The sequence below is a fragment of the Oncorhynchus keta genome, unplaced genomic scaffold (assembly GCF_023373465.1).
Source record: "Oncorhynchus keta strain PuntledgeMale-10-30-2019 unplaced genomic scaffold, Oket_V2 Un_contig_3989_pilon_pilon, whole genome shotgun sequence".
Lineage (NCBI taxonomy): Eukaryota > Metazoa > Chordata > Actinopteri > Salmoniformes > Salmonidae > Oncorhynchus > Oncorhynchus keta.
Window position 1 is genome coordinate 124,340 of NW_026287544.1, and position 72,089 is coordinate 196,428.

General features: G+C 38.7%; 1 protein-coding gene across 1 annotated transcript; it reads left to right on the top strand.

Moving 5' to 3' along the window:
* The first annotated feature begins 9,555 nt into the window (after window positions 1-9,555).
* LOC127924395 (alpha-actinin-2-like) lies at window positions 9,556-60,099 on the top strand. Its single transcript, XM_052509130.1, has 5 exons — window positions 9,556-10,064; window positions 27,911-28,025; window positions 29,111-29,230; window positions 37,392-37,478; window positions 59,990-60,099. The coding sequence occupies exons 1-5, from the start codon at window positions 9,789-9,791 to the stop codon at window positions 60,079-60,081; spliced, it is 690 nt and encodes a 229-aa protein (XP_052365090.1). The 5' UTR covers window positions 9,556-9,788; the 3' UTR covers window positions 60,082-60,099.
* Window positions 60,100-72,089: the final 11,990 nt, after the last annotated feature.

Sequence of the window (72,089 nt, forward strand, 5' to 3'; positions counted from 1 at the left end):
TAAAACTGTCTTTCAGCTGAATTACAAGACACCAACGACTCATAAAACTGTCTTTCATCTGAATTACAAGACACACATACCAACGACTCATAAAACTGTCTTTCAGATGAATTACAAGACACCAACGACTCATAAAACTGTCTTTCAGGTGAATTACAAGACACACATACCAACGACTCATAAAACTGTCTTTAAGCTGAATTACAAGACACCAACGACTCATAAAACTGTCTTTCAGCTGAATTACAAGACACACATACCAACGACTCATAAAACTGTCTTTAAGCTGAATTACAAGACACCAACGACTCATAAAACTGTCTTTCAGGTGAATTACAAGACACACATACCAACGACTCATAAAACTGTCTTTAAGCTGAATTACAAGACACCAACGACTCATAAAACTGTCTTTCAGCTGAATTACAAGACACACCAACGACTCATAAAACTGTCTTTCAGCTGAATTACAAGACACCAACGACTCATAAAACTGTCTTTCAGCTGAATTACAAGACACACATACCAACGACTCATAAAACTGCCTTTCAGCTGAATTACAAGACACACACACCAACGACTCATAAAACTGTCTTTCAGCTGAATTACAAGACACACACACCAACGACTCATAAAACTGCCTTTCAGCTGAATTACAAGACACACACACCAACGACTCATAAAACTGTCTTTCAGCTGAATTACAAGACACACATACCAACGACTCATAAAACTGTCTTTCAGCTGAATTACAAGACACACATACCAACGACTCATAAAACTGTCTTTCAGCTGAATTACAAGACACCAACGACTCATAAAACTGTCTTTCAGCTGAATTACAAGACACACATACCAACGACTCATAAAACTGTCTTTAAGCTGAATTACAAGACACCAACGACTCATAAAACTGTCTTTCAGCTGAATTACAAGACACACATACCAACGACTCATAAAACTGTCTTTAAGCTGAATTACAAGACACCAACGACTCATAAAACTGTCTTTCAGCTGAATTACAAGACACACATACCAACGACTCATAAAACTGTCTTTAAGCTGAATTACAAGACACCAACGACTCATAAAACTGTCTTTCAGCTGAATTACAAGACACCAACGACTCATAAAACTGTCTTTCAGCTGAATTACAAGACACCAACGACTCATAAAACTGTCTTTAAGCTGAATTACAAGACACACATACCAACGACTCATAAAACTGCCTTTCAGCTGAATTACAAGACACACACACCAACGACTCATAAAACTGTCTTTCAGCTGAATTACAAGACACACACACCAACGACTCATAAAACTGCCTTTCAGCTGAATTACAAGACACACACACCAACGACTCATAAAACTGTCTTTCAGCTGAATTACAAGACACACACACCAACGACTCATAAAACTGCCTTTCAGCTGAATTACAAGACACACACACCAACGACTCATAAAACTGTCTTTCAGCTGAATTACAAGACACACATACCAACGACTCATAAAACTGTCTTGCACTTCTGTACTAAGTAACAATATCGTAATACTTGTATTATTTTGTTATGTTTTGTTTTATTTTGTAATAATTGTTTATGTTTTATATTATTTTGTAATAATTGTTTGTGTTTTGTATTATTCTGTAATAATTTGCTGGTTACTCTGCTATGCATCGTGGCTGTAAACAGCCATGTTATTGTGATATCTGTGCGTCGGTACAATCGAGGTGTAATTTTATTGAAGCCACGGAAGGAATGCAACAGCCATATTACAGAGGAAGTTGGCTCCAAAAAAAAGTGTTACAACTTCCTGTTTTGTTTTTAGTATTTGTGCTGTTTATTGTATAAACAGTATTAGATGGTATTGCACATCTACAATAAGCACTTACATGTTGTTGATGTCCTATGCATATCGTAAATCATGTTGTTAAAACACACTATTCTTGTTACAACCGGGCAGTATCATATGTCATACAGTGTTATCAAACCAAGAACAATAAAGCACAGTGTTATCAAACCAAGAACAATAAAGCACAGTGTTATCAAACCAAGAACAATAAAGCACAGTGTTATAGTTACGGATGAGTTTGAAGCTGGTCTCTCCTCTGCGAGGAGTTTTCCGTAGCAGCTTTTACGTTACCACATCTGCCTCTACAATATCTCTTTCTCATAGAGGCCTAGTAGTAGTGGATCCATCCACTAGGAGTTGTTTTATCATCATGGGGAACTGCTGTCCTCTGTAGTGGATCCATCCACTAGGAGTTGTTTTATCATCATGGGGAACTGCTGTCCTCTGTAGTGGATCTGTAGTGGATCCATCCACTAGGAGTTGTTTTATCATCATGGGGAACTGCTGTCCTCTGTAGTGGATCCATCCACTAGGAGTTGTTTTATCATCATGGGGAACTGCTGTCCTCTGTAGTGGATCTGTAGAACTGGAGTTGTTTTATCATCATGGGGAACTGCTGCCCTCTGTAGTGGATCTGTAGTGGATCCATCCACTAGGAGTTGTTTATCATCATGGGGAACTGCTGTCCTCTGTAGTGGATCTGTAGTGGATCCATCCACTAGGAGTTGTTTATCATCATGGGGAACTGCTGTCCTCTGTAGTGGATCTGTAGTGGATCCATCCACTAGGAGTTGTTTAGCATCATGGGGAACTGCTGCCCTCTGTAGTGGATCTGTAGTGGATCCATACACTAGGAGTTGTTTATCATCATGGGGAACTGCTGTCCTCTGTAGTGGATCTGTAGTGGATCCATCCACTAGGAGTTGTTTTATCATCATGGGGAACTGCTGCCCTCTGTAGTGGATCCATCCACTAGGAGTTGTTTATCATCATGGGGAACTGCTGCCCTCTGTAGTGGATCTGTAGTGGATCCATCCACTAGGAGTTGTTTTATCATCATGGGGAACTGCTGCCCTCTGTAGTGGATCCATCCACTAGGAGTTGTTTTATCATCATGGGGAACTGCTGTCCTCTGTAGTGGATCCATCCACAAGGAGTTGTTTATCATCATGGGGAACTGCTGCCCTCTGTAGTGGATCCATACACTAGGAGTTGTTTATCATCATGGGGAACTGCTGCCCTCTGTAGTGGATCCATCCACTAGGAGTTGTTTATCATCATGGGGAACTGCTGTCCTCTGTAGTGGATCCATCCACTAGGAGTTGTTTTATCATCATGGGGAACTGCTGCCCTCTGTAGTGGATCTGTAGAACTGGAGTTGTTTTATCATCATGGGGAACTGCTGTCCTCTGTAGTGGATCCATCCACTAGGAGTTGTTATTCATCATGGGGAACTGCTGCCCTCTGTAGTGGATCCATCCACTAGGAGTTGTTTTATCATCATGGGGAACTGCTGTCCTCTGTAGTGGATCCATCCACTAGGAGTTGTTTTATCATCATGGGGAACTGCTGCCCTCTGTAGTGGATCCATCCACTAGGAGTTGTTTATCATCATGGGGAACTGCTGCCCTCTGTAGTGGATCCATCCACTAGGAGTTGTTTATCATCATGGGGAACTGCTGTCCTCTGTAGTGGATCTGTAGAACTGGAGTTGTTTTATCATCATGGGAAACTGCTGTCCTCTGTAGTGGATCTGTAGTGGATCCATCCGCTAGGAGTTGTTATTCATCATGGGGAACTGCTGTCCTCTGTAGTAGATCTGTAGAACTGGAGTTGTTTTATCATCATGGGAAACTGCTGTCCTCTGTAGTGGATCTGTAGAACTGGAGTTGTTTTATCATCATGGGAAACTGCTGTCCTCTGTAGTGGATCTGTAGTGGATCCATCCGCTAGGAGTTGTTATTCATCATGGGGAACTGCTGTCCTCTGTAGTGGATCTGTAGTGGATCCATCCGCTAGGAGTTGTTTATCATCATGGGGAACTGCTGTCCTCTGTAGTGGATCTGTAGAACTGGAGTTGTTTTATCATCATGGGAAACTGCTGTCCTCTGTAGTGGATCTGTAGTGGATCCATCCGCTAGGAGTTGTTATTCATCATGGGGAACTGCTGTCCTCTGTAGTGGATCTGTAGTGGATCCATCCGCTAGGAGTTGTTTATCATCATGGGGAACTGCTGTCCTCTGTAGTAGATCCATCCACTAGGAGTTGTTTTATCATCATGGGGAACTGCTGCCCTCTGTAGTGGATCCATCCACTAGGAGTTGTTTTATCATCATGGGGAACTGTTGTCCTCTGTAGTGGATCCATCCACTAGGAGTTGTTTTATCATCATGGGGAACTGCTGTCCTCTGTAGTGGATCCATCCACTAGGAGTTGTTTTATCATCATGGGGAACTGCTGCCCTCTGTAGTGGATCCATCCACTAGGAGTTGTTTATCATCATGGGGAACTGCTGTCCTCTTTAGTGGATCTGTAGAACTGGAGTTGTTATTCATCATGGGGAACTGCTGTCCTCTGTAGTGGATCTGTAGAACTGGAGTTGTTATTCATCATGGGGAACTGCTGCCCTCTAGTGGATCTGTAGAACTGGAGTTGTTATTCATCATGGGGAACTGCTGCCCTCTGTAGTGGATCTGTAGAACTGGAGTTGTTATTCATCATGGGGAACTGCTGCCCTCTGTAGTGGATCTGTAGAACTGGAGTTGTTATTCATCATGGGGAACTGCTGCCCTCTGTAGTGGATCTGTAGAACTGGAGTTGTTATTCATCATGGGGAACTGCTGCCCTCTAGTGGATCTGTAGAACTGGAGTTGTTATTCATCATGGGGAACCGCTATTCTATTCTATCTTTTCCTTGGACTCTAAGAGGGGCGTTGTTTAACAGGCCAGCAGAGCGCAGGTGTATAATACACAAGAAACAGAGGCTGTAAGTTAGAAGCTTATGCGTAACACATCATTCATTAAATAAATACAAGGCTAATAGTGCATTTAATTTATTTCCTGAAAGAGGTAGTCTAGGACAACTATATATATACGCTTCCTAATATCGAGCGGCACCCACGTTTGCCCTCAGAACAGCCTCAAATCGTGGGGGCATAGACTCTACAAGGTGTTGGAAGCGTTCCACAGGGATGCTGGTCCATGTTGACCCTACAAGGTGTTGGAAGCGTTCCACAGGGATGCTGGCCCATGTTGACTCTACAAGGTGTAGAAAGCATTCCACAGGGATGCTGGTCCATGTTGACCCTACAAGGTGTGGAAAGTGTTACACAGGGATGCTGGCCCATGTTGACTCTACAAGGTGTTGGAAGCGTTCCACAGGGATGCTGGCCCATGTTGACTCTACAAGGTGTTGGAAGCGTTCCACAGGGATGCTGGTCCATGTTGACTCTACAAGGTGTGGAAAGTGTTACACAGGGATGCTGGTCCATGTTGACTCTACAAGGTGTCTAAAGCGTTCCACAGGGATGCTGGCCCATGTTGACTCTACAAGGTGTAGAAAGTGTTCCACAGGGATGCTGGCCCGTGTTGACTCTACAAGGTGTTGAAAGCGTTCCACAGGGATGCTGGTCCATGTTGACTCTACAAGGTGTCGAAAGCGTTCCACAGGGATGCTGGCCCATGTTGACTCTACAAGGTGTTGAAAGCGTTCCACAGGGATGCTGGGCCCATGTTGACTCTACAAGGTGTTGAAAGCGTTCCACAGGGATGCTGGTCCATGTTGACTCTACAAGGTGTTGGAAGCGTTCCACAGGGATGCTGGTCCATGTTGACTCTACAAGGTGTAGAAAGCCTTCCACAGGGATGCTGGTCCATGTTGACTCTACAAGGTGTCGAAAGCGTTCCACAGGGATGCTGGTCCATGTTGACTCTACAAGGTGTCTAAAGCGTTCCACAGGGATGCTGGTCCATGTTGACTCTACAGGGTGTTGAAAGCCTTCCACAGGAATGCTGGTCCATGTTGACTCTACAAGGTGTTGAAAGCCTTCCACAGGGATGCTGGTCCATGTTGACTCTACAAGGTGTTGAAAGCGTTCCACAGGGATGCTGGTCCATGTTGACTCTACAAGGTTTCTAAAGCGTTCCACAGGGATGCTGGTCCATGTTGACTCTACAAGGTGTCTAAAGCGTTCCACAGGGATGCTGGGCCCATGTTGACTCTACAAGGTGTGGAAAGCGTTCCACAGAGATGCTGGGCCCATGTTGACTCTACAAGGTGTGGAAAGCGTTCCACAGAGATGCTGGGCCCATGTTGACTCTACAAGGTGTGGAAAGCGTTCCACAGAGATGCTGGTCCATGTTGACTCTACAAGGTGTCTAAAGCGTTCCACAGGGATGCTGGTCCATGTTGACTCTACAAGGTGTCTAAAGCGTTCCACAGGGATGCTGGGCCCATGTTGACTCTACAAGGTGTGGAAAGCGTTCCACAGAGATGCTGGGCCCATGTTGACTCTACAAGGTGTGGAAAGCGTTCCACAGAGATGCTGGGCCCATGTTGACTCTACAAGGTGTGGAAAGCGTTCCACAGAGATGCTGGGCCCATGTTGACTCTACAAGGTGGGGAAAGCATTCCACAGAGATGCTGGGCCCATGTTGACGCGTTCCACAGAGATGCTGGGCCCATGTTGACTCCAGGGATTCCCACAGTCGTGTCAAGATGGCTGGATGGTCGACTTTGAATGCAGCTGAATCTACTGTAATCAAACGTCAAGCTGTAGCACAACGTAACGGGCAACAATACTTCCTGAAGGCATAAAGGTTTAAAGGTCATCGGTCCCACGTCCATCGGTTCTTGTTGCCCTGGTGTGATATGCTGCCATCTAGTGGCCCACTTTGAATGTAGCAACTAATCATTCTAGAACACGGGTGTCAAACTCTGGCCCGTGGGGCCCGTTTATTTACATTTTATTTATTTAATAAATGAATGCCATTGATGTGTTTTTTCATTTGAAATTAGATTTTGCATGTCTCCACTATTAAATTATATATTGTATGGTAATAAGCGATGCTTGTTCCATATTCAATGTTAAAGCAAAACTTGTTTGGGTCCATATTAAAAAGGTTAATTTGTTCAATGTTGGCCCGTGACTTTGTTCAGGTTTTACATTTTGGCCCACTGGGTATTTGAGTTTGACTCCCCTGGTCTAGAATGTGTTTGAGGCTAATTCATTGATTCTACATACCAAATCTGGAGTCCATATGACTTATGGTTCATGAGAATGTTGTTATTTTAAATTGTTATTTTATCTCTATTTAACTAGGCAAGTCAGTTAAGAATAAATTATTATGTACAATGACGGCCTACCCAGGCCAAACCCGAAGTGCGCTACTCTGTGGGACTCCCAATAACCTGGAATCAAACCAGGGTCTGTAGTGACTCCACTAGCACTGACATACAGTGCCTTAGACCGCTGCACCACATCCGGAGCAGACTTTATATATATTTTTTTAGCATTAGCACGCCCAATTTTTCAGTTTTTGATTTGTTAAAAAAGTTTGAAATATCCAATAAATGTCGTTCCACTTCATGATTGTGTCCCACTTGTTGTTGATTCTTCACAAAAAAATACAGTTTTATATCTTTATGTTTGAAGCCTGAAATGTGGCAAAAGGTCGCAAAGTTCAAGGGGGCCGAATACTTTCGCAAGGCACTGTAAGTGAGACTGTTTCTAACAGCGTCACCTTTAGGCCAATCGGTGCCATTATTTTTGACCAAGTTACTAATGGGCCACTCAAGGCCATTCAGAGACTCGTCCCGAAGCCACTCCTGCGTTATCTTGGCTTTGTGTTTAGGGTCATTGTCCTGTTGGAAGATGAACCTTCACCCCCAGTCTGAGGTCCTGAGTGCTCTGGAGCAGGTTTTCATCAAGGATCTCTCTGTAATTTGCTCTGTTTCATCTTTCCCTCGATCCTGACTAGTCTCCCAGTCCCTGCCGCTGAAAAACATCCCCACAGCATGATGCTGCCACCACCATGCTTCACTGTAGGGATGGTGCCAGGTTTCCTCCAGACGTGACGCTTGGCATTCAAGCCAAAGAGTTCAATCTTGGTTTCATCAGACAAGAGAATATTGTTTCTCATGGTCTGAGAGTCTTTAGGTGCCTTTTTGCAAACTCCAAGTGGGCTGTCATGTGCCTTTTACTGAGGAGTGGCTTCCGCCTGGCCCGTCTACCATAAATGCCTGATTGGTGGAGTGCTGCAGAGATGGTTGTCCTTCTGGAAGGTTCTCCCATCTCCACAGAGGAACTCTAGAGCTCTGTCAGAGGGACCATCGGGACCTTGGTCACCTCCCTGACCAAGGCCCTTCTTTCCCAATTGCTCAGTTTGGCCGGGTGACCAGCTCTAGGGAGAGTTTTGGTGGTTCCAAACTTCTTCCATTTAAGAATGATGGAGGCCACTGTGTTCTTGGGGACCTTCAGTGCTGCAGAATAATGGTGGCCACTGTGTTCTTGGGGACCTTCAACACTGCAGAATGATGGAGGCCACTGTGTTCTTGGGGACCTTCAGTGCTGCAGAATAATGGTGGCCACTGTGTTCTTGGGGACCTTCAATGCTGCAGAATGATGGAGGCCACTGTGTTCTTGGGGACCTTCAATGCTGCAGACATGTTTTGGTACCTTCTGTGCCTCTACACAATCCTGTCTCAGATCTCAACAGACAATTCCTTCGACCTCATGGCTTAGTTTTTGCTCTGACATTCACTGTAAACTGTGGGACCGTATATAGACAGGTGTGTACCTTCCAAATCATGTCCAATCAATTGAGTTTACCACAGGTGGACTCCAATCGAGTTGTAGAAGCATCTCAAGGATGATCAATGGAAACAGGATGCACCTGAGTTCAATTTCGAGTCTCATATCAAAGGGTCTGAATACTTATGTAAATAAGTTATTTCTGTTTAACAAATTTGCCAAAAAATTATGTTTTCGCTTTGTCATTATAGGGTATTGTGTGTAGATTTCTGAGGATATCATTTTAGAATAAGGCTGTAACGTACCAAAATGTGGGAAGAGTCAGCGGGGTCTGAATACTTTCCCGAAGGCTCTGGATTTAACTCTATGATCTCAGGAAGACAGTCAACACCAGTAATAGACTCTCATTCTGAATGATCACACAACGGAGGTCAATTTCTTATTGGTCACTGTGACACACGACACCCAACTATAACTAGTAGGTACATTCTCTGCCTGGACAACTGCTGCAGGGCAGTCCAAGGACAACAAGGGACAGACAGACATTCGGAGAGAGAGGGAGAGAGAGAGAGAGAGAGAGAGAGAGAGAGAGAGAGAGAGAGAGAGAGAGAGAGAGAGAGAGAGAGAGAGAGAGAGAGAGAGAGAGAGAGGGGGAGGGAGAAAGAGAGAGAGAGAGAGAGGGAGAGAGGAAAGAGAGAGAGACAGAGAAAGAGAGAGAGAGAGGGGAGGGAGAAAGAGAGAGAGAGAGAGAGAGAGAGAGAGAAAGAGAGAGAGAGAAAGAGAGAGAGAGAGAGAGAGACAGAGAAAGAGAGGGAGAGAGTGAAAGAGAGAGAGACAGAGAAAGAGAGGGAGAGAGAGGGGGAGGGAGAAAGAGAGAGAGAGAGAGAGAGAGAGAGAGAGAGAGGGAGAGAGAGGGGGAGGGAGAAAGAGAGAGAGAGAGAGAGAGGAGAGAGAGAGAGAGAGAGAGAGAGAGAGAGAGAGAGAGAGAGGGGGAGGGAGAGAGAGAGAGAGGACACTGACTGACTGATCAGCTGTCTGACTCCAAATCCCCCAACACATCTTCTGATCAAGCTGCAGCAGTGACTTCAGGAGAAGAAACTCACACAAAAGTTTTTTTTTTGTCGTTGTCTTGTCTCCTGTTCACCACCTGTTGTCCTGTAGTCAGGTGTGTTGTTCTAGAGCTTCATGATGCAGACGATGCAGACCCAGATGATGCAGAACCAGACGATGCAGAACCAGACGATGCAGAGCAAGACGATGCAGAACCAGACGATGCAGAGCCAGACGATGCAGACATCAGTAGACTATAATAATGGATACACGATGCAGACATCGGTAGACTATAATAATGGATACACGATGCAGATGCAGGAACAGCAGAATAATGACTACACCATCCAGGATGACGAGTGGGACAGAGACCTGCTCCTGGACCCCGCCTGGGAGAAACAGCAGAGAAAGGTCAGATCCTTCACTGTTTGTCTTGTCTGTTCATTCATATGTCCACATTGTGTGAAGGTTTTACTGTCGTCAAGTGAGGCAGAGGAAGAGGAAGTCACTGAATGTCAAAACACTGCAGTAGTAGAAGGGCTGATCAACTCTCCTATTTACCATGTTATGAATATTTAATATTATTATTATTAATTCATATTTAAGATATTGCACATAAAAAAATACAAAAATAAAACGTTTTAATTCTAGGCCTACAAAGTCAGAGGGCAGAGGGCAGAGGTCAGAGGAAGTATTTCCTGACAGTCAAATGAGTCAAGACAAGAACACATCCTAATGGGAAGTTGATGTTTTTTAATATATACATGACAGCACTATTAAAAGGCACATAAAATACGGATCACTGTACGTAGAAGAACAAACACCAAGTACAATGTGAGAGACACTATGTGGGCAACGCACCAGGCAGACACGACAGCCAAGACAACAATACCTCCCAGGCAGTCAGGCAGCATAGCAACGACCTGTGCTGCCATTCCTTCGATTCGCGTGTTTTATGAGAACTGTCGACAGATGTCTGGTATAACACAGAATGTCCTCGAGGCCCGAAGCGGGAACAGAATGGATGCCACAGGCTAATTATAACTAAGGACTAAAAGGGGGTTACACAGAGTTGGCTCAGACGATGTCCTTGGTCCTCGGTTGGCACGGGAGAACAGTGTCTGTATGGATCAATACGAACCTGATAGATTATTGTTCATTTACATCTACAGACTTTTTTTTTTTTTTTTTACAATATAAACCTTAGTTTGTGTATTTACATAATCAAATGTACTTTGTCCACTTCGTCTGCTCTAGAATTCATACCCAGACCAGGTAGCTAATAATCTGTCACTGACCTGTCAAGATACCAGAGGCAACCTACTGTACCCCTCAATATAGAACCATGTATCAATGAGTCTCTCTACAGACGGGTTGCCCTCCCATCATGCATTAATGAGTCTCTCTACAGACGGGTTGCCCTCCACCATGCATTAATGAGTCTCTCTACAGACGGGTTGCCCTCCCACCATGCATTAATGAGTCTCTCTACAGACGGGTTGCCCTCCACCATGCATTAATGAGTCTCTCTACAGACGGGTTGCCCTCCCACCATGCATTAATGAGTCTCTCTACAGACGGGTTGCCCTCCCACCATGCATTAATGAGTCTCTCTACAGACGGGTTGCCCTCCACCAGGCATTAATGAGTCTCTCTACAGACGGGTTGCCCTCCCACCATGCATTAATGAGTCTCTCTACAGACGGGTTGCCCTCCCACCATGCATTAATGAGTCTCTCTACAGACGGGTTGCCCTCCACCATGCATTAATGAGTCTCTCTACAGACGGGTTGCCCTCCACCATGCATTAATGAGTCTCTCTACAGACGGGTTGCCCTCCCACCATGCATTAATGAGTCTCTCTACAGACGGGTTGCCCTCCCACCATGCATTAATGAGTCTCTCTACAGACGGGTTGCCCTCCCACCATGCATTAATGAGTCTCTCTACAGACGGGTTGCCCTCCACCATGCATTAATGAGTCTCTCTACAGACGGGTTGCCCTCCACCATGCATTAATGAGTCTCTCTACAGACGGGTTGCCCTCCACCATGCATTAATGAGTCTCTCTACCGACGGGTTGCCCTCCACCATGCATTAATGAGTCTCTCTACAGACGGGTTGCCCTCCACCAGGCATTAATGAGTCTCTCTACAGACGGGTTGCCCTCCACCATGCATTAATGAGTCTCTCTACAGACTGGTTGCCCTCCACCAGGCATTAATGAGTCTCTCTACAGACGGGTTGCCCTCCACCATGCATTAATGAGTCTCTACAGACGGGTTGCCCTCCACCCTGCATTAATGAGTCTCTCTACAGACGGGTTGCCCTCCACCATGCATTAATGAGTCTCTCTACAGACGGGTTGCCCTCCACCATGCATTAATGAGTCTCTCTACAGACGGGTTGCCCTCCACCATGTATTAATGAGTCTCTCTACAGACGGGTTGCCCTCCACCAGGCATTAATGAGTCTCTCTACAGACGGGTTGCCCTCCCACCATGCATTAATGAGTCTCTCTACAGACGGGTTGCCCTCCACCATGCATTAATGAGTCTCTCTACAGACGGGTTGCCCTCCACCATGCATTAATGAGTCTCTCTACAGACGGGTTGCCCTCCACCAGGCATTAATGAGTCTCTCTACAGACGGGTTGCCCTCCCACCATGCATTAATGAGTCTCTCTACAGACGGGTTGCCCTCCACCAGGCATTAATGAGTCTCTCTACAGACGGGTTGCCCTCCACCAGGCATTAATGAGTCTCTCTACAGACGGGTTGCCCTCCCACCATGCATTAATGAGTCTCTCTACAGACGGGTTGCCCTCCACCAGGCATTAATGAGTCTCTCTACAGACGGGTTGCCCTCCACCCTGCATTAATGAGTCTCTCTACAGACGGGTTGCCCTCCCACCATGCATTAATGAGTCTCTCTACAGACGGGTTGCCCTCCACCATGCATTAATGAGTCTCTCTACAGACGGGTTGCCCTCCACCCTGCATTAATGAGTCTCTCTACAGACGGGTTGCCCTCCACCATGCATTAATGAGTCTCTCTACAGACGGGTTGCCCTCCACCATGCATTAATGAGTCTCTACAGACTGGTTGCCCTCCACCAGGCATTAATGAGTCTTCTACAGACGGGTTGCCCTCCACCATGCATTAATGAGTCTCTCTACAGACGGGTTGCCCTCCCACCATGCATTAATGAGTCTCTCTACAGACGGGTTGCCCTCCACCATGCATTAATGAGTCTCTCTACAGACGGGTTGCCCTCCACCATGCATTAATGAGTCTCTCTACAGACTGGTTGCCCTCCCACCATGCATTAATGAGTCTCTCTACAGACGGGTTGCCCTCCACCAGGCATTAATGAGTCTCTCTACAGACGGGTTGCCCTCCACCATGCATTAATGAGTCTCTCTACAGACGGGTTGCCCTCCCACCAGGCATTAATGAGTCTCTCTACAGACGGGTTGCCCTCCACCATGCATTAATGAGTCTCTCTACAGACGGGTTGCCCTCCCACCAGGCATTAATGAGTCTCTCTACAGACGGGTTGCCCTCCACCAGGCATTAATGAGTCTCTCTACAGACGGGTTGCCCTCCACCATGCATTAATGAGTCTCTCTACAGACGGGTTGCCCTCCCACCATGCATTAATGAGTCTCTCTACAGACGGGTTGCCCTCCCACCATGCATTAATGAGTCTCTCTACAGACGGGTTGCCCTCCCACCATGCATTAATGAGTCTCTCTACAGACGGGTTGCCCTCCCACCATGCATTAATGAGTCTCTCTACAGACGGGTTGCCCTCCACCAGGCATTAATGAGTCTCTCTACAGACGGGTTGCCCTCCCATCATGTATTAATGAGTCTCTCTACAGACGGGTTGCCCTCCACCAGGCATTAATGAGTCTCTCTACAGACGGGTTGCCCTCCCACCATGCATTAATGAGTCTCTCTACAGACGGGTTGCCCTCCCACCATGCATTAATGAGTCTCTCTACAGACGGGTTGCCCTCCACCAGGCATTAATGAGTCTCTCTACAGACGGGTTGCCCTCCCACCATGCATTAATGAGTCTCTCTACAGACGGGTTGCCCTCCCACCATGCATTAATGAGTCTCTCTACAGACGGGTTGCCCTCCACCATGCATTAATGAGTCTCTCTACAGACGGGTTGCCCTCCACCATGCATTAATGAGTCTCTCTACAGACGGGTTGCCCTCCCACCATGCATTAATGAGTCTCTCTACAGACGGGTTGCCCTCCACCATGCATTAATGAGTCTCTCTACAGACGGGTTGCCCTCCACCTGCATTAATGAGTCTCTCTACAGACGGGTTGCCCTCCACCATGCATTAATGAGTCTCTCTACAGACGGGTTGCCCTCCACCATGCATTAATGAGTCTCTCTACAGACGGGTTGCCCTCCACCATGCATTAATGAGTCTCTCTACAGACGGGTTGCCCTCCACCAGGCATTAATGAGTCTCTCTACAGACGGGTTGCCCTCCCACCATGCATTAATGAGTCTCTCTACAGACGGGTTGCCCTCCACCATGCATTAATGAGTCTCTCTACAGACGGGTTGCCCTCCACCATGCATTAATGAGTCTCTCTACAGACGGGTTGCCCTCCACCATGCATTAATGAGTCTCTCTACAGACGGGTTGCCCTCCCACCATGCATTAATGAGTCTCTCTACAGACGGGTTGCCCTCCACCATGCATTAATGAGTCTCTCTACAGACGGGTTGCCCTCCCACCATGCATTAATGAGTCTCTCTACAGACGGGTTGCCCTCCACCATGCATTAATGAGTCTCTCTACAGACGGGTTGCCCTCCCACCAGGCATTAATGAGTCTCTCTACAGACGGGTTGCCCTCCCACCATGCATTAATGAGTCTCTCTACAGACGGGTTGCCCTCCACCAGGCATTAATGAGTCTCTCTACAGACGGGTTGCCCTCCACCAGGCATTAATGAGTCTCTCTACAGACGGGTTGCCCTCCACCATGCATTAATGAGTCTCTCTACAGACGGGTTGCCCTCCACCAGGCATTAATGAGTCTCTCTACAGACGGGTTGCCCTCCCACCATGCATTAATGAGTCTCTCTACAGACGGGTTGCCCTCCACCAGGCATTAATGAGTCTCTCTACAGACGGGTTGCCCTCCACCATGCATTAATGAGTCTCTCTACAGACGGGTTGCCCTCCCACCATGCATTAATGAGTCTCTCTACAGACGGGTTGCCCTCCACCAGGCATTAATGAGTCTCTCTACAGACGGGTTGCCCTCCACCATGCATCAATGAGTCTCTCTACAGACGGGTTGCCCTCCCACCATGCATTAATGAGTCTCTCTACAGACGGGTTGCCCTCCACCATGCATTAATGAGTCTCTCTACAGACGGGTTGCCCTCCACCCTGCATTAATGAGTCTCTCTACAGACGGGTTGCCCTCCACCATGCATTAATGAGTCTCTCTACAGACGGGTTGCCCTCCACCATGCATTAATGAGTCTCTCTACAGACTGGTTGCCCTCCACCAGGCATTAATGAGTCTCTCTACAGACGGGTTGCCCTCCACCAGGCATTAATGAGTCTCTCTACAGACGGGTTGCCCTCCCACCATGCATTAATGAGTCTCTCTACAGACGGGTTGCCCTCCACCATGCATTAATGAGTCTCTCTACAGACTGGTTGCCCTCCACCATGCATTAATGAGTCTCTCTACAGACTGGTTGCCCTCCCACCATGCATTAATGAGTCTCTCTACAGACGGGTTGCCCTCCACCAGGCATTAATGAGTCTCTCTACAGACGGGTTGCCCTCCACCATGCATTAATGAGTCTCTCTACAGACGGGTTGCCCTCCACCAGGCATTAATGAGTCTCTCTACAGACGGGTTGCCCTCCCACCATGCATTAATGAGTCTCTCTACAGACGGGTTGCCCTCCACCATGCATTAATGAGTCTCTACAGACGGGTTGCCCTCCCACCATGCATTAATGAGTCTCTCTACAGACGGGTTGCCCTCCACCAGGCATTAATGAGTCTCTCTACAGACGGGTTGCCCTCCCACCATGCATTAATGAGTCTCTCTACAGACGGGTTGCCCTCCCACCAGGCATTAATGAGTCTCTCTACAGACGGGTTGCCCTCCCACCATGCATTAATGAGTCTCTCTACAGACGGGTTGCCCTCCCACCAGGCATTAATGAGTCTCTCTACAGACGGGTTGCCCTCCACCAGGCATTAATGAGTCTCTCTACAGACGGGTTGCCCTCCCACCCTGCATTAATGAGTCTCTCTACAGACGGGTTGCCCTCCCACCATGCATTAATGAGTCTCTCTACAGACGGGTTGCCCTCCCACCATGCATTAATGAGTCTCTCTACAGACGGGTTGCCCTCCCACCATGCATTAATGAGTCTCTCTACAGACGGGTTGCTCTCCACCATGCATTAATGAGTCTCTCTACAGACGGGTTGCCCTCCCACCATGCATTAATGAGTCTCTCTACAGACGGGTTGCCCTCCACCATGCATTAATGAGTCTCTCTACAGACGGGTTGCCCTCCCACCATGCATTAATGAGTCTCTCTACAGACGGGTTGCCCTCCACCATGCATTGATGAGTCTCTCTACAGACGGGTTGCCCTCCCACCATGCATTAATGAGTCTCTCTACAGACGGGTTGCCCTCCACCAGGCATTAATGAGTCTCTCTACAGACGGGTTGCCCTCCACCATGCATTAATGAGTCTCTCTACAGACGGGTTGCCCTCCCACCATGCATTAATGAGTCTCTCTACAGACGGGTTGCCCTCCACCATGCATTAATGAGTCTCTCTACAGACGGGTTGCCCTCCACCATGCATTAATGAGTCTCTCTACCGACTGGTTGCCCTCCACCATGCATTAATGAGTCTCTCTACAGACGGGTTGCCCTCCACCAGGCATTAATGAGTCTCTCTACAGACGGGTTGCCCTCCACCATGCATTAATGAGTCTCTCTACAGACGGGTTGCCCTCCCACCATGCATTAATGAGTCTCTCTACAGACGGGTTGCCCTCCACCCTGCATTAATGAGTCTCTCTACAGACGGGTTGCCCTCCACCCTGCAATAATGAGTCTCTCTACAGACGGGTTGCCCTCCCACCATGTATCAATGTTCCTGGTGCTGTAGCCCTGAGGCTGGAACTACTGAGACATAAGTGCATTAATAGACTCATTAAACATGAATGTCAGGGCTTCCTTCCCTGCCTATGGTCCTGCCCAGACAGAGACAACAAATATAGCAGTGACCACAGAGAGCATGTTGAACCCTGGAGGGGTCGTAACTATGGGGAGCAGCTATGTTGAACCCTGGAGGGGTCGTAACTACGGGGAGCAGCTATGTTAAACCCTGGAGGGGTCGTAACTATGGGGAGCAGCTATGATAAACCCTGGAGGGGTCGTAACTATGGGGAGCAGCTATGTTAAACCCTGGAGGGGTCGTAACTATGGGGAGCAGCTATGTTAAACCCTGGAAGGGTCGTAACTACGGGGAGCAGCTATGTTAAACCCTGGAGGGGTCGTAACTATGGGGAGCAGCTATGATAAATCCTGGAGGGGTCTTAACTATGGGGAGCAGCTATGTTAAACCCTGGAGGGGTCGTAACTATGGGGAGCAGCTATGTTAAACCCTGGAAGGGTCGTAACTATGGGGAGCAGCTATGTTAAACCCTGGAAGGGTCGTAACTATGGGGAGCAGCTATGTTAAACCCTGGAGGGGTCGTAACTATGGTGAGCAGCTATGATAAACCCTGGAGGGGTCGTAACTATGGGGAGCAGCTATGTTAAACCCTGGAGGGGTCGTAACTATGGGGAGCAGCTATGTTAAACCCTGGAGGGGTCGTAACTATGGGGAGCAGCTATGTTAAACCCTGGAGGGGTCGTAACTATGGTGAGCAGCTATGATAAACCCTGGAGGGGTCGTAACTATGGGGAGCAGCTATGCTAAACCCTGGAGGGGTCGTAACTATGGGGAGCAGCTATGTTAAACCCTGGAGGGGTCGTAACTATGGGGAGCAGCTATGTTAAACCCTGGAGGGGTCGTAACTATGGGGAGCAGCTATGTTAAACCCTGGAGGGTCGTCCAACTATGGGGAGCAGCTATGATAAACCCTGGAGGGGTCGTAACTATGGGGAAAGCACGTACCCATTACCAGGTCATTGTATTTCAGGATCTGGGTTCTGACAATAGAGACTTATAGTTCTGGTAGACTATTTTTGTCCCAACAGTATCTGTTCAAATCAGTGTCCCAAATGGCACCCTATTCTCTACAGTCCACTACTGTAGACCAGGGTTTGTCAAAAGTAGTGCACTATTATAAGGGAATAGGGTGCCATTTGTTCCTGCTAGCACAACTGTGTTAAGGATTACTGTACCTTTTCTGCATAATAAATGAGCTGTATAACAAACACAATATTGGATTGAATATGGTGCTGTCCAGCTGTCCAATATGGTGCTGTCCAGCTGTCCAATATGGTGTTGTCCAGCTGTCCAATATGGTGTTGTCCAGCTGTCCAATATGGTGTTGTCCAGCTGTCCAATATGGTGTTGTCCAATATGGTGTTGTCCAGCTGTCCAATATGGTGTTGTCCAGCTGTCCAATATGGTGTTGTCCAGCTGTCCAATATGGTGTTGTCCAATATGGTGTTGTCCAGCTGTCCAATATGGTGTTGTCCAGCTGTCCAATATGGTGTTGTCCAGCTGTCCAATATGGTGCTGTCCAGCTGTCCAATATGGTGTTGTCCAGCTGTCCAATATGGTGCTGTCCAATATGGTGTTGTCCAGCTGTCCAATATGGTGCTGTCCAATATGGTGTTGTCCAGCTGTCCAATATGGTGTTGTCCAGTTGTCCAATATGGTGCTGTCCAATATGGTGTTGTCCAGCTGTCCAATATGGTGTTGTCCAATATGGTGTTGTCCAATATGGTGTTGTCCAGCTGTCCAATATGGTGTTGTCCAATATGGTGCTGTCCAATATGGTGCTGTCCAATATGGTGCTGTCCAGCTGTCCAATATGGTGTTGTCCAGCTGTCCAATATGGTGTTGTCCAGCTGTCCAATATGGTGTTGTCCAATATGGTGTTGTCCAGCTGTCCAATATGGTGTTGTCCAGTTGTCCAATATGGTGTTGTCCAATATGGTGCTGTCCAGCTGTCCAATATGGTGTTGTCCAGCTGTCCAATATGGTGTTGTCCAGCTGTCCAATATGGTGTTGTCCAATATGGTGTTGTCCAGCTGTCCAATATGGTGTTGTCCAGCTGTCCAATATGGTGTTGTCCAATATGGTGTTGTCCAATATGGTGTTGTCCAATATGGTGCTGTCCAATATGGTGCTGTCCAATATGGTGCTGTCCAGCTGTCCAATATGGTGTTGTCCAGCTGTCCAATATGGTGTTGTCCAGCTGTCCAATATGGTGTTGTCCAATATGGTGTTGTCCAATATGGTGCTGTCCAATATGGTGCTGTCCAATATGGTGCTGTCCAGCTGTCCAATATGGTGTTGTCCAGCTGTCCAATATGGTGTTGTCCAGCTGTCCAATATGGTGTTGTCCAATATGGTGTTGTCCAGCTGTCCAATATGGTGTTGTCCAGCTGTCCAATATGGTGTTGTCCAGCTGTCCAATATGGTGTTGTCCAATATGGTGTTGTCCAGCTGTCCAATATGGTGTTGTCCAGCTGTCCAATATGGTGTTGTCCAGCTGTCCAATATGGTGCTGTCCAATATGGTGTTGTCCAGCTGTCCAATATGGTGTTGTCCAGCTGTCCAATATGGTGCTGTCCAGCTGTCCAATATGGTGTTGTCCAGCTGTCCAATATGGTGTTGTCCAATATGGTGTTGTCCAGCTGTCCAATATGGTGTTGTCCAGCTGTCCAATATGGTGTTGTCCAATATGGTGTTGTCCAGCTGTCCAATATGGTGTTGTCCAGCTGTCCAATATGGTGTTGTCCAGTGAGTCCAGGCTCTGTCTCAGTGGTCTAAGGCTGTGCCACTAGAGAACCTGGTTTGAGTCCAGGCTCTGTCTCAGTGGTCTAAGGCCGTGCCACTAGAGAACTTGGTTTGAGTCCAGGCTCTGTCTCAGTGGTCTAAGGCTGTGCCACTAGAGAACCTGGTTTGAGTCCAGGCTCTGTCTCAGTGGTCTAAGGCTGTGCCACTAGAGAACCTGGTTTGAGTCCAGGCTCTGTCTCAGTGGTCCAAGGCTGTGCCACTAGAGAACCTGGTTTGAGTCCAGGCTCTGTCTCAGTGGTCTAAGGCCGTGCCACTAGAGAACCTGGTTTGAGTCCAGGCTCTGTCTCAGTGGTCCAAGGCTGTGCCACTAGAGAACCTGGTTTGAGTCCAGGCTCTGTCTCAGTGGTCTAAGGCTGTGCCACTAGAGAACCTGGTTTGAGTCCAGGCTCTGTCTCAGTGGTCTAAGGCTGTGCCACTAGAGAACCTGGTTTGAGTCCAGGCTCTGTCTCAGTGGTCTAAGGCTGTGCCACTAGAGAACCTGGTTTGAGTCCAGGCTCTGTCTCAGTGGTCCAAGGCTGTGCCACTAGAGAACCTGGTTTGAGTCCAGGCTCTGTCTCAGTGGTCTAAGGCTGTGCCACTAGAGAACCTGGTTTGAGTCCAGGCTCTGTCTCAGTGGTCCAAGGCTGTGCCACTAGAGAACCTGGTTTGACTCCAGGCTCTGTCTCAGTGGTCTAAGGCTGTGCCACTAGAGAACCTGGTTTGAGTCCAGGCTCTGTCTCAGTGGTCCAAGGCTGTGCCACTAGAGAACCTGGTTTGAGTCCAGGCTCTGTCTCAGTGGTCTAAGGCCGTGCCACTAGAGAACCTGGTTTGAGTCCAGGCTCTGTAGCAGCCAGCCGCGACCAGGAGACCCATGGGGCGGCGCACAATTGACCTCAGCGCCGTCCGGGTTACGGGAGGTTTGACCGGCAGGGATGTTCTGACACGGTCACCAGGTGTACAGTGTACAGTGTTTCCTCCCACACAGTTGGTGGCTGGCTTCCCGGGTTAAGTGGGCCTTGTGTCAAGAAGCAGTGCGACTTGGTTGGGTTGTGTTTCTGAGGACGCACGGCTCTCGACCTTCGCCTCTCCCGAGTCCGTACGGAAGTTGCAGCGATGAGACAAGACTGTAGCTACCAAATGGAGAGAAAAAAGGGGTCAAAAAATAAATAATAATAAACAAGGTTTTGAAGTGTCTGTCCTCCTAGGAGAGAAAGCTCTGGAAATATTGAAATATTGATGCTTTTTTTGGACACATACAGTCAGGTCCATAAATATTTGGACATTGACCAAGTTATTATAATTATAGCTGTCTACCACAGCATATTGGAGTGGACATTGACCAAGTTATTATAATTATAGCTGTCTACCACAGCATATTGGAGTGGCCATTGAATCATGAATATGAGCAGGAAGTGCTTTTAGCTTTAACTTGAGGGTATTTACATCCAATTCAGGTGAAAGTTTGAAGGAATTACATCACATTTAATATGTGCCCCCCCCCCTTTTAAAGGGACCTAAAGTAATTGGACAATTGCCTGCTCAGGTGTTCCATGGCCAGGTGTGTTATTCCCTCATTTGTTAATTTACAGGTAAAAGGTCAAGTGTGACATTTGCATTTGGGAATCTGTTGCTGTTTGACCCTCAATATGAAGTCCAGAGAGCCGTCACTGCCAGTGAAGCAAGACTTTACTGGGCTGAAAAAAATCAGAAAAAACAAACCCCTCAGAGAGACAGCCGAAACACGAGGTCCAAATCAACTATTTGGTACATTCTTTAATAAACAGAAAGAACACCCCGGTGAGCTCAGGAACACCAAGAGGCCCAGAAGAAAAACAGAAAACAACTGTGGTGGATGACAGAATCATTCTTTCCATGGAGAAGAAAAAAACCACCTTTTTCACAACAGTCGTCCAGATCAAGAACAGCCTCCAGGAGGGAGGCGTATCTGTGTCAAAGTCAACAACCAAGAGAAGACTTCACCAGAGTAAAGACAGACGGTTTACCACAAGACTGCAAACCTCAAAAACAGGAAGACCACATTAGAGTTTTGCCATAACAACATGTAAAAAAATAATTTCAAAAGCCTGTACAGTTCTGGAACAACATCCTGTACAGTTCTGGAACAACATCCTGTACAGTTCTGGAACAACATCCTGTACAGTTCTGGAACAACATCCTGTACAGTTCTGGAACAACATCCTGTACAGTTCTGGAACAACATCCTGTACAGTTCTGGAACAACATCCTGTACAGTTCTCGAACAACATCCTGTACAGTTCTAAAACAACATCCTGTACAGTTCTGGAACAACATCCTGTACAGTTCTGGAACAACATCCTGTACAGTTCTAAAAACAACATCCTGTACAGTTCTGGAACAACATCCTGTACAGTTCTGGAACAACATCCTGTACAGTTCTGGAACAACATCCGGATGAGAGATGAGACAAAGATCAACTTGTACCAGAACGATGGGAAGAGAAGAGAATGGAGAAGCATAACACCTCCTCTGTGAAGCATGGAGGAGTAAATACAGAGGGTTTACCAGAACGATGGGAAGAGAAGAGAATGGAGAAGCATAACACCTCCTCGGTGAAGCATGGAGGAGTAAATACAGAGGGTTTACCAGAACGATGGGAAGAGAAGAGAATGGAGAAGCATAACACCTCCTCTGTGAAGCATGGAGGAGTAAATACAGAGGGTTTACCAGAACGATGGGAAGAGAAGAGAATGGAGAAGCATAACACCTCCTCTGTGAAGCATGGAGGAGTAAATACAGAGGGTTTACCAGAACGATGGGAAGAGAAGAGAATGGAGAAGCATAACACCTCCTCGGTGAAGCATGGAGGAGTAAATACAGAGGGTTTACCAGAACGATGGGAAGAGAAGAGAATGGAGAAGCATAACACCTCCTCGGTGAAGCATGGAGGAGTAAATACAGAGGGTTTACCAGAACGATGGGAAGAGAAGAGAATGGAGAAGCATAACACCTCCTCTGTGAAGCATGGAGGAGGTGGTGTTATGGCATGGGCGGCTGCCGAGGGAACTGGTTCCCTTGTATTTAGTGATGATGTGACTGCTGATAAAAAAACAGCACTATGAATTCTGAAGTGTTAATGTTATTATCTGCTTAGATTCAGCCAAATGCTTCAAAACTCATTGGACGGCGCTTCACAGTGCGGATGGACAATGACCCCGAAGCAATACTGTGAAAGCAAACCAATCCTTGGTATAAGGCACCACAGTATCTCTACTTGCACATTCATCTTCTGCACATTCTACCATTCCAGTGTTTTAATTGCTATATTGTAATTACTTTCGCCACCATGAGCCTATTTATTGCCTTACCTCTCTTATCCTACCTCATTTGCACATGCTGTATATATAATTTTCTACTGTATTATTGACTGTATGTTTGTTTACTCCGTGTGTAACTCTGTGTTCTATGTGTCGCACTGCTTTGCTTCATCTTGACCAGGTCGCAGTTGCAAATGAGAACTTGTTCTCAACTGGCCTACCTGGTTAAATAAAGGTGTTCTCAACTAGCCTACCAGGTTAAATAAAGGTGTTCTCAACTAGCCTACCTGGTTAAATAAAGGTGTTCTCAACTAGCCTACCTGGTTAAATAAAGGTGTTCTCAACTAGCCTACCAGGTTAAATAAAGGTGTTCTCAACTGGCCTACCTGGTTAAATAAAGGTGTTCTCAACTAGCCTACCTGGTTAAATAAAGGTGTTCTCAACTAGCCTACCTGGTTAAATAAAGGTGTTCTCAACTAGCCTACCTGGTTAAATAAAGGTGTTCTCAACTAGCCTACCTGGTTAAATAAAGGTGTTCTCAACTGGCCTACCAGGTTACTGATGGATTTTGATGGGGATTGTCACGGATCAATCCGGAACTTTCATTACGCACACCTGTCCCCTACAACCGCTGATTAGTACTTGTATACGTGGGCCCTTTGGTTTCCCTTGTCTGTCCATTACTGTTCCAATGTTGTTGGTGCGTGTGAGTGCCTGTGCTGTGTGTTTTTGGGCTTTCGTGTCCTTGTGGAGATGATTACGGGTCTCGTCCCGTAGTGTTAATCATCGTGTTTATTTATCCTCGCTCTTTTGATTTGGGATTTCTACCCTGTGTTTTGTTTTACGTGTCTGTTTGGTCTTCGCCCCCCCGTGTCTTTATAACAAAATAACGTATTACGCATTCCTGCGCCTGTCTCCCGAATCTCTTCATACCAACGTGACAGGGATTGTCTTTTCTTTTTTAAATTAGATTCATATGGGACGGCCTAGTGGTGGGGCCTGTAACCGAAAGGTTGCTGGATCGAATCCCCCGAGCTGACAAGGTAAAATTCTGTCATTCTGCCACTGAACAAGGCAGTTTACCACTGTTCCCCTGAACAAGGCAGTTTACCCACTGTTTCCCTGAACAAGGCAGTTTACAGAACAGACCTTGTGAATAAAACTGTGCCGCGGACACAGGCAGAGAGGGAGACATGCCAGAGGGAGAACAGACCTTGTCACTCCTGGCCCAGTCTGACAGAGGGTTATGGGAACGGACTGTATTGGGTTTCAGGAGGGTCCAAAAGCAGCCTCACTGCTCTCTCTACCCTCTCTATAACTACAGGTTATAACAGGAAAACACTGCTCTCTCTACCCTCTCTATAACTACAGGTTATAACAGGAAAACACTGCTCTCTCTACCCTCTCTATAACTACAGGTTATAACAGGAAAACACTGCTCTCTCTACCCTCTCTATAACTACAGGTTATAACAGGAAAACACTGCTCTCTCTACCCTCTCTATAACTACAGGTTATAACAGGAAAACACTGCTCTCTCTACCCTCTCTATAACTACAGGTTATAACTACAGGTTATAACAGGAAAACACTGCTCTCTACCCTCTCTATAACTACAGGTTATAACTACAGGTTATAACAGGAAAACACTGCTCTCTACCCTCTCTATAACTACAGGTTATAACAGGAAAACACTGCTCTCTCTACCCTCTCTATAACTACAGGTTATAACAGGAAAACACTGCTCTCTCTACCCTCTCTATAACTACAGGTTATAACAGGAAAACACTGCTCTCTACCCTCTCTATAACTACAGGTTATAACAGGAAAACACTGCTCTCTACCCTCTCTATAACTACAGGTTATAACAGGAAAACACTGCTCTCTACCCTCTCTATAACTACAGGTTATAACTACAGGTTATAACAGGAAAACACTGCTCTCTCTACCCTCTCTATGACTACAGGTTATAACAGGAAAACACTGCTCTCTCTACCCTCTCTATAACTACAGGTTATAACAGGAAAACACTGCTCTCTACCCTCTCTATAACTACAGGTTATAACAGGAAAACACTGCTCTCTACCCTCTCTATAACTACAGGTTATAACAGGAAAACACTGCTCTCTACCCTCTCTATAACTACAGGTTATAACAGGAAAACACTGCTCTCTCTACCCTCTCTATAACTACAGGTTATAACAGGAAAACACTGCTCTCTACCCTCTCTATAACTACAGGTTATAACAGGAAAACACTGCTCTCTACCCTCTCTATAACTACAGGTTATAACAGGAAAACACTGCTCTCTCTACCCTCTCTATAACTACAGGTTATAACAGGAAAACACTGCTCTCTCTACCCTCTCTATAACTACAGGTTATAACAGGAAAACACTGCTCTCTCTACCCTCTCTATAACTACAGGTTATAACAGGAAAACACTGCTCTCTACCCTCTCTATAACTACAGGTTATAACAGGAAAACACTGCTCTCTCTACCCTCTCTATAACTACAGGTTATAACAGGAAAACACTGCTCTCTACCCTCTCTATAACTACAGGTTATAACAGGAAAACACTGCTCTCTCTACCCTCTCTATAACTACAGGTTATAACAGGAAAACACTGCTCTCTCTACCCTCCCTATAACTACAGGTTATAACAGGAAAACACTGCTCTCTACCCTCTCTATAACTACAGGTTATAACAGGAAAACACTGCTCTCTACCCTCTCTATAACTACAGGTTATAACTACAGGTTATAACAGGAAAACACTGCTCTCTACCCCTATAACTCTATAACTACAGGTCATAACTACAGGTTATAACAGGAAAACACTGCTCTCTACCCTCTCTATAACTACAGGTTATAACAGGAAAACACTGCTCTCTACCCTCTCTATAACTACAGGTTATAACTACAGGTTATAACAGGAAAACACTGCTCTCTACCCTCTCTATAACTACAGGTTATAACAGGAAAACACTGCTCTCTACCCTCTCTATAACTACAGGTTATAACTACAGGTTATAACAGGAAAACACTGCTCTCTACCCTCTCTATAACTACAGGTTATAACTACAGGTTATAACAGGAAAACACTGCTCTCTACCCTCTCTATAACTACATGTTATAACAGGAAAACACTGCTCTCTCTACCTTCTCTATAACTACAGGTTATAACAGGAAAACACTGCTCTCTACCCTCTCTATAACTACAGGTTATAACAGGAAAACACTGCTCTCTCTACCCTCTCTATAACTACAGGTTATAACAGGAAAACACTGCTCTCTCTACCCTCCCTATAACTACAGGTTATAACAGGAAAACACTGCTCTCTACCCTCTCTATAACTACAGGTTATAACAGGAAAACACTGCTCTCTACCCTCTCTATAACTACAGGTTATAACTACAGGTTATAACAGGAAAACACTGCTCTCTACCCTCTCTATAACTACAGGTTATAACTACAGGTTATAACAGGAAAACACTGCTCTCTACCCTCTCTATAACTACAGGTTATAACAGGAAAACACTGCTCTCTCTACCCTCTCTATAACTACAGGTTATAACAGGAAAACACTGCTCTCTACCCTCTCTATAACTACAGGTTATAACAGGAAAACACTGCTCTCTACCCTCTCTATAACTACAGGTTATAACAGGAAAACACTGCTCTCTACTCTCTCTATAACTACAGGTTATAACAGGAAAACACTGCTCTCTCTACCCTCTCTATAACTACAGGTTATAACAGGAAAACACTGCTCTCTCTACCCTCTCTATAACTACAGGTTATAACAGGAAAACACTGCTCTCTACCCTCTCTATAACTACAGGTTATAACAGGAAAACACTGCTCTCTACCCTCTCTATAACTACATGTTATAACAGGAAAACACTGCTCTCTACTCTCTCTATAACTACAGGTTATAACAGGAAAACACTGCTCTCTCTACCCTCTCTATAACTACAGGTTATAACAGGAAAACACTGCTCTCTCTACCCTCTCTATAACTACAGGTTATAACAGGAAAACACTGCTCTCTACCCTCTCTATAACTACAGGTTATAACAGGAAAACACTGCTCTCTCTACCCTCTCTATAACTACAGGTTATAACAGGAAAACACTGCTCTCTCTACCCTCTCTATAACTACAGGTTATAACAGGAAAACACTGCTCTCTACCCTCTCTATAACTACAGATTATAACTACAGGTTATAACAGGAAAACACTGCTCTCTCTACCCTCTCTATAACTACAGGTTATAACAGGAAAACACTGCTCTCTACCCTCTCTATGACTACAGGTTATAACTACAGGTTATAACTACAGGTTATAACAGGAAAACACAGCTTTATACAGAGGATGGATAAAGATAACCCCCAAGCACTTTTCTTCCCAGAGCTCAAAGCCATCCCTCCGTGCCATGTATGTTGTCTGGTAAATGATACCCCTCTGACCACCGATTCATGGGTCTGAACGAGCGGCCAGCTGTCTGTGTGTCACCGATGTGAAACGGCTAGCTCGTTAGCGGTGGTGGGCGCTAATAGCGTTTCAATCAGGTGACGTCACTCGCTCCGAGACCTAGAAGCACTTGTTCCCTTTTGCTCTGCAAGGGCCGCGGGCTTTTTTTGTGGCGCGATGGGCGACGATGCTTCGTGGGTGTCAGTTGTTGATGTGTGCAGAGGGTCCCCGGTTCGAGCCCGGGTCGAGGCGAGGTCGACGGACGAAAGTTAAACCTGGTTACATGTTCAACCGAGGCCCTTCCCAGTGTACTGTACAGTGTTGACAGAGATCGCTTTGTTTACAAAGAAAACGCCAAGACACGTGAAAGAGTCAGACACAAGGACTAACCTGTGTTGATTGGACTCGATGTTGAGCCGTACGTCTGTTGTGCTCAGACTTTCACAGCCTGGTGCAACTCTCACCTGAGGAAGGCTGGGACTGGGATTGAGAACATCGAGGAGGACTTCAGGAACGGACTGAAACTCATGCTGCTGCTTGAAGTCATTTCTGGTGAGTGTGTGTGTGTGTGTGTGTGTGTGTGTGTGTGTGTGTGTGTGTGTGTGTGTGTGTGTGTGTGTGTGTGTGTGTGTGTGTGTGTGTGTGTGTGTGTCTGTCTGCCTGCCTGCCTGCCTGCTTGCTTGCTGTCGGTACCCACTGATAGTTATTCTGAAAGATGTGTCCGATACTCCTCTTCCTCAGGTGAAAGACTTCACATGTCTCCTCTTCCTCAGGTGAATGACTTCACATGTCTCCTCTTCCTCAGGTGAATGACTTCACATGTCTCCTCTTCCTCAGGTGAATGACTTCACATGTCTCCTCTTCCTCAGGTGAAAGACTTCACATGTCTCCTCTTCCTCAGGTGAATGACTTCACATGTCTCCTCTTCCTCAGGTGAATGACTTCACATGTCTCCTCTTCCTCAGGTGAAAGACTTCACATGTCTCCTCTTCCTCAGGTGAAAGACTTCACATGTCTCCTCTTCCTCAGGTGAATGACTTCACATGTCTCCTCTTCCTCAGGTGAATGACTTCACATGTCTCCTCTTCCTCAGGTGAATGACTTCACATGTCTCCTCTTCCTCAGGTGAATGACTTCACATGTCTCCTCTTCCTCAGGTGAATGACTTCACATGTCTCCTCTTCCTCAGGTGAATGACTTCACATGTCTCCTCTTCCTCAGGTGAAAGACTTCACATGTCTCCTCTTCCTCAGGTGAATGACTTCACATGTCTCCTCTTCCTCAGGTGAATGACTTCACATGTCTCCTCTTCCTCAGGTGAATGACTTCACATGTCTCCTCTTCCTCAGGTGAAAGACTTCACATGTCTCCTCTTCCTCAGGTGAATGACTTCACATGTCTCCTCTTCCTCAGGTGAAAGACTTCACATGTCTCCTCTTCCTCAGGTGAAAGACTTCACATGTCTCCTCTTCCTCAGGTGAATGACTTCACATGTCTCCTCTTCCTCAGGTGAAAGACTTCACATGTCTCCTCTTCCTCAGGTGAATGACTTCACATGTCTCCTCTTCCTCAGGTGAATGACTTCACATGTCTCCTCTTCCTCAGGTGAATGACTTCACATGTCTCCTCTTCCTCAGGTGAAAGACTTCCCAAACCAGACAGAGGGAAAATGCGCTTCCACAAGATAGCCAACGTCAACAAAGCTCTGGAGTACATCACCAGCAAAGGAGTCAAGCTGGTCTCCATTGGAGCTGAAGGTACTTTATAGATCTATTTCACCACAGCTGAAGGTACATTATAGATCTATTTCACCACAGCTGAAGGTATGTTATAGATCTATTTCACCACAGCTGAAGGTACATTATAGATCTATTTCACCACAGCTGAAGGTATATTATAGATCTATTTCACCACAGCTGAAGGTGTATTATAGATCTATTTCACCACAGCTGAAGGTATATTATAGATCTATTTCACCACAGCTGAAGGTATGTTATAGATCTATTTCACCACAGCTGAAGGGTTATTATAGATCTATTTCACCACAGCTGAAGGGTTATTATAGATCTATTTCACCACAGCTGAAGGTTTATTATAGATATATTTCACCACAGCTGAAGGTATATTATAGATCTATTTCACCACAGCTGAAGGTACATTATAGATCTATTTCACCACAGCTGAAGGGTTATTATAGATCTATTTCACCACAGATGAAGGTACATTATAGATCTATTTCACCACAGCTGAAGGTATATTATAGATCTATTTCACCACAGCTGAAGGTACATTATAGATCTATTTCACCACAGCTGAAGGTACATTATAGATCTATTTCACCACAGCTGAAGGTACATTATAGATCTATTTCACCACAGCTGAAGGTATGTTATAGATCTATTTCACCACAGCTGAAGGTATATTATAGATCTATTTCACCACAGCTGAAGGTATGTTATAGATCTATTTCACCACAGCTGAAGGTATATTATAGATCTATTTCACCACAGCTGAAGGTATATTATAGATCTATTTCACCACAGCTGAAGGTATATTATAGATCTATTTCACCACAGCTGAAGGTACATTATAGATCTATTTCACCACAGCTGAAGGTATATTATAGATCTATTTCACCACAGCTGAAGGTACATTATAGATCTATTTCACCACAGCTGAAGGTATATTATAGATCTATTTCACCACAGCTGAAGGTACATTATAGATCTATTTCACCACAGCTGAAGGTATATTATAGATCTATTTCACCACAGCTGAAGGTACATTATAGATCTATTTCACCACAGCTGAAGGTATATTATAGATCTATTTCACCACAGCTGAAGGTATGTTATAGATCTATTTCACCACAGCTGAAGGTATGTTATAGATCTATTTCACCACAGCTGAAGGTACATTATAGATCTATTTCACCACAGCTGAAGGTATGTTATAGATCTATTTCACCACAGCTGAAGGTGTATCTATTTCACCACAGCTGAAGGTATATTATAGATCTATTTCACCACAGCTGAAGGTATGTTATAGATCTATTTCACCACAGCTGAAGGTATATTATAGATCTATTTCACCACAGCTGAAGGTATGTTATAGATCTATTTCACCACAGCTGAAGGTATATTATAGATCTATTTCACCACAGCTGAAGGTACATTATAGATCTATTTCACCACAGCTGAAGGTATATTATAGATCTATTTCACCACAGCTGAAGGTATATTATAGATCTATTTCACCACAGCTGAAGGTATATTATAGATCTATTTCACCACAGCTGAAGGTATGTTATAGATCTATTTCACCACAGCTGAAGGTACATTATAGATCTATTTCACCACAGCTGAAGGTATGTTATAGATCTATTTCACCACAGCTGAAGGTGTATCTATTTCACCACAGCTGAAGGTATATTATAGATCTATTTCACCACAGCTGAAGGTACATTATAGATCTATTTCACCACAGCTGAAGGTATGTTATAGATCTATTTCACCACAGCTGAAGGTGTATCTATTTCACCACAGCTGAAGGTATATTATAGATCTATTTCACCACAGCTGAAGGTACATTATAGATCTATTTCACCACAGCTGAAGGTGTATCTATTTCACCACAGCTGAAGGTATATTATAGATCTATTTCACCACAGCTGAAGGAATATTATAGATCTATTTCACCACAGCTGAAGGTATGTTATAGCTCTATTTCACCACAGCTGAAGGTATATTATAGATCTATTTCACCACAGCTGAAGGTATATTATAGATCTATTTCACCACAGCTGAAGGTATATTATAGATCTATTTCACCACAGCTGAAGGTATATTATAGATCTATTTCACCACAGCTGAAGGTATGTTATAGATCTATTTCACCACAGCTGAAGGTACATTATAGATCTATTTCACCACAGCTGAAGGTGTATCTATTTCACCACAGCTGAAGGTATATTATAGATCTATTTCACCACAGCTGAAGGTACATTATAGATCTATTTCACCACAGCTGAAGGTACATTATAGATCTATTTCACCACAGCTGAAGGTATGTTATAGATCTATTTCACCACAGCTGAAGGTACATTATAGATCTATTTCACCACAGCTGAAGGTGTATCTATTTCACCACAGCTGAAGGTATATTATAGATCTATTTCACCACAGCTGAAGGTATATTATAGATCTATTTCACCACAGCTGAAGGTACATTATAGATCTATTTCACCACAGCTGAAGGTATATTATAGATCTATTTCACCACAGCTGAAGGTATATGATAGATCTATTTCACCACAGCTGAAGGTATATGATAGATCTATTTCACCACAGCTGAAGGTATATTATAGATCTATTTCACCACAGCTGAAGGTATGTTATAGCTCTATTTCACCACAGCTGAAGGTATATTATAGATCTATTTCACCACAGCTGAAGGTACATTATAGATCTATTTCACCACAGCTGAAGGTATATTATAGATCTATTTCACCACAGCTGAAGGTATATTATAGATCTATTTCACCACAGCTGAAGGTATGTTATAGATCTATTTCACCACAGCTGAAGGTATATTATAGATCTATTTCACCACAGCTGAAGGTATATTATAGATCTATTTCACCACAGCTGAAGGTATGTTATAGATCTATTTCACCACAGCTGAAGGTACATTATAGATCTATTTCACCACAGCTGAAGGTACATTATAGATCTATTTCACCACAGCTGAAGGTATATTATAGATCTATTTCACCACAGCTGAAGGTATGTTATAGATCTATTTCACCACAGCTGAAGGTACATTATAGATCTATTTCACCACAGCTGAAGGTGTATCTATTTCACCACAGCTGAAGGTATATTATAGATCTATTTCACCACAGCTGAAGGTATATTATAGATCTATTTCACCACAGCTGAAGGTACATTATAGATCTATTTCACCACAGCTGAAGGTATATTATAGATCTATTTCACCACAGCTGAAGGTATATTATAGATCTATTTCACCACAGCTGAAGGTATATTATATATCTATTTCACCACAGCTGAAGGTATGTTATAGATCTATTTCACCACAGCTGAAGGTATATTATAGATCTATTTCACCACAGCTGAAGGTACATTATAGATCTATTTCACCACAGCTGAAGGTATATTATAGATCTATTTCACCACAGCTGAAGGTATGTTATAGCTCTATTTCACCACAGCTGAAGGTATATTATAGATCTATTTCACCACAGCTGAAGGTATATTATAGATCTATTTCACCACAGCTGAAGGTATGTTATAGCTCTATTTCACCACAGCTGAAGGTATATTATAGATCTATTTCACCACAGCTGAAGGTACATTATAGATCTATTTCACCACAGCTGAAGGTATATTATAGATCTATTTCACCACAGCTGAAGGTATATTATAGATCTATTTCACCACAGCTGAAGGTATGTTATAGATCTATTTCACCACAGCTGAAGGTATATTATAGATCTATTTCACCACAGCTGAAGGTATATTATAGATCTATTTCACCACAGCTGAAGGTATGTTATAGATCTATTTCACCACAGCTGAAGGTACATTATAGATCTATTTCACCACAGCTGAAGGTATATTATAGATCTATTTCACCACAGCTGAAGGTATATTATAGATCTATTTCACCACAGCTGAAGTTTTATTATAGATCTATTTCACCACAGCTGAAGGTACATTATAGCTCTATTTCACCACAGCTGAAGGTATATTATAGATCTATTTCACCACAGCTGAAGGTATATTATAGCTCTATTTCACCACAGCTGAAGGTACATTATAGATCTATTTCACCACAGCTGAAGGTATGTTATAGATCTATTTCACCACAGCTGAAGGTATATTATAGATCTATTTCACCACAGCTGAAGGTATGTTATAGCTCTATTTCACCACAGCTGAAGGTATATTATAGATCTATTTCACCACAGCTGAAGGTATGTTATAGATCTATTTCACCACAGCTGAAGGTACATTATAGATCTATTTCACCACAGCTGAAGGTACATTATAGCTCTATTTCACCACAGCTGAAGGTATGTTATAGATCTATTTCACCACAGCTGAAGGTACATTATAGATCTATTTCACCACAGCTGAAGGTACATTATAGATCTATTTCACCACAGCTGAAGGTACATTATAGCTCTATTTCACCACAGCTGAAGGTATGTTATAGATCTATTTCACCACAGCTGAAGGTATGTTATAGATCTATTTCACCACAGCTGAAGGTACATTATAGATCTATTTCACCACAGCTGAAGGTACATTATAGCTCTATTTCACCACAGCTGAAGGTACATTATAGATCTATTTCACCACAGCTGAAGGTACATTATAGCTCTATTTCACCACAGCTAAAGGTATATTATAGATCTATTTCACCACAGCTGAAGGTGTATCTATTTCACCACAGCTGAAGGTACGTTATAGCTCTATTTCACCACAGCTGAAGGTACATTATAGATCTATTTCACCACAGTTGAAGGTACATTATAGATCTATTTCACCACAGCTGAAGGTACATTATAGATCTATTTCACCACAGCTGAAGGTATATTATAGATCTATTTCACCACAGCTGAAGGTATGTTATAGCTCTATTTCACCACAGCTGAAGGTACATTATAGCTCTATTTCACCACAGTTGAAGGTACATTATAGATCTATTTCACCACAGCTGAAGGTACATTATAGATCTATTTCACCACAGCTGAAGGTATGTTATAGATCTATTTCACCACAGCTGAAGGTACATTATAGCTCTATTTCACCACAGCTGAAGGTACATTATAGATCTATTTCACCACAGCTGAAGGTGTATTATAGATCTATTTCACCACAGCTATCTATTTCACCACAGCTGAAGGTTTATTATAGATCTATTTCACCACAGCTGAAGGTACATTATAGATCTATTTCACCACAGCTGAAGGTTTATTATAGATCTATTTCACCACAGCTGAAGGTATGTTATAGATCTATTTCACCACAGCTGAAGGTACATTATAGCTCTATTTCACCACAGCTGAAGGTATATTATAGATCTATTTCACCACAGCTGAAGGTATATTATAGATCTATTTCACCACAGCTGAAGGTATATTATAGATCTATTTCACCACAGCTGAAGGTATGTTATAGATCTATTTCACCACAGCTGAAGGTACATTATAGATCTATTTCACCACAGCTGAAGGTATATTATAGATCTATTTCACCACAGCTGAAGGGTTATTATAGATCTATTTCACCACAGCTGAAGGTATGTTATAGATCTATTTCACCACAGCTGAAGGTATATTATAGATCTATTTCACCACAGCTGAAGGTACATTATAGATCTATTTCACCACAGCTGAAGGTATATTATAGATCTATTTCACCACAGCTGAAGGTATATTATAGATCTATTTCACCACAGCTGAAGGTACATTATAGATCTATTTCACCACAGCTGAAGGTATATTATAGATCTATTTCACCACAGCTGAAGGTACATTATAGATCTATTTCACCACAGCTGAAGGTACATTATAGATCTATTTCACCACAGCTGAAGGTACATTATAGATCTATTTCACCACAGCTGAAGGTATATTATAGATCTATTTCACCACAGCTGAAGGTGTATCTATTTCACCACAGCTGAAGGTATATTATAGATCTATTTCACCACAGCTGAAGGTGTATCTATTTCACCACAGCTGAAGGGTTATTATAGATCTATTTCACCACAGCTGAAGGTACATTATAGATCTATTTCACCACAGCTGAAGGTATATTATAGATCTATTTCACCACAGCTGAAGGTATATTATAGATCTATTTCACCACAGCTGAAGGTACATTATAGATCTATTTCACCACAGCTGAAGGTACATTATAGATCTATTTCACCACAGCTGAAGGTATATTATAGATCTATTTCACCACAGCTGAAGGTATATTATAGATCTATTTCACCACAGCTGAAGGTATATTATAGATCTATTTCACCACAGCTGAAGGTATATTATAGATCTATTTCACCACCGCTGAAGGTATGTTATAGATCTATTTCACCACAGCTGAAGGTATATTATAGATCTATTTCACCACCGCTGAAGGTATGTTATAGATCTATTTCACCACAATTCCATTTTGTGCCAGGATATAAAACGTCTGTTTTGGTAGAACATATCAAAATACTGAAACTTACAAAATACCTGCTGTTAACTTTAAAATTATTTACTTACAAAATACCTGCTGTTAACTTTAAAATTATTTACTTACAAAATACCTGCTGTTAACTTTAAAATGATTTACCCAAAGAGAGTGTAAAGAAGATTTTCAGTGCTTGTTACTTTTTAGTCTGCAAAAACATGACAGTGAATACTATAGTATTTATACCACAGTATACTATAGTATTTATACCACAGTATACTATAGTATTTATACCACAGTATACTATAGTATTTATACCACAGTATACTATATTATTTATAACACAGTATACTATAGTATTTAGAACACAGTATACTATAGTATTTATACCACAGTATACTATAGTATTTACACCACAGTATACTATAGTATTTATACCACAGTATACTATATTATTTATAACACAGTATACTATAATATTTATACCACGGTATACTATAGTATTTATACCACAGTATACTATAGTATTTACACCACAGTATACTATGGTATTTCCACCACAGTATACTATAGTATTTACACCACAGTATACTATAGTTTTTATACCACAGTATACTATAATATTTATACCACAGTATACTATAATATTTATACCACGGTATACTATAATATTTATACCGCGGTATACTATAGTATTTATACCACAGTATACTATAGTATTTAGAACACAGTATACTATAGTATTTATACCACAGTATACTATAGTATTTATACCACAGTATACTATAGTATTTATACCACAGTATACTATAGTTTTTATACCACCGTATACTATAGTATTTACACCACAGTATACTATAGTATTTTCCACAGTATACTATAGTATTTACACCACAGTATACTATAGTATTTATACCACAGTATACTATAGTATTTATACCACAGTATACTATAGTATTTATACCACAGTATACTATAGTTTTTATACCACCGTATACTACAGTATTTACACCACAGTATACTATAGTATTTTCCACAGTATACTATAGTATTTACACCACAGTATGCTGTAGTATTTATACCACAGTATACTATATTATTTATACCACAGTATACTATAGTATTTATACCACAGTATACTATAGTATTTACACCACAGTATACTATAGTATTTACACCACAGTATACTGTAGTATTTATACCACAGTATACTATATTATTTATACCACAGTATACTATAGTATTTATACCACAGTATACTATAGTATTTACACCACAGTATACTATAGTATTTATACCACAGTATACTATAGTATTTATACCACAGTATACTATAGTATTTATACCACAGTATACTATAGTATTTATACCACAGTATACTATAGTATTTATACCACAGTATACTATAGTATTTATACCACAGTATACTATAGTATTTATACCACAGTATACTATAGTATTAATACCACAGTATACTATAGTATTTATACCACAGTATACTATAGTATTTATACCACCGTAAACTGTATCATTTGTTTAATGTGTGCTCTGTGTGTCATTTAACATTGCATGTAGTTTGTATTCCAGTATATTATATCGACCATCCAATAAGACAAACTTAATGGAGGAATAGAGAACACAGGGACCTGGTTGAGAAAGACCGGGACGTCTCCATGACGACTGCATTACTGACCTGTTTCTCCTGCAGAGATTGTGGACGGCAACATTAAGATGACTCTGGGAATGATCTGGACCATCATTCTGCGCTTCGCCATCCAGGACATCTCAGTGGAAGGTTAGTTAATATAGTCATGTAGTTATAGTGTATAGTATGTTATCTCCAAGGTTAGTTAATATAGTCATGTAGTTATAGTGTATAGTATGTTATCTCCAAGGTTAGATAATATAGTCATGTAGTTATAGTGTATAGTATGTTATCTCCATGGTTAGTTAATATAGTCATGTAGTTATAGTGTATAGTATGTTATCTCAGTGGAAGGTTAGTTAATATAGTCATGTAGTTATAGTGTATAGTATGTTATCTCCAAGGTTAGATAATATAGTCATGTAGTTATAGTGTATAGTATGTTATCTCCAAGGTTAGTTAATATAGTCATGTAGTTATAGTGTATAGTATGTTATCTCCAAGGTTAGTTAATATAGTCATGTAGTTATAGTGTATAGTATGTTATCTCCATGGAAGGTTAGTTAATATAGTCATGTAGTTATAGTGTATAGTATGTTATCTCCATGGAAGGTTAGTTAATATAGTCATGTAGTTATAGTGTATAGTATGTTATCTCCATGGTTAGATAATATAGTCATGTAGTTATAGTGTATAGTATGTTATCTCCATGGAAGGTTAGTTAATATAGTCATGTAGTTATAGTGTATAGTATGTTATCTCCAAGGTTAGTTAATATAGTCATGTAGTTATAGTGTATAGTATGTTATCTCAGTGGAAGGTTAGTTAATATAGTCATGTAGTTATAGTGTATAGTATGTTATCTCCAAGGTTAGTTAATATAGTCATGTAGTTATAGTATGTTATCTCCAAGGTTAGTTAATATAGTCATGTAGTTATAGTGTATAGTATGTTATCTCCAAGGTTAGATAATATAGTCATGTAGTTATAGTGTATAGTATGTTATCTCCATGGTTAGTTAATATAGTCATGTAGTTATAGTGTATAGTATGTTATCTCAGTGGAAGGTTAGTTAATATAGTCATGTAGTTATAGTGTATAGTATGTTATCTCCAAGGTTAGATAATATAGTCATGTAGTTATAATGTATAGTATGTTATCTCCAAGGTTAGTTAATATAGTCATGTAGTTATAGTGTATAGTATGTTATCTCCAAGGTTAGTTAATATAGTCATGTAGTTATAGTGTATAGTATGTTATCTCCATGGAAGGTTAGTTAATATAGTCATGTAGTTATAGTGTATAGTATGTTATCTCCATGGAAGGTTAGTTAATATAGTCATGTAGTTATAGTGTATAGTATGTTATCTCCATGGTTAGATAATATAGTCATGTAGTTATAGTGTATAGTATGTTATCTCCATGGAAGGTTAGTTAATATAGTCATGTAGTTATAGTGTATAGTATGTTATCTCCAAGGTTAGTTAATATAGTCATGTAGTTATAGTGTATAGTATGTTATCTCAGTGGAAGGTTAGTTAATATAGTCATGTAGTTATAGTGTATAGTATGTTATCTCCAAGGTTAGTTAATATAGTCATGTAGTTATAGTGTATAGTATGTTATCTCCAAGGTTAGTTAATATAGTCATGTAGTTATAGTGTATAGTATGTTATCTCCATGGAAGGTTAGTTAATATAGTCATGTAGTTATAGTGTATAGTATGTTATCTCCATGGAAGGTTAGTTAATATAGTCATGTAGTTATAGTGTATAGTATGTTATCTCCAAGGTTAGTTAATATAGTCATGTAGTTATAGTGTATAGTATGTTATCTCCATGGAAGGTTAGTTAATATAGTCATGTAGTTATAGTGTATAGTATGTTATCTCCATGGTTAGTTAATATAGTCATGTAGTTATAGTGTATAGTATGTTATCTCCATGGAAGGTTAGTTAATATAGTCATGTAGTTATAGTGTATAGTATGTTATCTCCAAGGTTAGTTAATATAGTCATGTAGTTATAGTGGTGTGAGGAAAACCACTAACACAGTCCCATTGTGCTATTCAATTAGATATTAGATATTAGAACACAGCAGGCCAGTTTCATGAATTAGACATTAGATATTAGAACACATCAGGCCAGTTTCATGAATTAGACATTAGATATTAGAACACATCAGGCCAGTTTCATGAATTAGACATTAGATATTAGAACACATCAGGCCAGTTTCATGAATTAGATATTAGAACACATCAGGCCAGTTTCATGAATTAGACATTAGATATTAGAACACATCAGGCCAGTTTCATGAATTAGATATTAGATATTAGAACACATCAGGCCAGTTTCATGAATTAGACATTAGATATTAGAACACATCAGGCCAGTTTCATGAATTAGACATTAGATATTAGAACACATCAGGCCAGTTTCATTAATTAGACATTAGATATTAGAACACATCAGGCCAGTTTCATGAATTAGACATTAGATATTAGAACACATCAGGCCAGTTTCATGAATTAGACATTAGACATTAGAACACATCAGGCCAGTTTCATGAATTAGATATTAGATATTAGAACACATCAGGCCAGTTTCATTAATTAGATATTAGATATTAGAACACATCAGGCCAGTTTCATGAATTAGACATTAGAACACATCAGGCCAGTTTCATGAATTAGACATTAGATATTAGAACACATCAGGCCAGTTTCATGAATTAGATATTAGATATTAGAACACATCAGGCCAGTTTCATGAATTAGACATTAGATATTAGAACACATCAGGCCAGTTTCATGAATTAGATATTAGATATTAGAACACATCAGGCCAGTTTCATGAATTAGACATTAGAACACATCAGGCCAGTTTCATGAATTAGATATTAGATATTAGAACACATCAGGCCAGTTTCATGAATTAGATATTAGATATTAGAACACATCAGGCCAGTTTCATGAATTAGATATTAGAACACATCAGGCCAGTTTCATGAATTAGATATTAGAACACATCAGGCCAGTATCATGAATTAGATATTAGATATTAGAACACATCAGGCCAGTTTCATGAATTAGATATTAGAACACATCAGGCCAGTTTCATGAATTAGATATTAGAACACATCAGGCCAGTTTCATGAATTAGATATTAGATATTAGAACACATCAGGTCAGTTTCATGAATTAGATATTAGATATTAGAACACATCAGGCCAGTTTCATGAATTAGATATTAGATATTAGAACACATCAGGCCAGTTTCATGAATTAGACATTAGATATTAGAACACATCAGGCCAGTTTCATGAATTAGACATTAGATATTAGAACACATCAGGCCAGTTTCATGAATTAGATATTAGAACACATCAGGCCAGTTTCATGAATTAGACATTAGATATTAGAACACATCAGGCCAGTTTCATGAATTAGATATTAGATATTAGAACACATCAGGCCAGTTTCATGAATTAGACATTAGATATTAGAACACATCAGGCCAGTTTCATGAATTAGATATTAGAACACATCAGGCCAGTTTCATGAATTAGATATTAGATATTAGAACACATCAGGCCAGTTTCATGAATTAGATATTAGAACACATCAGGCCAGTTTCATGAATTAGATATTAGATATTAGAACACATCAGGCCAGTTTCATGAATTAGACATTAGATATTAGAACACATCAGGCCAGTTTCATGAATTAGATATTAGATATTAGAACACATCAGGCCAGTTTCATGAATTAGATATTAGATATTAGAACACATCAGGCCAGTTTCATGAATTAGATATTAGATATTAGAACACATCAGGCCAGTTTCATGAATTAGATATTAGATATTAGAACACATCAGGCCAGTTTCATGAATTAGATATTAGATATTAGAACACATCAGGCCAGTTTCATTAATTAGATATTAGATATTAGAACACATCAGGCCAGTTTCATGAATTAGATATTAGATATTAGAACACATCAGGCCAGTTTCATGAATTAGACATTAGATATTAGAACACATCAGGCCAGTTTCATGAATTAGATATTAGATATTAGAACACATCAGGCCAGTTTCATGAATTAGATATTAGATATTAGAACACATCAGGCCAGTTTCATGAATTAGATATTAGATATTAGAACACATCAGGCCAGTTTCATGAATTAGATATTAGATACTAGAACACATCAGGCCAGTTTCATGAATTAGACATTAGAACACATCAGGCCAGTTTCATGATATTAGATATTAGAACACATCAGGCCAGTTTCATTAATTAGATATTAGATATTAGAACACATCAGGCCAGTTTCATGAATTAGATATTAGATATTAGAACACATCAGGCCAGTTTCATGAATTAGATATTAGATATTAGAACACATCAGGCCAGTTTCATTAATTAGATATTAGATATTAGAACACATCAGGCCAGTTTCATGAATTAGATATTAGATATTAGAACACATCAGGCCAGTTTCATTAATTAGATATTAGATATTAGAACACATCAGGCCAGTTTCATGAATTAGACATTAGATATTAGAACACATCAGGCCAGTTTCATGAATTAGATATTAGATATTAGAACACATCAGGTCAGTTTCATTAATTAGATATTAGATATTAGAACACATCAGGCCAGTTTCTGAATTAGATATTAGATATTAGAACACATCAGGCCAGATGAATTAGATATTAGATATTAGAACACATCAGGCCAGTTTCATGAATTAGATATTAGATATTAGAACACATCAGGCCAGTTTCATTAATTAGATATTAGATATTAGAACACATCAGGCCAGTTTCATGAATTAGACATTAGATATTAGAACACATCAGGCCAGTTTCATGAATTAGATATTAGATATTAGAACACATCAGCCAGTTTCATGAATTAGACATTAGATATTAGAACACATCAGGCCAGTTTCATGAATTAGACATTAGATATTAGAACACATCAGGCCAGTTTCATGAATTAGATATTAGATATTAGAACATATCAGGCCAGCCCATGAATTAGACATTAGATATTAGAACATATCAGGCCAGTTTCATGAATTAGATATTAGATATTAGAACATATCAGGCCAGTTTCATGAATTAGACATTAGATATTAGAACATATCAGGCCAGTTTCATGAATTAGATATTAGATATTAGAACACATCAGGCCAGTTTCATGAATTAGATATTAGATATTAGAACATATCAGGCCAGTTTCATGAATTAGATATTAGATATTAGAACACATCAGGCCAGTTTCATGAATTAGACATTAGATATTAGAACACATCAGGCCAGTTTCATGAATTAGATATTAGATATTAGAACATATCAGGCCAGTTTCATGAATTAGACATTAGATATTAGAACATATCAGGCCAGTTTCATGAATTAGATATTAGATATTAGAACACATCAGGCCAGTTTCATGAATTAGATATTAGATATTAGAACATATCAGGCCAGTTTCATGAATTAGATATTAGATATTAGAACACATCAGGCCAGTTTCATGAATTAGACATTTGATATTAGAACACATCAGGCCAGTTTCTGAATTAGATATTAGGGTATCACCCAGTTTAGATATTAGATATTAGATATTAGACAACACATCAGGCCAGTTTAATGAATTAGATATTAGATATTAGAACACACCACAGCCCCATGAATTAGATTATTAACACATCAGGCCAGTTTCATGAATTAGATATTAGATATTAGAACACATCAGGCCAGTTCACAGGGTAATTAGACATTAGATATTAGAACACATCAGGCCAGTTTCATGAATTAGATATTAGAACACATCAGGCCAGTTTCATGAATTAGATATTAGATATTAGAACACATCAGGCCAGTTTCATGAATTAGGGATATTAACACATCAGCCAGTTTCATGAATTAGATATTAGATATTAGAACACATCAGGCCATTTTCATGAATTAGATATTAGATATTAGAACACATCAGGCCAGTTTCATTAATTAGATATTAGATATTAGAACACATCAGCCAGTTTCATGAATTAGATATTAGATATTAGAACACATCAGGAGTTTCATGAATTAGATATTAGATATTAGAACACATCAGGCCAGTTTCATTAATTAGATATTAGATATTAGAACACATCAGGCCAGTTTCATGAATTAGACATTAGATATTAGAACACATCAGGCCAGTTTCATGAATTAGATATTAGATATTAGAACACATCAGGCCAGTTTCATGAATTAGACATTAGGAACACATCAGGCCAGTTTCATGAATTAGATATTAGATATTAGAACACATCAGGCCAGTTTCATGAATTAGATATTAGATATTAGAACATATCAGGCCAGTTTCATGAATTAGATATTATATATTAGAACATATCAGGCCAGTTTCATGAATTAGATATTAGATATTAGAACATATCAGGCCAGTTTCATGAATTAGACATTAGATATTAGAACACATCAGGCCAGTTTCATGAATTAGATATTAGATATTAGAACATATCAGGCCAGTTTCATGAATTCATTAGATATTAGAACACATAGGCCAGTTTCATGAATTAGATATTAGATATTAGAACACATCAGGCCAGTTTCATGAATTAGATATTAGATATTAGAACACATCAGGCCAGTTTCAGGGAATTAGACATTAGATATTAGATATTAGAACACATCAGGCCAGTTTCATGAATTAGATATTAGATATTAGAACACATCAGGCCAGTTTCATGAATTAGACATTAGGGAACACATCAGGCCAGTTTCATGAATTAGATATTAGATATTAGAACACATCAGGCCAGTTTCATGAATCACAGACATTAGATATTAGAACACATCAGGCCAGTTTCATGAATTAGATATTAGATATTAGAACACATCAGGCCAGTTTCATGAATTAGACATTAGAACACATCAGGCCAGTTAGATATTAGATATTAGATATTAGAACACATCAGGCCAGTTTCATGAAGGGTATTAGATATTAGAACACATCAGAGTTTCATTAATTAGATATTAGAACACATCAGGCCAGTTTCATGAATTAGATATTAGAACACATCAGGCCAGTATCATGAATTAGATATTAGATATTAGAACACATCAGGCCAGTTTCATGAATTAGATATTAGAACACATCAGCCCCATGAATTAGATATTCATCAGGCCAGTTTCATGAATTAGATATTAGATATTAGAACACATCAGGCCAGTTTCATGAATTAGATATTAGATATTAGAACACATCAGGCCAGTTTCATGAATTAGATATTAGATATTAGAACACATCAGGCCAGTTTCATGAATTAGACATTAGATATTAGAACACATCAGTCCAGTTTCATGAATTAGACATTAGATATTAGAACACATCAGGCCAGTTTCATAAATTAGATATTAGAACACATCAGGCCAGTTTCATGAATTAGACATTAGGGAACACATCAGGCCAGTTTCATGAATTAGATATTAGATATTAGAACACATCAGGCCAGTTTCATGAATTAGATATTAGATATTAGAACACATCAGGCCAGTTTCATTAATTAGATATTAGAACACATCAGGCCAGTTTCATTAATTAGATATTAGATATTAGAACACATCAGGCCAGTTTCATGAATTAGATATTAGAACACATCAGGCCAGATGAATTAGATATTAGACATTAGAACACATCAGGCCAGTTTCATGAATTAGACATTAGATATTAGAACACATCAGGCCAGTTTCATGAATTAGATATTAGATATTAGAACACATCAGGCCAGTTTCATGAATTAGATATTAGATATTAGAACACATCAGGCCAGTTTCATGAATTAGATATTAGATATTAGAACACATCAGGCCAGTTTCATGAATTAGATATTAGATATTAGAACACATCAGGCCAGTTTCATGAATTAGATATTAGATATTAGAACACATCAGGCCAGTTTCATTAATTAGATATTAGATATTAGAACACATCAGGCCAGTTTCATGAATTAGATATTAGATATTAGAACACATCAGGCCAGTTTCATTAATTAGACATTAGATATTAGAACACATCAGCCAGTTTCAGAATTAGATATTAGATATTAGAACACATCAGGCCAGTTTCATGATATTAGATATTAGATATTAGAACACATCAGGCCAGTTTCACATGAATTAGATATTAGATATTAGAACACATCAGGCCAGTTTCATGAATTAGATATTAGATATTAGAACACATCAGGCCAGTTTCATGAATTAGACATTAGAACACATCAGGCCAGTTTAGATATTAGATATTAGAACACATCAGGCCAGTTTCATTAATTAGATATTAGATATTAGAACACATCAGGCCAGATGAATTAGATATTAGACAACACATCAGGCCAGTTTCATGAATTAGATATTAGATATTAGAACACATCAGGCCAGTTTCATTAACAGATATTAGATATTAGAACACATAGTTTCATGAATTAGATATTAGATATTAGAACACATCAGGCCAGTTTCATTAATTAGATATTAGATATTAGAACACATCAGGCCAGTTTCATGAATTAGATATTAGATATTAGAACACATCAGGCCAGTTTCATGAATTAGATATTAGATATTAGAACACATCAGGTCAGTTTCATAATTAGATATTAGATATTAGAACACATCAGGCCAGTTTCATGAATTAGATATTAGATATTAGAACACATCAGGCCAGTTTCATGAATTAGATATTAGATATTAGAACACATCAGGCCAGTTTCATGAATTAGATATTAGATATTAGAACACATCAGGCCAGTATTCATTAGAACAATTAGATATTAGATATTAGAACACATCAGGCCAGTTTCATGAATTAGATATTAGATATTAGAACACATCAGGCCAGTTTCATGAATTAGACATTAGATATTAGAACACATCAGGCCAGATATTAGACATTAGATATTAGAACACATCAGGCCAGTTTCATGAATTAGATATTAGATATTAGAACCATCAGGCCAGTTTCACAGACATTAGATATTAACATATCAGGCCAGATATTAGATATTAGATATTAGAACCATCAGGCCAGTTTCATGAATTAGACATTAGATATTAGAACCATCAGGCCAGATGAATTAGATATTAGATATTAGAACACATCAGGCCAGTTTCATGAATTAGATATTAGATATTAGAACACATCAGGCCAGTTCTCATGAATTAGTATTAGACCAGGCCAGATATTAGATATTAGATATTAGAACAACATCAGGCCAGTTTCATTAGACAGATATTAGAACCCATAGATATTAGATATTTAGAACACATCAGCCAGTTTCATGAATTCATTAGATATTAGAACACATCAGGCCAGTTTCATGAATTAGATATTAGATATTAGAACTCATCAGGCCAGTTTCATGAATTAGATATTAGATATTAGAACACATCAGGCCAGTTTCACAGGGTAACCCATAGATATTAGATATTAGATATTAGATATTAGAACACATCAGGCCAGTTTCACATGAATTAGATATTAGATATTAGAACACATCAGGCCAGTTTCATGAATTAGATATTAGATATTAGACAACACATCAGGCCAGTTTCATGAATTAGATATTTAGAACACATCAGGCCAGTTTCATGAATTAGATATTAGATATTAGAACACAGCCCCTCAGGCCAGTTTCATGAATTAGATATTAGATATTAGAACACATCAGGCCAGTTTCATGAATTAGGGATATTAGAACACATCAGGCCAGTTTCATATTAGATATTAGATATTAGAACACATCAGGCCAGTTTCATGAATTAGGATATTAGAACACATCAGGCCAGTTTCATGAATAGATATTAGATATTAGACAACACATCAGGCCAGTTTCATGAATTAGATATTAGATATTAGAACACATCAGGCCAGTTTCATGAATTAGATATTAGATATTAGAACACATCAGGCCAGTTTCATGAATTAGATATTAGATATTAGAACACATCAGGCCAGTTTCATAGAATTAGATATTAGATATTAGAACACATCAGGCCAGTTTCATGAATTAGGGTAACCCATAGGCCAGTTTAGATATTAGATATTAGAACACATCAGGCCAGTTTCATGAATTAGATATTAGATATTAGAACACACATCAGGCCAGTTTCATGAATTAGATATTAGATATTAGAACACATCAGGCCAGTTTCAGGGTAATTAGATATTAGATATTAGAACACATCAGGCCAGTTTCATGAATTAGATATTAGATATTAGAACACATCAGGCCAGTTTCATGAATTAGATATTAGATATTAGAACACATCAGGCCAGTTTCATGAATTAGATATTAGATATTAGAACACATCAGGCCAGTTTCATGAATTAGGATATTAGAACACATCAGGCCAGATATTAGATATTAGATATTAGAACACATCAGGCCAGTTTCAGGGTAATTAGATATTAGATATTAGAACACATCAGGCCAGTTTCAGCCCCTTCATTAGGGTAACCATCAGGCCAGATGAATTAGATATTAGATATTAGAACACATCAGGCCAGGGTAATGAATTAGATATTAGATATTAGAACACATCAGGCCAGTTTCATGAATTAGACATTAGATATTAGAACACATCAGGCCAGTTTCATGAATTAGATATTAGATATTAGAACACATCAGGCCAGTTTCATGAATTAGATATTAGAACACATCAGGCCATAGATATTAGATATTAGATATTAGACAACACATCAGGCCAGTTTCAGGGTAACCCATAGATATTAGATATTAGAACAACCACAGCCAGGCTCAGATAGATATTAGATATTAGACAACACATCAGGCCAGTTTCATGAATTAGGATATTAGAACACATCAGGCCAGTTTCATGAATTAGACATTAGATATTAGAACACATCAGGCCAGTTTCAGGGTAATTAGATATTAGATATTAGAACACATCAGGCCAGTTTCATGAATTAGACATTAGATATTAGAACACATCAGGCCAGTTTCATGAATTAGACATTAGATATTAGAACACATCAGGCCAGTTTCATGAATTAGATATTAGATATTAGAACACATCAGGCCAGTTTCATGAATTAGATATTAGATATTAGAACACATCAGGCCAGTTTCATGAATTAGATATTAGATATTAGAACACACAGGCCAGTTTCATGAATTAGACATTAGATATTAGAACACATCAGGCCAGTTTCATGAATTAGATATTAGATATTAGAACACATCAGGCCAGTTTCATGAATTAGATATTAGATATTAGAACACATCAGGCCAGTTTCATGAATTAGATATTAGATATTAGAACACATCAGGCCAGTTTCATGAATTAGATATTAGATATTAGAACACATCAGGCCAGTTTCATGAATTAGACATTAGATATTAGAACACATCAGGCCAGTTTCAGAATTACCACAGATATTAGAACACATCAGGCCAGTTTCATGAATTAGATATTAGATATTAGAACACATCAGGCCAGTTTCATTAATTAGATATTAGATATTAGAACACATCAGGCCAGTTTCATGAATTAGACATTAGATATTAGAACACATCAGGCCAGTTTCATGAATTAGACATTAGATATTAGAACACATCAGGCCAGTTTCATGAATTAGATATTAGATATTAGAACACATCAGGCCAGTTTCATGAATTAGACATTAGAACACATCAGGCCAGTTTCATGAATTAGATATTAGATATTAGAACACATCAGGCCAGTTTCATGAATTAGATATTAGAACACATCAGGCCAGTTTCATGAATTAGACATTAGATATTAGAACACATCAGGCCAGTTTCATGAATTAGATATTAGATATTAGAACACATCAGGCCAGTTTCACAGGGTAACCCATAGATATTAGATATTAGATATTAGAACACATCAGGCCAGTTTCATTAATTAGATATTAGATATTAGAACACATCAGGCCAGTTTCATGAATTAGATATTAGATATTAGAACACATCAGGCCATGAATTAGATATTAGATATTAGAACACATCAGGCCAGTTTCATGAATTAGATATTAGATATTAGAACACATCAGGCCAGTTTCATGAATTAGATATTAGATATTAGAACACATCAGGCCAGTTTCATTAGATATTAGAACACATCAGAGTTTATTAGATATTAGATATTAGAACACATCAGGCCAGTTTCATGAATTAGACATTAGATATTAGAACACATCAGGCCAGTTTATTAGATATTAGATATTAGAACACATCAGGCCAGTTTCATGAATTCATTAGATATTAGAACACATCAGGCCAGTTTCATGAATTAGACATTAGATATTAGAACACATCAGGCCAGTTTCATGAATTAGATATTAGATATTAGAACACATCAGGCCAGTTTCATGAATTAGACATTAGATATTAGAACACATCAGGCCAGTTTCATGAATTAGATATTAGATATTAGAACATATCAGGCCAGTTTCATGAATTAGACATTAGATATTAGAACACATCAGGCCAGTTTCATGAATTAGATATTAGATATTAGAACATATCAGGCCAGTTTCATGAATTAGACATTAGATATTAGAACACATCGGGCCAGTTTCATGAATTAGATATTAGATATTAGAACACATCAGGCCAGTTTCATGAATTAGATATTAGATATTAGAACATATCAGGCCAGTTTCATGAATTAGACATTAGATATTAGATATTAGAACACATCAGGCCAGTTTCATGAATTAGACATTAGATATTAGAACATATCAGGCCAGTTTCATGAATTAGACATTAGATATTAGAACATATCAGGCCAGTTTCATGAATTAGACATTAGATATTAGAACATATCAGGCCAGTTTCATGAATTAGATATTAGATATTAGAACACATCAGGCCAGTTTCATGAATTAGACATTAGATATTAGAACATATCAGGCCAGTTTCATTAATTAGATATTAGATATTAGAACACATCAGGCCAGTTTTATGAATTAGACATTAGAACACATCAGGCCAGTTTCATGAATTAGCATTAGATATTAGACATCAGAACACATCAGGCCAGTTTCATGAATTAGATATTAGATATTAGAACATATCAGGCCAGTTTCATTAATTAGACATTAGATATTAGAACACATCAGGCCAGTTTCATGAATTAGACATTAGATATTAGAACATATCAGGCCAGTTTCATGAATTAGATATTAGATATTAGAACACATCAGGCCAGTTTCATCATTAGACATTAGATATTAGAACACATCAGAGTTTCATGAATTAGACATTAGAACACATCAGGCCAGTTTCATGAATTAGATATTAGATATTAGAACACATCAGGCCAGTTTCATGAATTAGACATTAGAACACATCAGGCCAGTTTCATGAATTAGACATTAGATATTAGAACACATCAGGCCAGTTTCATGAATTAGACATTAGATATTAGAACACATCAGGCCAGTTTCATGAATTAGATATTAGATATTAGAACACATCAGGCCAGTTTCATGAATTAGATATTAGAACACATCAGGCCAGTGAATTCAGATATTAGATATTAGATATTAGAACACATCAGGCCAGTTTCATGAATTAGATATTAGATATTAGAACACATCAGGCCAGTTTCATGAATTAGACATTAGATATTAGAACACATCAGGCCAGTTTCATGAATTAGATATTAGATATTAGAACACATCAGGCCAGTTTCATGAATTAGATATTAGATATTAGAACACATCAGGCCAGTTTCATGAATTAGACCCATTAGATATTCAGCCAGTTTCATGAATTAGATATTAGAACACATCAGGCCAGTTTCATGAATTAGATATTAGATATTAGAACACATCAGGCCAGTTTCATGAATTAGATATTAGATATTAGAACACATCAGGCCAGTTTCATGAATTAGATATTAGATATTAGAACACATCAGGCCAGTTTCATGAATTAGATATTAGATATTAGAACACATCAGGCCAGTTTCAGGAATTAGATATTAGATATTAGAACACATCAGGCCAGTTTCATGAATTAGATATTAGATATTAGAACACATCAGGCCAGTTTCATGAATTAGATATTAGATATTAGAACACATCAGGCCAGTTTCATGAATTAGACATTAGATATTAGAACACATCAGGCCAGTTTCATGAATTAGATATTAGATATTAGAACACATCAGGCCAGTTTCATGAATTAGATATTAGATATTAGAACACATCAGGCCAGTTTCATGAATTAGATATTAGATATTAGAACACATCAGGCCAGTTTATTAGATATTAGATATTAGAACACATCAGGCCAGTTTCATGAATTAGACATTAGATATTAGAACACATCAGGCCAGTTTCATGAATTAGATATTAGATATTAGAACACATCAGGCCAGTTTCAGGGTAATTAGATATTAGATATTAGAACACATCAGGCCAGTTTCATGAATTAGATATTAGATATTAGAACACATCAGGCCAGTTTCATGAATTAGATATTAGATATTAGAACACATCAGGCCAGTTTCATGAATTAGATATTAGATATTAGAACACATCAGGCCAGTTTAACCCATAGAATTAGACATTAGATATTAGAACACATCAGGCCAGTTTCATGAATTAGACATTAGATATTAGAACACATCAGGCCAGTTTCATGAATTAGATATTAGATATTAGAACACATCAGGCCAGTTTCATGAATTAGACATTAGATATTAGAACACATCAGGCCAGTTTCATTAATTAGATATTAGAACACATCAGGCCAGTTTCATGAATTAGATATTAGATATTAGAACACATCAGGCCAGTTTCATGAATTAGACATTAGATATTAGAACACATCAGGCCAGTTTCATGAATTAGACATTAGATATTAGAACACATCAGGCCAGTTTCATGAATTAGACATTAGATATTAGAACACATCAGGCCAGTTTCATGAATTAGATATTAGATATTAGAACACATCAGGCCAGTTTCATGAATTAGATATTAGATATTAGAACACATCAGGCCAGTTTCATTAATTAGATATTAGAACACATCAGCCAGTTTATTAGATATTAGATATTAGAACACATCAGGCCAGTTTCATGAATTAGATATTAGATATTAGAACACATCAGGCCAGTTTCATGAATTAGATATTAGATATTAGAACACATCAGGCCAGTTTCATGAATTAGATATTAGATATTAGAACACATCAGGCCAGTTTCATGAATTAGATATTAGATATTAGAACACATCAGGCCAGTTTCATGAATTAGATATTAGAACACATAGATGAATTAGATATTAGATATTAGAACACATCAGGCCAGTTTCATGAATTAGATATTAGATATTAGAACACATCAGGCCAGTTTCATGAATTAGATATTAGATATTAGAACACATCAGGCCAGTTTCATGAATTAGATATTAGATATTAGAACACATCAGGCCAGTTTCATGAATTAGATATTAGAACACATCAGGCCAGTTTCATGAATTAGATATTAGATATTAGAACACATCAGGCCAGTTTCATGAATTAGATATTAGATATTAGAACACATCAGGCCAGTTTCATGAATTAGATATTAGATATTAGAACACATCAGGCCAGTTTCATGAATTAGATATTAGATATTAGAACACATCAGGCCAGTTTCATGAATTAGATATTAGATATTAGAACACATCAGGCCAGTTTCATGAATTAGATATTAGATATTAGAACACATCAGGCCAGTTTCATGAATTAGATATTAGATATTAGAACACATCAGGCCAGTTTCATTAATTAGATATTAGATATTAGAACACATCAGGCCAGTTTCATGAATTAGATATTAGATATTAGAACACATCAGGCCAGTTTCATGAATTAGATATTAGATATTAGAACACATCAGGCCAGTTTCACAGAATTAGACATTAGATATTAGATATTAGATAGAACACATCAGGCCAGTTTCACAGGGAATTAGATATTAGATATTAGAACACATCAGGCCAGTTTCATGAATTAGATATTAGATATTAGAACACATCAGGCCAGTTTCATGAATTAGATATTAGATATTAGAACACATCAGGCCAGTTTCATGAATTAGACATTAGATATTAGAACACATCAGGCCAGTTTCATGAATTAGACATTAGATATTAGAACACATCAGGCCAGTTTCATGAATTAGATATTAGATATTAGAACACATCAGGCCAGTTTCATGAATTAGATATTAGATATTAGAACACATCAGGCCAGTTTCATGAATTAGATATTAGATATTAGAACACATCAGGCCAGTTTCATTAATTAGATATTAGATATTAGAACACATCAGGCCAGTTTCATGAATTAGATATTAGATATTAGAACACATCAGGCCAGTTTCATGAATTAGATATTAGATATTAGAACACATCAGGCCAGTTTCATGAATTAGATATTAGATATTAGAACACATCAGGCCAGTTTCATGAATTAGATATTAGATATTAGAACACATCAGGCCAGTTTCATGAATTCATTAGATATTAGAACACATCAGGCCAGTTTCATGAATTAGATATTAGATATTAGAACACATCAGGCCAGTTTCATGAATTAGATATTAGATATTAGAACACATCAGGCCAGTTTCATGAATTAGATATTAGATATTAGAACACATCAGGCCAGTTTCATGAATTAGATATTAGATATTAGAACACATCAGGCCAGTTTCATGAATTAGATATTAGATATTAGAACACATCAGGCCAGTTTCATGAATTAGACATTAGATATTAGAACACATCAGGCCAGTTTCATGAATTAGATATTAGATATTAGAACACATCAGGCCAGTTTCATGAATTAGACATTAGATATTAGAACACATCAGGCCAGTTTCATGAATTAGATATTAGATATTAGAACACATCAGGCCAGTTTCATGAATTAGATATTAGATATTAGAACACATCAGGCCAGTTTCATGAATTAGATATTAGATATTAGAACACATCAGGCCAGTTTCATGAATTAGGAACACATCAGGCCAGTTTCATTAGATATTAGATATTAGAACACATCAGGCCAGTTTCATGAATTAGATATTAGATATTAGAACACATCAGGCCAGTTTCATGAATTAGATATTAGATATTAGAACACATCAGGCCAGTTTCATGAATTAGATATTAGATATTAGAACACATCAGGCCAGTTTCATGAATTAGATATTAGATATTAGAACACATCAGGCCAGTTTCATGAATTAGATATTAGATATTAGAACACATCAGGCCAGTTTCATGAATTAGATATTAGATATTAGAACACATCAGGCCAGTTTCATGAATTAGACATTAGATATTAGAACACATCAGGCCAGTTTCATGAATTAGACATTAGATATTAGAACACATCAGGCCAGTTTCATGAATTAGATATTAGATATTAGAACACATCAGGCCAGTTTCATGAATTAGATATTAGATATTAGAACACATCAGGCCAGTTTCATTAATTAGATATTAGAACACATCAGGCCAGTTTCATGAATTAGATATTAGATATTAGAACACATCAGGCCAGTTTCATGAATTAGATATTAGATATTAGAACACATCAGGCCAGTTTCATGAATTAGATATTAGATATTAGAACACATCAGGCCAGTTTCATTAATTAGATATTAGATATTAGAACACATCAGGCCAGTTTCATGAATTAGATATTAGATATTAGAACACATCAGGCCAGTTTCATTAATTAGATATTAGATATTAGAACACATCAGGCCAGTTTCATGAATTAGACATTAGATATTAGAACACATCAGGCCAGTTTCATGAATTAGATATTAGATATTAGAACACATCAGGTCAGTTTCATTAATTAGATATTAGATATTAGAACACATCAGGCCAGTTTCATGAATTAGATATTAGATATTAGAACACATCAGGCCAGTTTCATGAATTAGATATTAGATATTAGAACACATCAGGCCAGTTTCATGAATTAGATATTAGATATTAGAACACATCAGGCCAGTTTCATTAATTAGATATTAGATATTAGAACACATCAGGCCAGTTTCATGAATTAGACATTAGATATTAGAACACATCAGGCCAGTTTCATGAATTAGATATTAGATATTAGAACACATCAGGCCAGTTTCATGAATTAGACATTAGATATTAGAACACATCAGGCCAGTTTCATGAATTAGACATTAGATATTAGAACACATCAGGCCAGTTTCATGAATTAGATATTAGATATTAGAACATATCAGGCCAGTTTCATGAATTAGACATTAGATATTAGAACATATCAGGCCAGTTTCATGAATTAGATATTAGATATTAGAACATATCAGGCCAGTTTCATGAATTAGACATTAGATATTAGAACATATCAGGCCAGTTTCATGAATTAGATATTAGATATTAGAACACATCAGGCCAGTTTCATGAATTAGATATTAGATATTAGAACATATCAGGCCAGTTTCATGAATTAGATATTAGATATTAGAACACATCAGGCCAGTTTCATGAATTAGACATTAGATATTAGAACACATCAGGCCAGTTTCATGAATTAGATATTAGATATTAGAACATATCAGGCCAGTTTCATGAATTAGACATTAGATATTAGAACATATCAGGCCAGTTTCATGAATTAGATATTAGATATTAGAACATATCAGGCCAGTTTCATGAATTAGATATTAGATATTAGAACACATCAGGCCAGTTTCATGAATTAGACATTAGATATTAGAACACATCAGGCCAGTTTCATGAATTAGATATTAGATATTAGAACATATCAGGCCAGTTTCATGAATTAGACATTAGATATTAGAACACATCAGGCCAGTTTCATGAATTAGACATTAGATATTAGAACACATAGATGAATTAGATATTAGAACACATCAGGCCAGTTTCATGAATTAGATATTAGATATTAGAACACATCAGGCCAGTTTCATGAATTAGACATTAGATATTAGAACACATCAGGCCAGTTTCATGAATTAGATATTAGAACACATCAGGCCAGTTTCATGAATTAGATATTAGATATTAGAACACATCAGGCCAGTTTCATGAATTAGATATTAGATATTAGAACACATCAGGCCAGTTTCATGAATTAGATATTAGATATTAGAACACATCAGGCCAGTTTCATTAATTAGATATTAGATATTAGAACACATCAGGCCAGTTTCATGAATTAGATATTAGATATTAGAACACATCAGGCCAGTTTCATGAATTAGATATTAGATATTAGAACACATCAGGCCAGTTTCATTAATTAGATATTAGATATTAGAACACATCAGGCCAGTTTCATGAATTAGATATTAGATATTAGAACATATCAGGCCAGTTTCATGAATTAGACATTAGATATTAGAACATATCAGGCCAGTTTCATGAATTAGATATTAGATATTAGAACATATCAGGCCAGTTTCATGAATTAGACATTAGATATTAGAACATATCAGGCCAGTTTCATGAATTAGATATTAGATATTAGAACACATCAGGCCAGTTTCATGAATTAGATATTAGATATTAGAACATATCAGGCCAGTTTCATGAATTAGATATTAGATATTAGAACACATCAGGCCAGTTTCATGAATTAGACATTAGATATTAGAACACATCAGGCCAGTTTCATGAATTAGATATTAGATATTAGAACATATCAGGCCAGTTTCATGAATTAGACATTAGATATTAGAACATATCAGGCCAGTTTCATGAATTAGATATTAGATATTAGAACACATCAGGCCAGTTTCATGAATTAGATATTAGATATTAGAACATATCAGGCCAGTTTCATGAATTAGATATTAGATATTAGAACACATCAGGCCAGTTTCATGAATTAGACATTAGATATTAGAACACATCAGGCCAGTTTCATGAATTAGATATTAGATATTAGAACATATCAGGCCAGTTTCATGAATTAGACATTAGATATTAGAACACATCAGGCCAGTTTCATGAATTAGACATTAGATATTAGAACACATCAGGCCAGTTTCATGAATTAGATATTAGAACACATCAGGCCAGTTTCATGAATTAGATATTAGATATTAGAACACATCAGGCCAGTTTCATGAATTAGACATTAGATATTAGAACACATCAGGCCAGTTTCATGAATTAGATATTAGAACACATCAGGCCAGTTTCATGAATTAGATATTAGATATTAGAACACATCAGGCCAGTTTCATGAATTAGATATTAGAACACATCAGGCCAGTTTCATGAGTTAGATATTAGATATTAGAACACATCAGGCCAGTTTCATTAATTAGATATTAGATATTAGAACACATCAGGCCAGTTTCATGAATTAGATATTAGATATTCGAACACATCAGGCCAGTTTCATGAATTAGATATTAGATATTAGAACACATCAGGCCAGTTTCATTAATTAGATATTAGATATTAGAACACATCAGGCCAGTTTCATGAATTAGACATTAGATATTAGAACACATCAGGCCAGTTTCATGAATTAGATATTAGATATTAGAACACATCAGGCCAGTTTCATGAATTAGACATTAGATATTAGAACACATCAGGCCAGTTTCATGAATTAGACATTAGATATTAGAACACATCAGGCCAGTTTCATGAATTAGATATTAGATATTAGAACATATCAGGCCAGTTTCATGAATTAGACATTATATATTAGAACATATCAGGCCAGTTTCATTAAGTAGATATTAGATATTAGAACATATCAGGCCAGTTTCATGAATTAGAGATTAGATATTAGAACACATCAGGCCAGTTTCATGAATTAGATATTAGATATTAGAACATATCAGGCCAGTTTCATGAATTAGACATTAGATATTAGAACACATCGGGCCAGTTTCATGAATTAGATATTAGATATTAGAACACATCAGGCCAGTTTCATGAATTAGATATTAGATATTAGAACATATCAGGCCAGTTTCATGAATTAGACATTAGATATTAGAACACATCAGGCCAGTTTCATGAATTAGACATTAGATATTAGAACATATCAGGCCAGTTTCATGAATTAGATATTAGATATTAGAACACATCAGGCCAGTTTTATGAATTAGACATTAGATATTAGAACACATCAGGCCAGTTTCATGAATTAGACATCAGAACACATCAGGCCAGTTTCATGAATTAGATATTAGATATTAGAACATATCAGGCCAGTTTCATTAATTAGACATTAGATATTAGAACACATCAGGCCAGTTTCATGAATTAGACATTAGATATTAGAACATATCAGGCCAGTTTTATGAATTAGACATTAGATATTAGAACATATCAGGCCAGTTTCATGAATTAGATATTAGATATTAGAACACATCAGGCCAGTTTCATGAATTAGACATTAGATATTAGAACATATCAGGCCAGTTTCATGAATTAGATATTAGATATTAGAACACATCAGGCCAGTTTTATGAATTAGACATTAGATATTAGAACACATCAGGCCAGTTTCATGAATTAGACATCAGAACACATCAGGCCAGTTTCATGAATTAGATATTAGATATTAGAACATATCAGGCCAGTTTCATTAATTAGACATTAGATATTAGAACACATCAGGCCAGTTTCATGAATTAGACATTAGATATTAGAACATATCAGGCCAGTTTTATGAATTAGACATTAGATATTAGAACACATCAGGCCAGTTTCATGAATTAGACATTAGATATTAGAACACATCAGGCCAGTTTCATGAATTAGACATTAGAACACATCAGGCCAGTTTTATGAATTAGACATTAGATATTAGAACACATCAGGCCAGTTTCATGAATTAGATATTAGAACACATCAGGCCAGTTTCATGAATTAGACATTAGATATTAGAACACATCAGGCCAGTTTCATGAATTAGACATTAGATATTAGAACACATCAGGCCAGTTTCATGAATTAGATATTAGATATTAGAACACATCAGGCCAGTTTCATTAATTAGACATTAGATATTAGAACACATCAGGCCAGTTTCATGAATTAGACATTAGATATTAGAACACATCAGGCCAGTTTCATGAATTAGATATTAGATATTAGAACACATCAGGACTAGTCTGTGTCTGGGAGATGGTGAGATTCTCCATGTAAAGGGCTTCTTGGTACAGGACTAGTCTGTGTCTGGGAGATGATGAGATTCTCCATGTAAAGGGCTTCTTGGTACAGGACTAGTCTGTGTCTGGGAGATGATGAGATTCTCCATGTAAAGGGCTTCTTGGTACAGGACTATTCTGTGTCTGGGAGATGATGAGATTCTCCATGTAAAGGGCTTCTTGGTACAGGACTAGTCTGTGTCTGGGAGATGATGAGATTCTCCATGTAAAGGGCTTCTTGGTACAGGACTAGTCTGTGTCTGGGAAACTGTCCCGTAATGAATGTGGCTGTCGTAGAACAGCATTACAACACAGAACGTGGCCCTTCAGAGTGTTTGATAGAACCGGGACTGTACGGTTGTCACAATAAACATCACAATGTTCTCTCCTGTAGAAACCTCTGCTAAGGAAGGGCTTCTTCTATGGTGCCAGAGAAAGACTGCCCCCTACAGGAATGTCAATGTCCAGAACTTCCATGTCAGGTGAGTCCATTTACTGAGTGAGATGCAAGTCTCATCACAGCATTGTAAATGGTTGTCTATTTGTCTGAGAGAGAGGGAGAGAGGGAGAGGGAGGAGAGAGAGAGAGGGTAAGAGGAGGAGAAAGAGAGGGGGACAGAGGAGGAGAGAGAGAGAGAGAGAGAGAGAGAGAGAGAGAGAGAGAGAGGAGAGAGAGAGAGAGAGAGGGAGAAGGAGAGAGATAGAGGGAGAGGGGAGAGAGGGAGAGAGAGAGAGAGAGAGAGAGAGAGAGAGAGAGAGAGAGAGAGAGAGAGAGGGGGGAAGAGGAGGAGGGAGAGAGAGAGAGAGAGAGACGGAGAGGGAGAGAGACGGAGAGAGGGAGAGAGAGCCGGAGAGAGAGAGACAGAGAGAGAGAGGGAGAGAGAGAGACAGGCAGAGAGAGAGAGAGAGAGAGAGAGAGAGAGAGAGAGAGAGAGAGAGAGAGAGAGAGAGAGAGAGGAGAGAGAGAGAGGAGAGAGAGAGGAGGAGAGAGAGAGAGAGAGAGGAGAGAGAGAGAGAGAGAGAGGAGGAGGAGAGAGAGAGAGAGAGAGAGAGAGAGGAAGAGGCAGAGAGAGAGAGAGGCAGAGAGAGACAGAGACAGAGAGAGACAGACAGAGAGAGACAGAGAGAGGCAGAGAGAGACAGATGACAAGAGAGAGAGAGAGAGAGAGAGAGCAGAGAGAGACAGAGAGAGAGGAGACAGACAGACAGACAGACAGAGAGAGAGAGAGAGAGAGAGAGAGAGAGAGAGAGAGAGAGAGAGAGAGAGGGAGAGAGAGAGAGAGAGAGAGAGAGAGAGAGAGAGAGAGAGAGAGAGAGAGAGAGAGAGAGAGAGAGAGAGAGAGATAGAGAGAGAGAGAGATAGAGAGAGACAGAGAGAGAGAGAGAGACAGAGAGAGACAGAGAGAGAGAGAGAGAGAGAGAGAGAGACAGAGAGACAGAGAGACAGAGAGAGAGAGAGAGAGAGAGAGAGAGAGAGAGAGAGAGAGAGAGAGAGAGAGAGAGAGAGAGAGAGAGAGAGAGAGAGAGAGAGAGAGAGAGAGAGAGAGAGAGAGAGAGAGAGAGAGAGAGAGAGAGGGAGAGAGAGACAGAGAGACAGAGAGAGAGAGAGGGAGGGGGAAAGAGGAGATCTGCATGTAAATTCAGTGTTTATCAGTTGTCCAGCCAGTTCAATAGATGCTTACTTTTCCCCATTTAAGATCAGGGCTTTAAAAAGACTCTTCTTTGCCATTCTTTGGTTTCGATTAAATCTGATAAAGGCCCAGTATCAAAATGTTGTTTTTGTCCCCCTGTGTTTTGTATCATATTGTACAACAGCTGATGAAACTAACACTGTAAAAGTGGGAAAACATTTGCTCAGTGTTTTTTCCTGACAGTTGATTGGTTTAAAGTACAATGTACACAGAACCTTCTAATCAGCAGGTTTACATGGGCAGGAGTCTCAGCTTGCCTGGTGACATCACCAGGCGGTAAATTGGTTAACAGACCAATTAGAAAGAGAGTTCCAAACCTATCTACCAATAACAGCTAGTTTCCAGTTTGACCTCCTCCTCGCTCAGGCCCAGAGAGTCCTAAAAAAAATCTGCTTGAGGAATCTTTTTTTTTGCTACAACAAAAAAAAGCTATTTTTTTGTCAATTTCAATGGAAAACTAGTACAGTAAGGTTCTTAATTGTTACCCAGAAATGATTTGATATAGATATAAAAATGGATGCATTGGGCCTTTAACTGCTGGGTAGAAGCCTCTTCCTGGACCAATCACAGTGCATTGGGCCTTTAACTGCTGGGTAGAAGCCTCTTCCTGGACCAATCACAGTGCATTGGGCCTTTAACTGCTGGGTAGAAGCCTCTTCCTGGACCAATCACAGTGCATTGGGCCTTTAACTGCTGGGTAGAAGCCTCTTCCTGGACCAATCACAGTGCATTGGGCCTTTAACTGCTGGGTAGAAGCCTCTTCCTGGACCAATCACAGTGCATGGGGCCTTTAACTGCTGGGTAGAAGCCTCTTCCTGGACCAATCACAGTGCATGGGGCTGGGTAGAAGCCTCTTCCTGGACCAATCACAGTGCATTGGGCTGGGTAGAAGCCTCTTCCTGGACCAATCACAATGCATTGGGCTGGGTAGAAGCCTCTTCCTGGACCAATCACAGTGCATTGGGCTGGGTAGAAGCCTCTTCCTGGACCAATCACAGTGATGTCAGTCTGGAGAAGCATCCATTTGATTTGAGTTCTGCAGCAGAGAGCAGCAGTCCAATGGAAAGGCTTGTTCTCTTTACTGATGATTTGTCACCAGAGATGGTTCGTTTACCTTTTCTACTGGATGTGGCTGGATGGAGTCGGCCTACAGCGCCAACTAGTGGTCGCGTCGGGGACCACAACTAGTGGTCGCGTCGGGGACAACAACTGTTGACAACTGTGGTGTTGTAGCTAACCCTTTTCCTAACCTTAACCTCATTCTCCTAACCTTCTATGTTAATTATCCTAACCTGCTATGTTAATTATCCTAACCTGCTATGTTAATTATCCTAACCTGCTATGTTAATTATCCTAACCTGCTATGTTAATTATCCTAACCTGCTATGTTAATTATCCTAACCTGCTATGTTAATTATCCAAACCTGCTATGTTAATTCTCCTAACCTGCTATGTTAATTATCCTAACCTGCTATGTTAATTATCCTGCTATGTTAATTCTCCTAACCTGCTATGTTAATTATCCTAACCTGCTGTGTTAATTACCCTAACCTGCTATGTTAATTATACTAACCTGCTATGTTAATTATCCTATCCTGCTATGTTAATTATTCTAACCTGCTATGTTAATTATCCTAACCTGCTATGTTAATTATCCTAACCTGCTATGTTAATTATCCCAACCTGCTATGTTAATTATCCTAACCTGCTATGTTAATTATCCTAACCTGCTATGTTAATTATCCCAACCTGCTATGTTAATTATCCTAACCTGCTATGTTAATTATCCTGCTATGTTAATTATCCTAACCTGCTATGTTAATTATCCTAACCTGCTATGTTAATTATCCTGCTATGTTAATTATCCTGCTATGTTAATTATCCTGCTATGTTAATTATCCTAACCTGCTATGTTAATTATCCTGACCTGCTATGTTAATTATCCTGCTATGTTAATTATCCTAACCTGCTACGTTAATTATCCTGCTATGTTAATTATCCTAACCTGCTATGCTAATTATCCTAACCTGCTATGTTAATTATCCTGCTATGTTAATTATCCTAACCTGCTATGTTAATTATCCTAACCTGCTATGTTAATTATCCTGCTATGTTAATTATCCTAACCTGCTATGTTAATTATCCTGCTATGTTAATTATCCTAACCTGCTATGTTAATTATCCTAACCTGCTACGTTAATTATCCTAACCTGCTATGCTAATTATCCTAACCTGCTATGTTAATTATCCTGCTATGTTAATTATCCTAACCTGCTATGTTAATTATCCTGCTATGTTAATTATCCTAACCTGCTATGTTAATTATCCTAACCTGCTATGTTAATGATCCTAACCTGCTATGTTAATTATCCTAACCTGCTATGTTAATTATACTAACCTGCTGTGTTAATTATCCTAACCTGCTATGTTAATTATCCTAACCTGCTATGTTAATTATCCTAACCTGCTATGTTAATTATACTAACCTGCTATGTTAATTATCCTAACCTGCTATGTTAATTATCCTAACCTGCTATGTTAATTATCCTAACCTGCTATGTTAATTATCCCAACCTGCTATGTTAATTATCCTGCTATGTTAATTATCCTAACCTACTATGTTAATTATCCCAACCTGCTATGTTAATTATCCTAACCTGCTATGTTAATTATCCTGACCTGCTATGTTAATTATCCTAACCTGCTATGTTAATTATCCTAACCTGCTATGTTAATTATACTAACCTGCTATGTTAATTATCCTAACCTGCTATGTTAATTATCCTAACCTGCTATGTTAATTATCCTAACCTGCTATGTTAATTATCCCAACCTGCTATGTTAATTATCCTGCTATGTTAATTATCCTAACCTGCTATGTTAATTATCCTAACCTGCTATGTTAATTATCCTAACCTGCTGTGTTAATTATCCCAACCTGCTATGTTAATTATCCTGCTATGTTAATTATCCTAACCTGCTATGTTAATTATCCTAACCTGCTATGTTAATTATCCCAACCTGCTATGTTAATTATCCTGCTATGTTAATTATCCTAACCTGCTATGTTAATTATCCTAACCTGCTATGTTAATTATCCTAACCTGCTATGTTAATTATCCTAACCTGCTATGTTAATTATCCCAACCTGCTATGTTAATTATCCTGCTATGTTAATTATCCTAACCTGCTATGTTAATTATCCTAACCTGCTATGTTAATTATCCTAACCTGCTATGTTAATTATCCTAACCTGCTATGTTAATTATCCCAACCTGCTATGTTAATTATCCTGCTATGTTAATTATCCTAACCTGCTATGTTAATTATCCTGACCTGCTATGTTAATTATCCTAACCTGCTATGTTAATTATCCTAACCTGCTATGTTAATTATCCTAACCTGCTATGTTAATTATCCTAACCTGCTATGTTAATTATCCTAACCTGCTATGCTAATTATCCTAACCTGCTATGTTAATTATCCTAACCTGCTATGTTAATTATCCCAACCTGCTATGCTAATTATCCTAACCTGCTATAATTAATTATCCTAACCTGCTATGTTAATTATCCTAACCTGCTATGCTAATGATCCTAACCTGCTATGCTAATGATCCTAACCTGCTATGTTAATTATCCTAACCTGCTATGTTAATTATCCTGCTATGTTAATTATCCTAACCTGCTATGCTAATGATCCTAACCTGCTATGTTAATTATCCTAACCTGCTATGTTAATTATCCTAACCTGCTATGCTAATGATCCTAACCTGCTATGTTAATTATCCTAACCTGCTATGTTAATTATCCTGCTATGTTAATTATCCTAACCTGCTATGCTAATGATCCTAACCTGCTATGTTAATTATCCTAACCTGCTATGTTAATTATCCTAACCTGCTATGTTAATTATCCTAACCTGCTATGTTAATTATCCTAACCTGCTATGTTAATTATCCTAACCTGCTATGTTAATTATCCTAACCTGCTATGCTAATTATCCTAACCTGCTATGTTAATTATCCTAACCTGCTATGTTAATTATCCCAACCTGCTATGCTAATTATCCTAACCTGCTATAATTAATTATCCTAACCTGCTATGTTAATTATCCTGCTATGTTAATTATCCTAACCTGCTATGTTAATTATCCTAACCTGCTATGTTAATTATCCTAACCTGCTATGCTAATTATCCTAACCTGCTATGCTAATTATCCTAACCTGCTATGCTAATTATCCTAACCTGCTATGTTAATTATCCTAACCTGCTATGTTAATTATCCTGCTATGTTAATTATCCTAACCTGCTATGTTAATTATCCTGACCTGCTATGTTAATTATCCTAACCTGCTATGTTAATTATCCTAACCTGCTATGCTAATTATCCTAACCTGCTATGTTAATTATCCTAACCTGCTATGTTAATTATCCCAACCTGCTATGCTAATTATCCTAACCTGCTATAATTAATTATCCTAACCTGCTATGTTAATTATCCTAACCTGCTATGCTAATGATCCTAACCTGCTATGCTAATGATCCTAACCTGCTATGTTAATTATCCTAACCTGCTATGTTAATTATCCTGCTATGTTAATTATCCTAACCTGCTATGCTAATGATCCTAACCTGCTATGTTAATTATCCTAACCTGCTATGTTAATTATCCTAACCTGCTATGTTAATTATCCTAACCTGCTATGTTAATTATCCTAACCTGCTATGTTAATTATCCTAACCTGATATGTTAATTATCCTAACCTGCTATGCTAATTATCCTAACCTGCTATGTTAATTATCCTAACCTGCTATGTTAATTATCCCAACCTGCTATGCTAATTATCCTAACCTGCTATAATTAATTATCCTAACCTGCTATGTTAATTATCCTAACCTGCTATGTTAATTATCCTAACCTGCTATGTTAATTATCCTAACCTGCTATGTTAATTATCCTAACCTGCTATGTTAATTATCCTAACCTGCTATGTTAATTATCCTGCTATGTTAATTATCCTAACCTGCTATGTTAATTATCCTAACCTGCTATGTTAATTATCCTAACCTGCTATGCTAATTATCCTAACCTGCTATGCTAATTATCCTAACCTGCTATGCTAATTATCCTAACCTGCTATGTTAATTATCCTAACCTGCTATGTTAATTATCCTGCTATGTTAATTATCCTAACCTGCTATGTTAATTATCCTGACCTGCTATGTTAATTATCCTAACCTGCTATGTTAATTATCCTGCTATGTTAATTATCCTAACCTGCTATGTTAATTATCCTAACCTGCTATGTTAATTATCCTAACCTGCTATGTTAATTATCCTAACCTGCTATGTTAATTATCCTGCTATGTTAATTATCCTAACCTGCTATGTTAATTATCCTGCTATGTTAATTATCCTAACCTGCTATGTTAATTATACTAACCTGCTATGTTAATTATCCTGCTATGTTAATTATCCTAACCTGCTATGCTAATTATCCTAACCTGCTATAATTAATTATCCTGACCTGCTATGTTAATTATCCTGCTATGTTAATTATCCTAACCTGCTATGTTAATTATATAACCTGCTATGTTAATTATCCTAACCTGCTATGTTAATTATCCTGCTATGTTAATTATCCTAACCTGCTATGTTAATTATACTAACCTGCTATGTTAATTATCCTGCTATGTTAATTATCCTGCTATGTTAATTATCCTAACCTGCTATGTTAATTATCCTAACCTGCTATGTTAATTATCCTAACCTGCTATGTTAATTATCCTAACCTGCTATGTTAATTATCCTAACCTGCTATGTTAATTATCCTAACCTGCTATGTTAATTATCCTAACCTGCTATGTTAATTATCCTAACCTGCTATGTTAATTATCCCAACCTGCTATGTTAATTATCCTAACCTGCTATGTTAATTATCCTAACCTGCTATGTTAATTATCCTAACCTGCTATGTTAATTATCCTAACCTGCTATGTTAATTATCCCAACCTGCTATGTTAATTATCCTGCTATGTTAATTATCCTAACCTGCTATGTTAATTATCCTGACCTGCTATGTTAATTATCCTAACCTGCTATGTTAATTATCCTAACCTGCTATGTTAATTATCCTAACCTGCTATGTTAATTATCCTAACCTGCTATGTTAATTATCCTAACCTGCTATGCTAATTATCCTAACCTGCTATGTTAATTATCCTAACCTGCTATGTTAATTATCCCAACCTGCTATGCTAATTATCCTAACCTGCTATAATTAATTATCCTAACCTGCTATGTTAATTATCCTAACCTGCTATGCTAATGATCCTAACCTGCTATGCTAATGATCCTAACCTGCTATGTTAATTATCCTAACCTGCTATGTTAATTATCCTGCTATGTTAATTATCCTAACCTGCTATGTTAATTATCCTAACCTGCTATGTTAATTATACTAACCTGCTATGTTAATTATACTAACCTGCTATGTTAATTATCCTGACCTGCTATGTTAATTATCCTAACCTGCTATGTTAATTATCCTAACCTGCTATGTTAATTATACTAACCTGCTATGTTAATTATCCTAACCTGCTATGTTAATTATCCTAACCTGCTATGTTAATTATCCTGCTATGTTAATTATCCTGACCTGCTATGTTAATTATCCTAACCTGCTATGTTAATTATCCTAACCTGCTATGTTAATTATCCCAACCTGCTATGTTAATTATCCTGCTATGTTAATTATCCTAACCTGCTATGTTAATTATCCTAACCTTCTATGTTAATTATCCTAACCTGCTATGTTAATTATCCTAACCTGCTATGTTAATTATCCTAACCTGCTATGTTAATTATCCTAACCTGCTATGTTAATTATCCTAACCTGCTATGTTAATTATCCTAACCTGCTATGTTAATTATCCTAACTTGCTATGTTAATTATCCTAACCTGCTATGCTAATTATCCTAACCTGCTATGCTAATTATCCTAACCTGCTATGTTAATTATCCTGCTATGTTAATTATCCTAACCTGCTATGCTAATGATCCTAACCTGCTATGTTAATTATCCTAACCTGCTATGTTAATTATCCTAACCTGCTATGTTAATTATCCTGCTATGTTAATTATCCTAACCTGCTATGTTAATTATCCTGCTATGTTAACTATCCTAACCTGCTATGTTAATTATCCTAACCTGCTATGCTAATTATCCTAACCTGCTATGTTAATTATCCTGCTATGTTAATTATCCTAACCTGCTATGCTAATGATCCTAACCTGCTATGTTAATTATCCTAACCTGCTATGTTAATTATCCTAACCTGCTATGTTAATTATCCTAACCTGCTATGTTAATTATCCTAACCTGCTATGTTAATTATCCTAACCTGCTATGCTAATTATCCTAACCTGCTATGTTAATTATCCTAACCTGCTATGTTAATTATCCTAACCTGCTATAATCAATTATCCTGACCTGCTATGTTAATTATCCTGACCTGCTATGTTAATTATCCTAACCTGCTATGTTAATTATCGTGACCTGCTATGTTAATTATCCTAACCTGCTATGTTAATTATCCTAACCTGCTATGTTAATTATCCTAACCTGCTATGTTAATTATCCCAACCTGCTATGCTAATTATCCTAACCTGCTATAATTAATTATCCTAACCTGCTATGTTAATTATCCTAACCTGCTATGCTAATGATCCTAACCTGCTATGCTAATGATCCTAACCTGCTATGTTAATTATCCTAACCTGCTATGTTAATTATCCTGCTATGTTAATTATCCTAACCTGCTATGTTAATTATCCTAACCTGCTATGTTAATTATCCTAACCTGCTATGCTAATTATCCTAACCTGCTATGCTAATTATCCTAACCTGCTATGCTAATTATCCGAACCTGCTATGTTAATTATCCTAACCTGCTATGTTAATTATCCTGCTATGTTAATTATCCTAACCTGCTATGTTAATTAACCTGACCTGCTATGTTAATTATCCTAACCTGCTATGTTAATTATCCTAACCTGCTATGTTAATTATCCTGCTATGTTAATTATCCTAACCTGCTATGTTAATTATCCTAACCTGCTATGTTAATTATCCTAACCTGCTATACCTGCTATGTTAATTATCCTAACCTGCTATGTTAATTATCCTAACCTGCTATGTTAATTATCCTGCTATGTTAATTATCCTAACCTGCTATGTTAATTATCCTAACCTGCTATGTTAATTATCCTAACCTGCTATGTTAATTATCCTGACCTGCTATGTTAATTATCCTAACCTGCTATGTTAATTATCCTAACCTGCTATGTTAATAACCTGCTATGTTAATTACCCTAACCTGCTATGTTAATTATCCTAACCTGCTATGTTAATTATCCTAACCTGCTATGTTAATTATCCTAACCTGCTATGTTAATTATCCTAACCTGCTATGTTATTATTATCCCTAACCTGCTATGCTAATTATCCTAACCTGCTATGTTAATTATCCTAACCTGCTATGTTAATTATCCTAACCTGCTATGTTAATTATCCTAACTGCTATGTTAATTATCCCAACCTGCTATGTTAATTATCCTGTTATGTTAATTATCCTAACCTGCTATGTTAATTATCCTGACCTGCTATGTTAATTATCCTAACCTGCTATGTTAATTATCCTAACCTGCTATGTTAATTATCCTAACCTGCTATGTTAATTATCCTAACCTGCTATGTTAATTATCCTAACCTGCTATGCTAATTATCCTAACCTGCTATGTTAATTATCCTAACCTGCTATGTTAATTATCCCAACCTGCTATGCTAATTATCCTAACCTGCTATAATTAATTATCCTAACCTGCTATGTTAATTATCCTAACCTGCTATGCTAATGATCCTAACCTGCTATGCTAATGATCCTAACCTGCTATGTTAATTATCCTAACCTGCTATGTTAATTATCCTGCTATGTTAATTATCCTAACCTGCTATGTTAATTATCCTAACCTGCTATGTTAATTATACTAACCTGCTATGTTAATTATACTAACCTGCTATGTTAATTATCCTGACCTGCTATGTTAATTATCCTAACCTGCTATGTTAATTATCCTAACCTGCTATGTTAATTATACTAACCTGCTATGTTAATTATCCTAACCTGCTATGTTAATTATCCTAACCTGCTATGTTAATTATCCTGCTATGTTAATTATCCTGACCTGCTATGTTAATTATCCTAACCTGCTATGTTAATTATCCTAACCTGCTATGTTAATTATCCCAACCTGCTATGTTAATTATCCTGCTATGTTAATTATCCTAACCTGCTATGTTAATTATCCTAACCTTCTATGTTAATTATCCTAACCTGCTATGTTAATTATCCTAACCTGCTATGTTAATTATCCTAACCTGCTATGTTAATTATCCTAACCTGCTATGTTAATTATCCTAACCTGCTATGTTAATTATCCTAACCTGCTATGTTAATTATCCTAACCTGCTATGTTAATTATCCTAACCTGCTATGCTAATTATCCTAACCTGCTATGCTAATTATCCTAACCTGCTATGTTAATTATCCTGCTATGTTAATTATCCTAACCTGCTATGCTAATGATCCTAACCTGCTATGTTAATTATCCTAACCTGCTATGTTAATTATCCTAACCTGCTATGTTAATTATCCTGCTATGTTAATTATCCTAACCTGCTATGTTAATTATCCTGCTATGTTAATTATCCTAACCTGCTATGTTAATTATCCTAACCTGCTATGTTAATTATCCTAACCTGCTATGTTAATTATCCTGCTATGTTAATTATCCTAACCTGCTATGTTAATTATCCTAACCTGCTATGTTAATTATCCTAACCTGCTATGTTAATTATCCTAACCTGCTATGTTAATTATCCTAACCTGCTATGTTAATTATCCTAACCTGCTATGTTAATTATCCTAACCTGCTATGCTAATTATCCTAACCTGCTATGTTAATTATCCTAACCTGCTATGTTAATTATCCTAACCTGCTATAATCAATTATCCTGACCTGCTATGTTAATTATCCTGACCTGCTATGTTAATTATCCTAACCTGCTATGTTAATTATCGTGACCTGCTATGTTAATTATCCTAACCTGCTATGTTAATTATCCTAACCTGCTATGTTAATTATCCTAACCTGCTATGTTAATTATCCTAACCTGCTATGCTAATTATCCTAACCTGCTATAATTAATTATCCTAACCTGCTATGTTAATTATCCTAACCTGCTATGCTAATGATCCTAACCTGCTATGCTAATGATCCTAACCTGCTATGTTAATTATCCTAACCTGCTATGTTAATTATCCTGCTATGTTAATTATCCTAACCTGCTATGTTAATTATCCTAACCTGCTATGTTAATTATCCTAACCTGCTATGCTAATTATCCTAACCTGCTATGTTAATTATCCTAACCTGCTATGCTAATTATCCGAACCTGCTATGTTAATTATCCTAACCTGCTATGTTAATTATCCTGCTATGTTAATTATCCTAACCTGCTATGTTAATTAACCTGACCTGCTATGTTAATTATCCTAACCTGCTATGTTAATTATCCTAACCTGCTATGTTAATTATCCTGCTATGTTAATTATCCTAACCTGCTATGTTAATTATCCTAACCTGCTATGTTAATTATCCTAACCTGCTATAATTAATTATCCTAACCTGCTATGTTAATTATCCTAACCTGCTATGTTAATTATCCTGCTATGTTAAT

Coding starts and splice junctions, on each gene's coding strand:
- LOC127924395 (XM_052509130.1), top strand. CDS start 9,789: ATGATGCAGACGATGCAGACCCAGATGATGCAGAACCAGACGATGCAG. Junction 10,065..27,910: donor GGGAGAAACAGCAGAGAAAG/GTCAGATCCTTC, acceptor TGTTGTGCTCAG/ACTTTCACAGCCTGGTGCAA. Junction 28,026..29,110: donor GCTGCTTGAAGTCATTTCTG/GTGAGTGTGTGT, acceptor CCTCTTCCTCAG/GTGAAAGACTTCCCAAACCA.